Source organism: Ptychodera flava, chromosome 11 (genome assembly GCF_041260155.1).
Source record: "Ptychodera flava strain L36383 chromosome 11, AS_Pfla_20210202, whole genome shotgun sequence".
NCBI classification, from domain to species: domain Eukaryota; kingdom Metazoa; phylum Hemichordata; class Enteropneusta; family Ptychoderidae; genus Ptychodera; species Ptychodera flava.
Genome location: NC_091938.1, coordinates 24,284,510 through 24,356,598, shown reverse-complemented (window position 1 = coordinate 24,356,598; position 72,089 = coordinate 24,284,510). Strand labels below are relative to the sequence as shown.

General features: G+C 37.0%; 4 protein-coding genes across 4 annotated transcripts; 3 read left to right on the top strand and 1 right to left on the bottom strand.

Annotated features, from left to right (window-relative positions):
• Positions 1-12,221: 12,221 nt before the first annotated feature.
• Positions 12,222-19,375, top strand: LOC139143082 (uncharacterized). Its single transcript, XM_070713245.1, has 8 exons — positions 12,222-12,475; positions 12,737-12,925; positions 15,676-15,849; positions 16,137-16,310; positions 16,700-16,888; positions 17,090-17,107; positions 17,696-17,774; positions 18,196-19,375. The coding sequence occupies exons 1-8, from the start codon at positions 12,298-12,300 to the stop codon at positions 18,926-18,928; spliced, it is 1,734 nt and encodes a 577-aa protein (XP_070569346.1). The 5' UTR covers positions 12,222-12,297; the 3' UTR covers positions 18,929-19,375.
• A 6,142-nt stretch (positions 19,376-25,517) lies between these two features.
• LOC139143081 (uncharacterized) lies at positions 25,518-31,157 on the top strand. Its single transcript, XM_070713244.1, has 6 exons — positions 25,518-25,883; positions 26,627-26,815; positions 27,527-27,715; positions 28,095-28,112; positions 28,609-28,687; positions 29,534-31,157. Exons 1-6 carry the CDS (start codon positions 25,631-25,633, stop codon positions 30,066-30,068), a joined length of 1,263 nt encoding a protein of 420 aa, XP_070569345.1. The 5' UTR covers positions 25,518-25,630; the 3' UTR covers positions 30,069-31,157.
• Positions 31,158-32,613: 1,456 nt separating this feature from the next.
• Positions 32,614-49,084, top strand: LOC139143890 (uncharacterized). The gene is made up of 10 exons (XM_070714481.1): positions 32,614-32,706; positions 34,928-35,071; positions 35,425-35,595; positions 35,847-36,143; positions 42,526-42,864; positions 43,763-43,951; positions 45,016-45,198; positions 45,568-45,585; positions 45,794-45,872; positions 46,557-49,084. The coding sequence occupies exons 1-10, from the start codon at positions 32,631-32,633 to the stop codon at positions 48,376-48,378; spliced, it is 3,318 nt and encodes a 1,105-aa protein (XP_070570582.1). The 5' UTR covers positions 32,614-32,630; the 3' UTR covers positions 48,379-49,084.
• A 941-nt stretch (positions 49,085-50,025) lies between these two features.
• LOC139143889 (adhesion G protein-coupled receptor E1-like) lies at positions 50,026-70,036 on the bottom strand. Its single transcript, XM_070714480.1, has 26 exons — positions 69,902-70,036; positions 67,281-67,580; positions 66,580-66,782; positions 65,612-65,834; positions 64,499-64,813; positions 64,018-64,188; positions 63,422-63,526; positions 62,926-63,020; positions 62,237-62,419; positions 61,853-61,921; positions 61,271-61,391; positions 60,246-60,407; positions 59,825-59,900; positions 59,301-59,457; positions 59,050-59,099; positions 58,142-58,268; positions 57,401-57,498; positions 56,921-57,038; positions 56,061-56,185; positions 55,395-55,487; positions 55,138-55,204; positions 54,483-54,568; positions 53,736-53,862; positions 53,289-53,330; positions 51,117-51,329; positions 50,026-50,907 (listed from the first exon to the last, which is right to left on the bottom strand). The coding sequence occupies exons 1-26, from the start codon at positions 69,954-69,956 to the stop codon at positions 50,860-50,862; spliced, it is 3,429 nt and encodes a 1,142-aa protein (XP_070570581.1). The 5' UTR covers positions 69,957-70,036; the 3' UTR covers positions 50,026-50,859.
• Positions 70,037-72,089: the final 2,053 nt, after the last annotated feature.

Sequence of the window (72,089 nt, the reverse complement as noted above, 5' to 3'; positions counted from 1 at the left end):
GCGCTAATTACATATAAAGGGAAGAAAACACATGTGCATAGCGTGGGGTATCTTGAACGTCCTGGCACCAACACAGTGCCAAGAAGTCAACACCTTTGACATAGATGAATAGATAAGTAGATGGATATCAATGAGCGGAACTGGAGATATCTTGGCAACAAAGATATTCAGTCTCTGCTATCAGATGTCTTGTCATGTTTTATTTGTGTCAAACGGTGATGTCATTTATTTGCATGCATGCACCCAGTTACACCTACAAGGAAAAAAAATATATATATAATTATATATATATATATATATATTGTGTGTGTATGTGTGTGTATTATAAAGTAAAGTATGTTTGATAAGATAGATTAGTTTTATTGTCTGATATTTACTTTAGGTGCTTACTTAAATGTATCAACTCTGATTTGAGTCAAACCATTTGTGGTGGTCAGTTGGCTGGAAATTTGTTTTCTTGTCAGCACTTGCAGGCTAATTCAGGTTGGACTTATCTGCATTGATTATTAGTACCTTCTCTGTCAGCAAAGGATTGCCTTTCTTAGACACATTGGAGTCACTGCTTGTTTTTGATTCGATTGACCATGCTATCTTGAATGGTGTGTCCTTAGATTTCAAGTGTCAAACATGCTTCGATAATTCTGTGCTGCTAGCATATGCCTTGATTCGGAAAGATTGGACATTATTTTGCATAGCGTGTTTTAAGTGTGTTGTCAGTTTGTCGATGTCTATATAGATACTTCCTTTTCTAAATCCACTAAAGTCAATTTTCACAATTTTGCAAGCAGCAAAGACCGGCGCATAACAAATGTCGGCAGATACGAGTCAGGTGCCCATAAAGTCATAAGCTCCATTACCGTAAAATTGCTGTCGATGAACATTCCACTGGATAAGTTCGTCACAGGAGCAATTTGGAGTGAATATCTTAAACCTGACGGTTTATTGATAAATATAGGAGTGAGAGAGAGTGTGAATTTATTGTTATACTTCGTCAATAACATGCAATTTCAGAAGATTAACAGTTTCGTACTCTACGATGGTGTAGAGGCTGATCATGTAATCTTCGTGATAACAGTTTATGGCCTGAGTGTAAAAAAATTGGTCGAAAGATTAAAAACAAAAGATAAATACATATATTTGAAGGGAAAATGAATCACTATAACATGAGGCCACACATACAGTGCGTCTCACCAAGGTACCGCAACTCAGCGTATGAGACGCACACATTTCACGTACAAAACACACGATTAGCTTGGGTATCACGACACATTTGAAAGTCACCGACTCATTGATTAATTACAGTAAACCAGCAAGGTAGTCCAGTCAAAATAGGGTTAGACCCACCACAAATTGCAACAGAATTTTTTTCTTCGGAATGCATTTCAGAGAGGTATCCAGAACAACATATTAAAAGTTTACTCGAATCCACCTTGGGGAAATATGTCTAATTTGCATAAATCAAATATGGCGGCCAACCATCCAACAAAATAACATAATTTGCTATATATAACATGTTAAAAAAGCTATTACAGTGATTTCAAAGTCTGAAACTAGTAATTTGGCCAAGGGAATCATTTGGAGGTATAATGTTTCATATGGGTACTTCATTAATTTGCATAATTCCAATATGGCGGCCAACATTCCTCCAAAAGACATTTTCGGTCATATACCACGTATTAAACAAGCTATTACAGTGATTTCAAAGTTAAAAGTATATTTCTTTTGCATGGACAAACGATTTTCTAGATGCTATGATTTGCAAGGTAATTTGTTAATTTGCATAAAACCAATATGGTGGCCAACATTCCTACAAAGGACATTGTCGGTCATATACGACACATTAAACAAGCTATTTCTTTGATTTTAAAGTTTTAATATTTTTCTTGGGTATGAAGAAACATTTTAAGTGGCTCAATGTTTACAAAGGCCCTTTGATAATTTGCATAAATTAAATATGGCTGCCATATTAATGTCCATGGCTTAATAGCTTCTAATATAAATAACGGTTATGCTATAGTTTTTAGCACTAGGAAATTATCAAGAAGAAACTGTGTGACATTTATTTTTAATTTTTTTTTATTTTTCTGTATATGACGACTGTTAGTGAATGTTAGTCTTCTGAATAATATATTCTCTTTCTAAATATAACATTGAATTTATCTGTGTGTGGCATTTTCGTAATTTGTAAGGGTGTTTTAACACCTATATGTCAAAGTGTGTAATCTGTAATTTACTCTAAAGAATGTCAAAGCATGTAATCTGTAATGTTTACTGTTAAAAAAAGGGTGCGTTCAAAATCTTTAGTTTTTAATTTAGACTGAACCCCCTTCTTATGGATGGGTGCATCTTTATAAGATCCCCTAGATAAAAGGCAAGAAGTCATCACACATACCAGCAAAATACAATAAACACATCAAATTTAAAAAAAAAAACATAAAAATGTATGACCGAAATAAAAAATGTCGTAATACACACAAACTTAGCACTATTGCAAACAATGTCAGATTCATAACAACTTTCTGGACACACAAACTCAAAAAATCTGAAAACTGCATGCTTTAGCAAAGACTTACAATTAATCCAAACACAGAATCCAACTATTACACAATACAAAGAAGTACATCTTGAGTCATTTTTCCAAGTGTCATTTTTCCAGATGTACATGTTTGTATCGTGTAACAGTTGGATTCTGTAGGGCTAATGAGTTGTTTGAATTAATTTTAAGTCTTTGATAATCATGCAATTTTCAATTTTTGTGAGTTTGTGTGTTGATCAAGTTTTTAAAAGTCTGACATTGTTTAATTTGTCTGTATTGTGGCATGTGTTATTTTGGTCACATTATTTTATTTTTTGCGTTGTTATTATCTTTGTTGTGTTTATTGTATTTTTGCTGTTATATGTGATGACTTCTTGCCTATCATCTAGGGGGATGTACCAAAGATGCACTCGTCCATAAGGAAGGGGTTCAGTCTAAATTAGAAACTAAATATTTTGTCCACGACTTTTTTAAAACAGTAAACATTAAAGATTACATGTTTTAACACTGTAGAGTATAAAGCACCTATAAAAATCACAAATAATGTCGTACACAGATGAATCCAATGTTATATTCAGAAAGAAATTATTATTAGATGACTAACAATCATAAATGGTTATCATATTTAGAAAAATCACAAATAATTAAAATTGCATGACTTTCTTACAACTCAATAGTAAACGCACATCAACATATACGTATTTTAATCCGTTTGAAAGTCATATGTAAGTCTACCAAGTTTGCTTTAACATTCTTATCAAAAGACAATATATTCATGGGGTATTTTAACGAAATCAGGTATCACAGACACCTATTAAAATAAACTTTTATTCTGAAATGGATCGTTATTGTTAGTAAATTTATTGTACATTTTCTACATTTTTAAAAATAAAGGTTCAAGGACTTAATGTGGAGCTGCACGTTGCCAACACAGTTTTTTCGAAGGAATATTTCTCATCTAAGATGACAAGGAAACCCGTAAAAACTATTTTGTGAAATGTAATATTTCACTTGAAACAAGAGTATATCCTCATTCTAAAATGGCATGGGCTGAACGACTGACTCTCAAAAAAGTGCTTAAAATCATGGTTAGCAAAATAAAAATGCCTCTAATTCAAAATGTAAGAATTTTATTGTAAAACAAAATAGTTGTTTTGATATATTGCATTTAAAAACATAATGTGAATATTTCAGAAAATATGAACCAGCCAGAACAGAGTTATATTCTTTGGAAATCTTGAAATTCAGATAAAAGGGAAGCAGGAATTCGGGTGATTTGCATACATTTGCAAACATTAACCCTTCTATATCATGCAACTTACGACTGCTTGCCAAGCTAAAAGGTGAACCTAACCAATTTCTAATCTTGGGTTAACAAATAAATAAAAATTGGAAGAATATTTGCAAAATACAGTGCGTTGTATTTTTTTCTTGATATTCCTGTTCCTAAAAACTCTACCATAACCTTATTTATATTACAAGCTATTTGGGCATTAATTTAGCAGCCATATTTAATTTCTGAAAATCATCAAAGTGTCTTTTAAAACATTGAACCACAAAAGGTGTTTCTTCATGCTCAAGAAATATAATTAAACTTCAAAATGGCTGAAATAGATTGTTCAATACATTTTATGACAGAAAATTTCTTTTGTGTTCGATTTATGTACATTACGGAGTGCCGAGGCAAATCATTGCACCTCAAAAATAATTTGACAATGCCAAAGAAATATACTTTTAACTTTAAAATCACAGAATTAGCTTGTTTAACCCTTTGACTGCTGTACTTTTTTACACCAAATTTTAATGCAATATTTTACCAATTTCTGTGAACATTTCTGTACGTTTTTTTCATAATTTTGGACCAAATGGATATCATTTTTCAGCAGCTACAGATTTTAATCAAAATTTTGGCAAAAAGCAGAAAAATTAACTGTGGTACATTTTATAAAGTTGACAAAAAATAGACTTTGGCGCCCAAAGGGTTAATACATGGTATATGACAGAAAATGTCTTTTGTAGGTATGTTGGCAACCCTAATGGATTTATGCAAACTAACGAAGTACCTAAGCAAATCATTGCATCTCGACAATTGTTTGTCCATGCCAAAGATATACACTTTTAACTTCGAAATTACAGATATGGCTAGTTTACCCTTTGACTGCTATAATTTTTTACACCAAATTCTAATGCAATATTTTACCAATTTCTGTGAACTTTTCTGTACGGTTTTTTCATAATTTTGGACCAAACGGATATCATTCTTCAGCAGCCAAATATTTTTATCAAAATTTTGGCAAAAAGCAGTAAAATTGACTGTGGTACATTTTATAAACTTGACAAAAATAGACTTTGGCGCCAAAAGGGTTAATACGTGGTATATGACAGAAAATGTCTTTGTAGGTATGTTGGCCACCATATTGGATTATGCAAATTAACGAGGTGCCTATGCAAATCATAGCATCTAGAAAATCGTTTGTCCATGCCAAAGAAATATACTTTTAACTTTGAAATCACTGTAATAGCTTGTTTAATACGTGGTATATGACCAAAATGTATTTTGTAGGAATGTTGGCCGCCATATTGGAATTATGCAAATTAACGAGGTGCCTATATGAAAGATTATACCTCCAAAATGATTCCCTGAGCCAAATAACTAGTGTCAGACTTTGAAATAACTGAAATAGCTTGTTTAATATGTGATATATGGCCAATTATGTTATTTTGTTGGATGGTTGGCCGCCATATTTGATTTATGCAAATTAGACATATTTCCCCAAGGTGGATTCGAGTAAACTTTTAATATGTTGTTCTGGGTACCTCGTTAAAATGCATTCTGAAGAAAAAATTCTGTTGCAATTTGTGGTGGGTTGGGTGCCGAAATCTCGTAGATTGACTGGACTAAGGGGCAGCCGCTCTGTCTAGACAGAGAGATACACTTGATCTACAATGTGTGGCTCTTTAGTTAGTTTTTGTTGAGAATACCTTCACCTCTTGAACTCTTAGCTGAAATTGTAAAAGAAACAGTTTACATTGTAGTTCAAGTCTAGTCAACTGTTTATCACTCAGTCCAGGCAGCGGCTGCCCCATGCGGGTTTTCTGTAATTAATCGACTAGTCGGTGGCTTTGAAATGTGTCCGTGATACCAAAGCTAATCGTGTGTTTTGTACGTGGATTGTGTCCGTCTCATACGCTGAGTTGCGGTACTTAGGTGAAACGCACTGTATGCTTTATTGATGTGCATTACAAGGTCTTCAGGCACCGCCAACGTACGCCACCAGCTTTTCACCTGTCTAGCCTTGCTACCCACACGCCGCCAGTGTGTGATTCATCCGTAGCAAAATCTTGTCATCACCTTTTGACGAGACCTAAAAGTTCATGTATACCATAACTTAAGGTCACTGTCACATTGATCGCCAAAACCTTTTAAGTCAATGCAAGTCATTATCAAAGGTAGCAGAACATATAGGCTTATATTGTCATTATTGTTTTGACAGTGGCTTCTGAAGTAGTGTAGTGTGCCCAGAGACATTGCCTAACTCCAAAACTTGGGCATATGAAAAGAAATGAGCAAATCAGTGAGCTCACTGCAGATGAAAAGGTCTTTTACACTGAATCAATGTGTTAAACACGGGTGCGATGTATTATCAGGTCATGTAGCGGTCCGCTGTCTATTTCTGTAGCGATCATCATCATTTAGGAACATATAAATGGAATAGCAACAGAACCACACGACCTCGGAAGGCGATCTGTGACATACCAAAGGCATGTAGGTATTTAATATCAGGACAACACATTAGTGTCAGTGCGACACCAATTACAAAATCGTTGCATTCTCGCATTGTAATTAATCGACCGTGACTATACGAGGCATCCACTCCGGGTTCAGTGTTTGCCAGTTTATCTGATAAAGTAACTTTATATCAGTGAACATTTCCGTTCTAAATCCCATGGTTGTACGGCTCCGCGAAAAACATTCGTATACGATGACGTCAAACGGAGAAAAATACCATGGGATTATATATTTATCACATGTACAGTCTTCTTAATTTCCTTTTGACGTAGATGGGTCAAAATTATTGTAACAAAATTGCATGAATTTAGTCACGATTTGTGTTTTACTTACGCGGATTACTTTCATTTTATAAGTAAAGCGGTCCGTCACCCAGGAGATACTTTCATTCATAAATCCCATCAAGTTGAAATTTTGATACATCAAATGGTATCTCCACCAACCAGACGTACGGATTTGGTCACGTGAACGTGTCAATCATTGTCTCGCACTGTACCGATGCCAAGGCAAGTCGGCCATCGGCGGACATAGCTTTCACCGCGCTATCCAGTGACGGATCGCCATAGGTTTCAGATTTATTTAGAATATTTACAATAGATATATGAAGTAAGTGCAACGACACGATCGAAACAGTTATTCTCATTCCGTGGCTTTTGAAAATATAACACCTTGGATTCCTTTCGATGACGTACAGTACCACATTTCATGTTTGTGCCCACAACGCTGCCGTCACCGGTCTCTGCCGCTGTCAACTTTCAATCCTGATCTCGTCAATGTTTTCATCTTACGGACTTTGATGTTTGCAGTGACTCATATCTCGCCCGTGGATACATACTAATTTTGTTACTTGACGGCAACTCTGTTGTGAGTGTTGTCTGAGTCAACTTTCGAAGTTCATCGGATTCCACAGCGCTGCACTGCAGAGTTAAGACTTCAGCTCGACAGCTTATGTCGTAGCTACAGCCTTATGCTGCGCTGCCGTTTGATTCCGAGCGAGAATTTAAGGAACTTTTGGAGTGATTAAAGGAATTTATCGTTGTTAGTCAAATGACTTGATGCTTGTGCCTTCTATGTCGCTTTCCTGAACATTTTACGGTACTCATTTATTCAGTTGAACTTACGTTAAGGTGTAGCTTTCGGGTTTATCGCCTACCGGGATCGCCAGGTACGACGTCCACATTGAACCTTACGACTTGACTGGAGCCGCGACGTCACTGAGCCGTTAAAATAAAACGATCGACGGTATCCAAGGGCTCGAAATTAGCGGTAGTCCCGCGTCCACAGACTACCAACTTTTCTCTGGGGCTACCAAAATCCATGAAATGGTAGCCCACACGTACTACCAAAGCCTGAGACCTGAAGTTCAGTCAGTACTTGGCATGTCATGCCCTGTCCGTAACTTTGGAAGGAACAGTTAAATTAAAATGCAGTCAAAACCAGCTGGACACAGGAAGGCCAGACTAAGACTATGACTTTGTTGTGCAAACTACTAAGACGACCGGTCGTGCGGTGGAACTTCGCAACAAAGTTTCAATATCTGAACTGACGTACTTGAATGACAGGCACAGGAAATGATGGCCAATGAAAACGCATTTTCGTTGCATTTTGATCATAATGTATCAATCACAATTACACGGAAATTATGCCTCCTCCCTACAGAAAGCCCATGGTCTATTTTTAGCCCTGCTACAGTATGTCTCAGTGCTGAGAAGGTCGTGTTGTTGTCATGACGACTATCAAAATTTGCATACAACTCTGAGAGTGAAACGGGTTGTCAATAGGTCACCAAACTTTTGAGTATCACTATCGTCCACTATACCCAAAGGGTATCAAAGGAGTGCAATATTCATATCAATTGACTAGAAAGTTCACTTTATGAGCAGAATCTAGAAAAATAGCCTTTTCGTGTCTTTGAAGTAAAATAGACATCCCTGAACTAAAATATTCATGGGCTACCAGCCATTGTCACTGGGCTACCAACTTCAGAAAATGGTAGCCCAAGTGGACTACCAGGGAAAAAAAGTTAATTTCGACCCCTGTATCCCTGTTCAATTCTCGGGGAAAGCTATAATTTTAGCGACTCGAAATTTCGTTGGACAAATATGCCTTGAATGTTTCCATGTCTGGATTTATCGGGTCACCTTTTTGTAAAAATGTCATGAGAGCTAGCACGGCATCGATCAGGACAAACTGGTCTGTGTCGCGGTGTGCATGTATGAACATTACCGTGCAGGAAAAAAGTTCCGGTTGATGACGTAAACAGGGGTAATTCTGATTTCTTATCCGACCTCTTCTACGTCAGGTGGCGACTCGGGTCAGTTCATGTGATAAATATATATATATATATATATATATATATATATATATATATATATATATATAATATATAATATATATATATATATATATATATATATATATACTTATTTAATTGCTAATTAAAATAGATGATGAAATACAAAAATTTAACGACATAAGCCTTTTGACATGTAAAGGATTGAATTAAATTATCGCTGCATAGCAACCATGACCATAGTCAGACTCACTATGTACAAGTGACTATATTTCAGACAATTTGTGAAACTAGATTTTAGTCAATTACCCTCTGATACATAATGACGTGTCAATCAAGACGTACAAAAATACCCTTTCACAAAAAATGGAAATGAGTTCTTTAATTCTCCTGTGTCAATTCGCGCCAACAGAGACTGTACGCTTGGTTCATGGAGTGAGTCCATATGAAGGTGTTGTTGAAGTTAAATATGAAGGTGAATGGGCAAGAATATGCGACTGGAGATCATATTGGAAAATGACAGACGCAGATGTGCTTTGTCGGCAGCTTGGTGAGTCTTGTATGTTGCTACCGTGTTGCACACTTGCGCTTAACTTGTATTTGCTACTGTAACATTGTAATTCTGTACTGCGATCTTATTATGGTTAAAACGTTCGATATTAGAGAGGATATAAACCTAGGAAGAACTGGAAAATAGAGCGTTTTTTACTGTAGGTTTATTATGACAATCAATGTTAAATATTCTGCATATTGCGGAGATAGACAGAAACACAAACCTTACATAAATAACGAAAATACTATAAATGGTTCATCGGATCTTAGCATGACTAGCATGAAATAGTCAAAATGTGAGTTTTCATATCTTTGAAAGTTAAATTTTAAACTATAGGTATTTTCAAAAACATTTATCGACTTTAAAGTCAGAAGTGTGGGGTTCTGAAATAATAGGACATACCTACTCTCCAAAACAGTTACAGTTTGGGACAAAATTGCCTATCATCAAGCTCAGCAATTCTAATAAACACGTAATGAGCCATCAGTGACGGAATGACCCCTCAGCCAAATACGATCACACATTGTCCAAAGCGAAACCGCAAAATATAGCGAGCGAGAATACATGACATATTACTGTAAAATGACTGTTTTCATCAGGACACCCGGGTGCCATGTGGACATCTTCAGTGAACAAAGGTGAAAGGCATAGCGGTACTTGGTTACTAGATATCGAGTGCAATGGGGACGAAGAGAGAATCCAAGATTGCCGGTATAGAGTTGGTAGCGGGTCAAGATTGCTCTGCTCCAATGCGGGAGCAACGTGCAACTGTGAGTTAATCTGTAACTAATGAGAAGATTACACTTTTTGAAAGGAAAACATTAAATATTAAATAACTTTGAATATGCGGATATTGCGATATTCACTTCAGTTGTATTGTATATTTGCTTCAGTGGTCTGTCGATAGTGGAAGGTTTACAATGAATTCATGAAAAATGAAGTGATATGTTGTTTACATTGAAGTATTGTGTAAAATGTTTAAGTTACGTTAAAGTGGCACTTTCACTTGGTAACATTTTTAAAACACAGTTTTGAATGCCAACGGTCGATATTTGACGTGGCGACTGCGAACGGATTGCGAGATATCGATAAAAACATGTCATCTACCGAGCGTATTTTTCACATCCCGAAGTTTTACGATCGTTTCTGATTATTACCCGAAATCCCCCGAAGGTTTATTGTTGTGCTGATTGACGATATTCTAGGGAGTCCATAATAAGTTCGAACGACGCAATTAATTTACCTCCCACTGCGAAGACTTTATATACAGCATTATGCCTTTACCTCAGGTAAGTTTTTTTAAAAACTTCTCCTTAGTTTTTGTCGTTTACATTATTCTCAATCAGTTGTATTATATTTTTAACCAATACCACATAGATATCAGTTTTTTACGTGTAAAATATTAGCCGCCTCTGATGACTACATTTTGTCGTCTGCCAGTGATGAGACAGCCTGTCGGCCGAAACTAAGTTCCGTTTCGTAAAAATGTTTCCAATTTGAATATGCAAGAAAATGTACAGTTCAGATTTATATCACTGATATCATCTCCTACCGCGTCAAGGTAGTTTTTGCCATATTCAGTTTCAAAATGTTGAAATCCTGTCAATGTCTATTGCCACAGTATATTATCGCATTGTCGACTCGAGTCGGCTATCTGTGCAGTGCGCTCTTAGCAAGGCAAAGATGTGTTATACTTAGGTGTGCCGACCGCGATTATGCAGGATGTTTCCATGATGAAATGTTGACTTTTTTCAAGTCAAATGTACTCTAAATATTTAGACAGTTTTCCTGTAGAAAGGTTTAATCTGTGTGCGACCAGAATTGAGTCACAGACCATCGATGCATCGATTATCAACGGGTAAGAATGCCGAGGCACTCTTGATAGTTTTCCTAGCGGCTATAATAGGCACCTACGCGAATTCTGGTGGAATCAGCAACTTGCTTTTTCGTTTTTTTGCCGAGTCAGTAAGACTCGGCTTTCTCCGCTTTCACGGGGCATGACCGATCACCGACGCGAGTGGTACTATGGCGTACAGCAGCGTCAGCGTAGACTCGTACTCCCTAGCTTAGTTGACAATGGCCCCAGTGCCGAACGTTCGATGTTCGGAAGCTGAATTTAGGTGGGCCACGGGAATTCAAACTTTTACTTTTTTGAGGACATGATTTTATCGATATCTCGCGATCCGCACGCAGTCGCAACGTGAAATATCGATCTTTGGCATTAAAAAATGTATTTTAAAATGTTGCCAAGTTGGAGTGCCACTTAAGTTTAACAAATGCCTTGAAATTTCCTCTCTATAAATTTGCTTCAAGCGCAGATGCTGCGTATTTAGGCTGTTTCGACAGCGATCGTGATAATCCAACTTTAAATGACAAGTCAACAGAAGATAAAAAATCTATGACTATAGAAGCATGCCTAGAGTTCTGTCGTGCCGGAGTACCTACATCTTATGCTGGTGTGCAAGATGAAGGTTGGTGTTATTGTGGAGATGAGTTTGATCTATCTTTAGTCACCGCGAATGAGAAATGTGACAGCAAATGCTCAGGGAACGACACTCAGGCATGTGGTGGCTCTGGCTCGTTTTCCGGAAGATACATAGGCATATATGATGGTAAGGGGAAGCCCCTATAAAGTGATTATGAAACACCTCTACCCCATGTGTAAATAGTATTATACAGTATATGATTTACAGTAAACAAATATTCAATTTTATTTTAGCAAAATATTGTCCCAGTCCCATAATCAGGACGCCAAGATACTGTTTATTTGTAGTCTAGTTATGAAATATTTCGAGAAAAATATATATGTTGAATGACAGTTGTTACAGAAATATCTCGTTCCAGTTAAAAAGTAACACTTCGCAAGAATTGAAAACACACCAACTTATGTATTTAGAAGGCAATTTAAGTGCATGTTTGGTCAACAATATAAGAACACTCCATTTTCGGTGTTTTTGGACATTTGTGCAGCCTCTATGGGTGATTGCGGTGGCAGCGTCCTTGGCAGTCTACTAGGAACCGTGTATTCACCAGGGTTTCCAGGGCGGTATGATAAGTCAACTTTACACAACTGCACCTGGCACATCACGGCACCCAACAACACTGTAATAACCAGTGACTTTATAATGTTTGACATCAATGAGCGATACTTTGTGGAAATAATTGACCCTGAAAGTGGCGAGAAGCAGAAGTTTACAAGAAATGATTACTTGCTTGTAAATGAGACATCGTCAAATCGTATGGATGTGAAATTTTACAATGACGGTCCACCGGGCGATGGTATATTCGCCCTGGAATGGGAAGGTAAGTATTTATCTATAAGTAGAGTCATCACAATGTTGTCAAACATGAGCTCATATTGGACCTTAAACCGTAAATGTTTGTGTCATTCACACATGTATTTCCTTTCCAGATTAAAAATAAATGCACATAAGATTAATTGGTTTAGCTCAATATTACAACACAAGTGGAGACAATATGTTTTGGGTTTTGAGGGAGAGATACAGTAAGTGAACCAATTCCTACCTGTTTCTCAGTCCATTCCCTGCCTCTTGTATTATGCAGCGATGTACAAATGTTACCATAGTGGAAGAGTAGAACATGGTGCAGTATACCCTGGTGATAAGAATCGATACGAGCCCGGTCACACGCTGATTTTAAAGTGCGACACAGGCTACTACCCGTCAACAAACACAACAAATATAACGTGCCTAGATGATGGTACATGGGACGATGAGCTATCCGAGTGCATCGGTAAGTGTTCATGCCATATTACTGTTATCTTGAAGAATTCCAAAGCTCTAAAACTATCAATGTCATTCGGAGAAATTTTGAAAAGTTAGATTCTTACATCGCTTAATGTGTACACATTACAATAGTTTGAGCCCAGAGGAAACTGGAGGAAAAATCTTTGCATAAACATAAGGGTTCTTTACATGTCCGTCCCCTGGGGTGGGGATGGGGTTGTCTTGGTCTCGGCACAGATTTCTTCTTGGTATTGTTTATTTTAATTTTGACTATTATACGTATTGCTAATAAAGATTTATACCGAAAACCTTTGGTATTTTGATCTTCTGTCGGCACTGTTAATTTTGCTAATATTTTTTCTCCTCTACTGTTTAATGCATGTCCTTTGACAATCTTACGCGAAGTTTTGTCTCTGTGTTGAGTCTATTATCTGATGCGTTAAATTTCGTAATGCGCAAAAGCAAGCAAGGTTAAGTTACTGATCTGTGGACGCTGTCACCAGATTATCACAGGATTAACTTTGTCAAAGTAAAAAACAAACGCACCAGCAAGGGTATACCTTTTGGTATACTATAGCGTAGATATGCAAATTGTTTTGTTTTGTGATACAATCCAATATGGCCACCAGGTGGACATTTATATCCTTTTTATGTCTACAGCCATTATGCAGGCGTACCTCGACTTATGTCATTCAAGCGCGACACATGAACTTCAAATAATTTTGCGATTCGATCAAATATGGCCGCCATATAGCCGTTTTGTTGATTTCATTTTTTCATGAGCAGTTACCTAAACATCCCTTGACCGATTTCTTTTAAAGTTTGAATAAACATAACGCACAATGACTTACATGTCCTTGTGAAATTAACTTATGATAGGTCAATAGGTCAATTATGAAGGAGAATTTCTCTGAATCAAGTGATGAATCTTCCTGAATCGGTACACGAATCAAAATCCAATCACAATAAAAAAGGATTCACAACGCAATTTACATGTCTACCCGTAGTTTGTCAGTCCCCTTTGACGAAGTCCGGGAGTACTAAATCGCGCACTGTCCGTCTTTCCATGCATCCATTTGTTTGTGTGCCTAGGCATGTATCTCAGATATGCCCCGGTCAATTTCTTTCAAACCTGGCACAAGGATAATAAACTCTGGCATACATGTGCAGGTTATTTTCGATATAATCAAATATGGCTGCCAGACAACCATTTTATTTCCATACTTTCATGTCGAAAGCCATTACTCGTCCATGCCTTGACTAGTTTCTTTCAAACCCGATACAGTGACAAAGATGTACTCTGTGAAAATATGAAGATGGAATTATTTCATAGTACAATCCGATTGAACTGCCAGCCAGCATGTCTCAAACATCACACAGACATGTAATAACAGTTTTCTGTAAACTTTGCCAAAGGGATAACATACCATGACATACATATGCACGTCTTATAATGTCAGTAATACGATTCAGTATGGTCTCAATGCAACCATTGTATTCTGATTTATCATGCCGTAAGCCATTACTCACACGTACACATGCCTGGACCAATAAAATTCGAACTTGGTACAAGGACAGTACATTATGACTTTACATGTGCATGTCAAATTTCTTCGCCATATAATCTAGTATGGCTGTCAATCGGCATTTATCTGACTTTTTCGTACCTGCTACTACGGAAATTTAGCTAAACTATACCATTTGTACTTGATAGTCCAAACAGTGAAAATGTATATCATACAAGGTCAACACTTTCTCTGTTATATTCTGGATATGCTTTGACCAATTTCACTTCAAGATTTCTGTCAGTGGGTCCAAATTTAGTTACCAAAGAGGAACTTTGTCATTCACGATGACATGTTTGTTTCTGTTAATAGTTGTGTCATGTGGTGACCCGGGTCAACCTGAAAACGCTTATACTGAGGGCGATGACTTCACCTACGGCAGCAATGTAACTTACATGTGCCACAAAGGACATGTACTGAACGGAACAGAGACGATCATATGTCAGTCTGATGGATCATGGGATGCAGAAGTTCCAGAATGTAATTGTAAGTCACTTAAATTTTCGACAATATTCACATCGTGTCACAATAAACGGCATCACTATAAACCTCTTGGCTTAAGAAATCTTTCCATTGCTTTAGTTTTTCGAAATTCGAAAAATTTATTTTTGCTCCATAGAGTTAACACATGGATGGCGGCCATTTTGAATTTTAGATATCCTAAAATATCCTTAATTGATTCCGTACTTAATTGATTCTCTAATACCAAAATTTGCACGGTGACCCCCGATTTTTATTCTTGATTGAGAAAGAGAATGGTTGAAAGTTATATTGAGGAACGTTTGAGCAAAAGTTTAGGTCTTTCACTTTTGAGGCGCATACAACCTTACGATACAGAATTAGACCTAGGTTTTGTGCATATAGCATAATGTATCTGTGTCAAATCCAGAGTGTAAATTTGTATCTTACAATATATCTGAACGAAAACATTATCCTCACCCGACAGGTCATAATATTATGAATAATATATAATGTGGAGTAACAAGTACCAAAGACCAAACACGGTCAGATATGCCACGCCTTGCTTTGTCCAATGAGCAAGTGTTGTGATCTGGATGTCGTAGATAATGGTGACGAGCACGGTAACACATTTTTGTAATCGGAGCAATCTGTTCGCAAAAAAGGGAACTAACAATACACTGACCAAAATTAATATTTTTTGTGCTTTGTAATCGCTTGTTTCTGTTATTAGTCGTATCATGTGGTGACCCCGGTCAGCCGGAAAACGCGCAAGCTGAGGGCGATGACTTCGCATACGGTGACAATGTAACTTTCGTGTGCCACGAAGGCTATGTACTGAACGGAACCGAGACGATCACGTGTCAGTCTGATGGATCATGGGACTCGGAAGTTCCAGTGTGCAATGGTATGACATTTAAATTTGCCGTAATTGCATCATATAACCGCACCCATAATTCTTAATAGAGGAACAATCGGCAGTAAAATATCGCTACGTATTGCAATTCTACTGTAAACATCGAGATGTGCAGTTTAAATGTACAGGTTTTGGAATTGCGATTTAAACAAAATAGCAGCCACTTTGCCTACGCTGTAGCCATCAACTACATTTGAAGGGTATTGACGAACGCAAACAAAATACATTCTATTGGTCAGTGGTTAATGTGATTTGCACTCGTATGCTTATGTTATCAGTCGTGTCGTGTGAAGATCCGGGTCAACCAGAAAACGGGGACGCTGAGGGCGATGACTTCACATATGGTAGCAATGTAACTTACCTCTGTCATGAAGGCTATGTACTAAACGGAACAAACGTTCTAAAATGTCAATCTGATGGGTCATGGGATGCAGAAGTTCCAGTATGTAGTGGTAAGTCGCCCGAATCAACGGTAATGTTCTTATTTCTAAGAGCTATCCACAAAGATTCCCGTGAGTGGCATTTAGTGTTGCTGCTAAATCTTTGTTTTCATCTAACCAGACAGCGCAGTATTGCATTGCCATTTCTCAGGAAGAGACGTCCATTTTTTCGAATGAGCCGAAATGGCTGTAACAATTCGACATGGAAATTGACAACCAAAGCAACTAATGTACAAAATTTTCCGTGGACAGACAATAAAACTTTGTGAATTCGAGCTCAGCATAATTTCTTCCCTCAGAAAGACAGAAGGTTATGCTTTTTCTGTTGGTCAGGAAGTGTTTATCTCTAAACCTGGATGTGAAATTTGTAATCTATATTATATTGTAAATTCATTCACCAGTTATCAACTGTGGTGAACCAGATGACATAGACAATGCAGACAAGTATGGTGATGAATTCACATACAACAGTACAGTGTCCTACAAGTGCCATGAAGGGTATGCTTTTGAAGGTGGAAGTGACAGCATTATATGTGGAGTGGACGGTGAATGGAGCCATACACCTACGTGTTTTCCAACTGAGCAAGCGAGTAAGTGCAATGTTTTTTAATAGTTTTGCTTAACAAAATATGAAACTAAGAGAAATAAGTTATATTATATGTACATTAGATATCTTTACTTTCTTTTAAAATGTTTATTATCATCAGAGTGCACGTCTGTTAATTTAGGATTAGTCAAATATGAAGATTAATTGATCATCTAATATGAATGTGTTTTTTTCTTTTTTACAGATGATTCAAATTTATTGAGTGAGTAGATTATTATTATAATGTTAGTTTAACACTGAGGAGTGCTAGCATTCTTAATATTTGTGATTGTGATGGTATTTGTTTTATATGGTCAATTGAGATCATATCGAGGCTATTAAAGAAACAATTGTCGCCCAGTTCGCACGGCTTGTTTAGCTCTGCCTTGTACTTTCTAACTGCCAGGACCAAGCCATATACGTGATCACGAAAGCTCTACAGTCCCGCCATCAGTGCAGCAATTTGCAAATCGTCCCAAATCTTGCAGATAAATTAGGATGTAACCAAAAAACGTATCGCTGCCGTTTAAAAATCGAGTTTACGATCTTGTTTTCATTGTCAATCAATTTTGTAAAGGCAAAAATGCCAGCTCGAAGTTGTTGTAAACCAAGGATCGCAAGCATCATCGAAGTCACAACTATCGTAACAATGAGCATTAGGATTGCGTGGATTGCATGGTTGGCTACTGTTAAACACAGAATTTATGTTTCGTTCCAGAAAGTTTACTTTGTAAGAGCGTCCCTGTCAGAATCACTATCCTCGAAGATGGGAGAACGCATCACATAAATAATGAATTTATTTCTATTTCAGGTATTGCAGCTGTCGGCAGTGTGTTAGCTATTTTGGTCTTGGTTGGTATTATTGTGTCAACAATACTGTTATTTCGAAGGTAATAAGTTTATGCCAGTGTCTTTTAGTCATTACATTTTTGAGTGTTGGCTTGGTATTTGACCTATACCTGTTCATGAAATAAAAGGTCTTTTGGTCTTGCACGTTTTGGCGTGTTAATTCGGCGTCTAGTTACATTCTGCTTGCTTCCCGGTTATCTCTTTCTCTATCCATCTAAGTGCCTGTCTGTCTGTTTCTCTGTTTGTTTGTTTGTTTGTTTGTTTGTTTGTTTGTTTGTTTGTTTGTCTGTCTGTCAGCCTAAGTTGTTTGTTTGTTTCAGTAACTAGTCATTGTTCTTTTAACGATTTGTTTTGTCAATTTGATATGTGTCGCTGTGATCTGATTTTTGCATTTTGAATGTATAATTTGCCTTAATTCAGATCACCCATTGACCTTATTCCAACCAATTTTCTTTTTCGTAGGTCAAAATGTAAGAAGTCGAAAACAAATCAACAATCAGATCATCACTTTCCTTCCGGATTTACGAATAATGGTCATCCTTTGCACGACTACGATACCGTTTCAAACTCTCAGACATTGAATAATACAAAAAACACCAGGGCGTTAGAACGATCTGTTGTGAACACAAACCCTGTCTTCGAATTAACAGACTCCGGACCGGACAATGGCTTACACCATCGGGCGAATGATAAAGATGCCGGTCATCTTTACAATTACATTGATTACAGCAAGATGGATTCCAAGAGTGGCTTTGTCATGAATGATCTGTATCGATCCTGTAGTTTTAGCACTGTGTCGGCAGATATGACGACATCGAATGAAAAGATGGACGCCAGAGAACCGATAAATGCCTCTTGCTTCGACGGCTCGAAGGAAGTCGTCTGTGAAAACAGCACTGGGTTCAAAGACAACGATATCTACGAAAGCGGAGACACAGATGGAGATGCCATACACCAGAATGAATATGCCGACGTCGAAAACGACACTGTAGGCTTTGTTGACAACGATCTGTACGAGCATGGCGATGAAGCGCCACCAGAGTCGGAAGTGAAATTTACGGATAACATGTTGTATGAAGTTTCCGGCGGTGACAAGGAGGAGAACAATGATGACGACGTCTATTACTCGACAATAGAAAACGGTGGCAATGATGGTGAATTGAAGGATAACATTGCATACGAATCTAGAGCGTGATTCAAACAATAAACTGTAAACAAGTTCAACTTGGCTTATACATGTAAAACAGCGTTTGTATCGTTATCTCTATTTTCATTTTCAGAAAAAAGTACTTCTTCGTATCTAAAAACCTTCCTCTATTGGTTAACATACGACTTTCATTTACCAAGACTGAATTTGGATGAAGTGGATAAGAATTCATTTTTTGGGCCAGACATATTTTAAAGCAATTTTTTTGTTTTATTGTTTTTGTACATGCAGATATTTACATACATCGGTGAAACACCAAGTCCAGAACGAGAATTATAGATGTTGTAGTATGTTACATATGACCATAAAATCAATCACACTCGAATAACGGCGAATTCCTTCGTTGCGCCAGTACTATACAGAAATTCGTAATATAACCTAAAACTTTAATGATTCAATATAGAAAGCTTTCTTATACAGAAGTGCATATCATTTTTTCACTTTGCCTACAACACGATTGGAACTAATTTGGGAAAATTGGATGAGAGTAAATATTAGGAAAATGTAACGAAATCGAAATTTTTACAGCTGAAATTTTACAAAATGATAGAATAGTGTAAAAATTGAAATATTGTTCTCATCGGACAAAACAACGAAAACACAACGATTATTGCATACCTCTTTCATCGGATTCATTTTTATGAAAATAAGTTCATTTTTGTGTAAATGTACTGAAGAAACGAGACAAAATGCTTAACATTTCTCTAATTGACGAATTTTGAGTCAGGGCACTTTTGAAATGCCCCTGACTTTTTCATGAATTTAAGGCTTCATAAACATTAAATTGAGTCAGGCACATTTTAAAAGACCCTGACTGACTTAACTGTAAATCAGTCGAAAAGCTTAATTTTGGTCGAGGAAAAATGACAAACTGAGATTATTACTAGTGTTTCAGTAATGAAGAAACTACAGACAAACTCTAATATTTTCATTCAAATGTGAATATTGTTCATATGTTTTGAACAATATTGCATTAGATACTATCATGCACTGATTCTTACTCAGAAGATTTCAACAGCATCGTAAATTTTGTATAAAATTTTAAAGATGGTAAGCAAATATGGTGTAAAATTAGAGAAATTTCTAAAATTCTTGAGAAATTCTGCCAATCCAATTATCCCAATTTAGTTCCAATCGTGTTTATCCATACATTTGTGTTGAGACCGGTACATATATGCAATTTATGATGGAATGAAAGACAATAAAACAACTAGACAGGCAAGAACTATGACACAAAAAGCTTTGATTTACACGTTCTTTATCAAAATGTATTGCCTCCATCCATATATTGGACTGTGTGAAGATAACACATATTAAAATAAACAGAGTTTGCTCGGTCATCGTCAATGCAATGTAATTAGGCCACCGTTATTGTGCAGCTATATTCCATAACGTATATAGCAATATTCCATAGCGACCCTGATTGTCGAGGGATACGAGTGATACCAAAGTTCCGCAATTTCACACATTTCCGCTTGTAAGGTGTTATAATTTCAATTATTGCCAGAACACAATAAAATCAGAAGCGTGTTGTCGTGCAAGTCGCCGATATTTATGGCTTAGAAAATTCAATGGCGAAGTGATTCTATTGAAACCAGTATGCTGACGAAAATGCCAGATGGTCCCATTTATTTTAACAGAATGCCCCCTACTGGCAGATATTAATTTTTTACTTGTCTACAACTTTTTTAGACTCATTTTCGAATCGGTTGAGAAGGGTTCTTTTTGATTGGCTTCAAGTTGCTTGAGAAAAGAGAATTTTTTCATAAAACAAGTAACAAGTATTATAGTTGGCAAATTTGAATTCCAGTTATGGGAAAATTTGCAAAATTTGATTCTCCTATCCAAATTCATGATATAAAATATGAAAATAATTTTCAACCTAAGATTGTGGAAATTTATATTATATTAAAAGAAAAATAATTATATTGTTTTATTAACGTGATTAAGCATAGTTCTATAAGCGATATCTCTCTTACGAATAGCGAAACACCGGTCTGAAAGTATAAAAATCCCTAATATTGATCCCGATGAAGTAGCCGAGGCTTCGGATACATTTAAATGCATTTATCAATTTGAATTAATTTGAATTTACTTGAAATGTTTAGTTGTAATTACATTATTTACTTTTGGTATATTGTAAAGGATTTAGACATAGACAATTCTGTGCAAAACTCTATCCTGAAGATTTCAAGTAGGGGATGCACAATTTGGAAATTGGATATGGTTAACCGATAGTGGGTTTATGTTTAAAATGTTACCATTTAAAATAAATGTCATTCGACCACAAGCAGAAGTACAATCAAAGTAAATATCATTGATTCACAACAACGCCAAGTTTCCAGATATTTATCTGACAAGATACACCTTGTTATTTCCATATTATTGAAAATAACTCACCAGACTTCTCGTATTTCTCCGCTATGACGTCCGCTGTTGAACTTTATGACTCATCCACAGGGATATATTTAGGGACAAGAAATTCTAATATGACAAAAACTAAATAAGTTTCCTTGTCTACAAGTTTTTTTCTGTTTGCCTTTCTCTTACCTGTACGCTCTGCTCGTTTTCGTAGACGTGACGGACTGCGCACTGTGTGTGTATATATGCGTAGTAAAATGCGCCCTCTTTCGGTCAACTCTTGCTTCCGCGAGTGACCCGAATATTTTGCAGATTATCGAGTCTGCAGGATTATCAAATCTGATTCGTGAATCAGACTTGATAATCCAACAACGGATGCAGGTCAGTCGGATTAAATGGTGTGTAGTTCTGATGACAACAATGACATTCTTTGGTTTGTCCATTCTATTACACGTCAGCGAAATATTTTGTGCTGAGGGTGAGTAATACTTCTTTGAGAACATTTTTTATATGTCGTGTATTCTTAAGTGACGAGTCCATCGTTTACTTATCCGCCGAATCTACACGATTGACACTGTGTTCTACAGCCGATCAACTTCCTCGCTAGCAAGATACATTACTACAAGTACAGCGGGCAGGTATCTAACCCATAGGCTGACATTTCACTAGAAGACCCAAGTATCGTCTCGTGTCTTTTTATTTGGAAATTCTGTTTACGCTATCAAGTTTAGGGAATTCTTCTCGTCTGGCAAGGATGTTTCGGCACAGCATACTTATTCAATCGAATGTCATTTAGAAGAGTATTGCTCTTTTTATAGGTTTATAATTATATAACATGCAGGCAATGATCAGCGTCTATTCACATGTACATAATGAAAAACGTTCACATCGTTATTTGAATGTGTCCATACTCAACAGTTGTGTATCATTGTTTACTTCCAATTTGCCATGAGTTACCTGTTAATCATTTAAATGCCGATAACTATCATAAAACGGAACTGGAGATATCTTGGTTTCAAGTCTATTTATTAGTTATCAGATGACCAGGTCATGTTTTACTTCTCCCACATGGTGACGCCATTCACATGAGGCTACCAACGATTCTTATCACTGAACCGAAGCAAATTTCAACCGACTGTACACAGAACAGCTCGGTCCATATTTCAAAATTCTGACACATAGTTTTGATAATCATAATTTTCTGATTTCTCACCGTGAATAATCAGAAGGTCAACCCCTTTTCCGCGGAGATGATAGCAATTTTGTAAGTTTGTCGACATAGATTTTTGACAGTCATACACAACTTAGAATATTTGTACGGAAACTAAGGTAATAAGTTGCATTTGTGTTGGCAAAAGAAAGGATATTGATTTTGTTAATGTTCATGACAAAGGAAATTTGCATGTCTGACAGGTGGTATGATGAGACCATCTTAGTTGCTGATAACTTTCCTTGACAAGTGTAAAATTTAGCACATCCAAACATCGAATTCTTATTCAATTAACTCGTGAATTTTAAACATAATCAATAATTTGGAACATAGTTTTAACAAATAATCCTGAAATTAAAGTCTAAGTTAAAAATTGTTCAGAAACTGTGATAAAATTGAAAAAGCCTTTAGCAAAGAATGTCGCTGTGAACAAATCAAGGGGAATCGTGACTATCCTCTTTTACTGTGCCGTTTGTTTGCATGGGTCTGTTATCAAACGGCCTTACCTCGAACCAAAATTAACGTAGTAATATATACACCTATGCACCAGCATGTGATTTATGAACAAACTATAGGCCTTGTTCGTAGCTAAATGGCGGTTTTAATTGAATTCTACATAGTATACCAAAGTGATAGTCCATAAACAGTGAAGAACGCCATCTTCAATGCGTCCGAAATCATTACGTCTGATTCAAAAATACCCGCTTTAACGCATTGGTCTTTTCTTTAGAGATAGAAAAAGAAAACATCTAAGAACCATACTGAAAGAATGAAAATTACAGACCGAGTATTTTTCATAACATTTTGCCTGTACTACCCTCTAATGACCATGGATAATTTGTTATCTTTAAATTTAAATGTGATGACCATCCTATATGAGAATGTCCTGCAGTTTGGATATGGGTACATTTATTTGCGAAGAGAAGTAAATGTACCTATACTGTAATACCACGATGACTCGGCCTCATTCATATACATAGGGACCCATAATACAACTTTTGGGAACCTATTTGAAATTGTGTTTGATATAATAATGCCGAAATGCAACATTTAATATATAAATATCTGATGAAGAAAATAAAAACGAATGGGAAAAGAAAGTGCACACTCCGACAGTTTTGCAAATATCAATTATCGTACTCCTTTTGTAGTGAACGCCCCATATAGTACCGTTCTGTCCGGTTTTCATCTGTGACAGATCTCTCGACTGATAAAAAGCTTTCTGTAATAATACATCAAAGGATACATCACCAAATGCCAATTTGTCTATTATAACACAAACTGTTCCTGCACAGAATCAAAACATTTAATTTCAGAGATGACATTGTGTTCTTTATCGATTCAACTTTCAATGTATTTGAACTTACATGGTCTATGACTATGAGAAATCGATTTTAATGGGGCGATAACTGTTACTTTTGACGATATAAGCATAATTTTGTTTTTCAAAACTTTTTGCATTTTCTTTACCTTTCCCCTAAGATTTTTTCAGATCCTAAGTATACGCCTCGCAAACGTTTTACATTTTACAGTGCTTTATGTTATTGTTCACATATAAATCTTAGTCCGAACTAAAATTCAGCATTAAAGAATATCTTTTGATTGTAGAAATATAATAAGCTCTGTTGGCCAGTTGATTTCGAGGCAATTCATCCTTTTTGGAGTACAGAAAAGTACTTTGCCATTTCACCCGTAGTTACGTCTATTGTAGGTTGAAGCTATGATGATGCTGGGGTTACTTTGTAGTCATCATTTACTACACTACACTACACAATTTCGTATAGACAGTTCCAAGTGACTGACCATTTCAGTAATAGTATAATTGATTTGTTAAGTTAAAGGTTTTAATGTGCGTAAGAAATATTGGACTTTCGTGATATTTTATTAGCTGCACACACTACGATTGCCTCAAGTCTACATCATGAAACTTAAATGTGATGCGGGTGGTCATTTTGAGATATCGCGAGATTTAAATGTTCACTTGCACGTCCACCAATTGCAAGCTACGCGAAAGAAGACAGTTTTAAGTTAACGGAGCATCAGAGTAAACTTAAAATTGGTTTTAAGTTTGAATGAGCCGTTTTGCTTTTATGTCACAAAACAATGCTCCTACAAGTAACATGATCGAGCAAGATCTACTAAAGGTCTACGACATGCAACAATGGAAGTGGTGCAGAATCTCTTTTACAGAATAAAATCATAACTTGTATGAAATCATAACTATCATACTATCATTTCCCACAATGTAAGAGTTGAAGGTGACCACTTTTAAATATTTATCGACTGATTAATGCGTCTGATGAACGCATTTATATATTGCGCGGATTTTTGAGAAAAATGGGATTTTCGCTCTCTTTATGAATTTTGTATCACCAAAACGTTTGCTTCTAGCATCAATGGGCGACTGCGGTGGCATTGTTAAGCAGAACCGAGGTACAATATACTCACCAGGATTTCCTAGTGAACACGTTGGGATGAAGGAACAGTTCCACCAATACTGTACCTGGAAAATATATGGACCCAGTGGCACTGTACTTGAGAGCGAATTCATCATGTTTGATCTTGACAAACAGTACACCATAAAAATAACCGATACAGCGAGTAACGGTGAGCAGATTTTCAAGAAACACACTGATCTGTCTGTAGACACCACAACGTCGAATGAAATGAAGGTGAACTTTCTCTATGAAGCCGTTTCCAATCATTTAGAGTTGTCTGCAAAATTTGCATTGAAATGGAAAGGTAAGACAAACTTGCTATTCTCGCACGTCAGAGTAGTTCAGAACAGGTAGATTTTGTTTCACGATTTCATAATTTTCTCCAGCCCCGTTCAAGTTGTCTCATGTGACGTCATCTTCAATCACGTTTTTGACAATAATCGGGAGTATATCAACAGACACGGTTCACTACATTCTCCTACGCAAACTTTAAGGAGAGGAATGACTGAATAACGTGAGATATTGTTGAGAGCAGCGATTAACATTATTCATTTCTTAAAATGCCTTTACACATTATGATTATTCTCCTTTTCAGCAAAAATCGCCAAATATGACTCCACGTTATGCAGTGACAATGGTACCTTCCTTTCCCCGTTTTATCCCTATGATTACCCTGAGGACATGTTTTACACATGGTACATACATACCAGCAGCAGTTCACTGGTCAAAATTGAATTTGTGGAATTTCTTCTGCGCGATGGAGACTTTGTTGAGGTCGGTGATTCCGACCAGGACAGGTCTTCCCTTGGAAGATACAACAGTAGTTACAGACTGCCTGAAGTGCCATATTCAAGGTCGAACCACTCAGTAGTAGGACTATCGGCTGAGTCTGTCACAAATCCAACAGACGGCAAATTTCGGGCAATCTTCTATGGTAATAACCTTGTTTTCAAATGTCATACAATCATGACCTATTTGGTCGTAGGAGATAAAGTGGTAGTACAGAGAATTCAACGTAGAGGAAAAATCAAAGCTTCTTGTTAATGATTTGCTGATGAAGTTGTCTGCAAAACTTATTCCGATAAATTATCTTATTTATCAAAACCCACCATCTTTGTGTGCAAAACCATAACTAGTTTAAGGAACAAGGTTGCTACTTTCAGTGTTCTCTGCGTCATGAAATCATAGCAATAAACCATTAATTCATTTGTATTGATCGTACACAGTCGAAATTGTTCTAACTTTACCTTACGCTTTTGTTTGTGAGACCTGCTGCTATCTCGCTTCTGCATCATAATATTGCACATGCATGTAAGGGTACAGAGAGAGTATATAGGCGACTTCCCCTCTACTGATATCGATGCTCACGAGAAATTCTGTCACATGTTACTTTTCTTTATCAGGTCTGTCAGTAAATGTTTCAGAAGAAGTTATTTTTCAGTCCTTTTTTATCATTTGTTTTATGTTGAGAAAATGAATCTTACTTCTGAAACGATATTTAGTTGACGTAATCACTACCGAGCGACACCACCGTTCTTCCTCTATAGTAACGGTTGATCTATGCTCTGCAAACGTTCATATGCCTAGAGATCCCGGTAATATTCTGTGAATATTTCTCTGGATGTGAAATGACGCAATCATTATACTTCAGCTTTTAATGCTTTCTTTAATTGTCAGCTGTATGGAAATGTCATAATAACCAAACAGTTGAGAACGGCTATATTTATCCGATGGGAGAATACATGTACACGCCTGGAGAAACACTGGCGTTAGAATGTGATCAAGGGTATTATCCATCAACAAACTTTACCATTGTGACGTGTCTTGAGGATGGTACATGGGACGGTTCCTTGTCGGATTGCATCAGTGAGTACTCAAAACATGCTATTTAATATTAATGCGAATGTAAAGGACTCAATTCTATTAGGCGTGACTTACGGCAATATGATGGATTATTACACCTTACCTATAGTACTGATCTCGTAATTGGATAAAAGTCCCCCACGTGACATTCCAAAAAAGTGATATAACATTACTCGATTTGCTATTGCTATTTGATGCATTGTGATTACACGTGATTATGGCGAGAATTTTAATTTTGATAACTCGATCATGCCAGTTGTATCGTGCGGTGACCCGGGTGATCCTGACCAAGGGGTTAAGTTCGGAGATAACTTTACGTACGACTCCCAGATTCATTTCAGCTGTAACGAAGGATACGAGTTGAATGGTACAGACACAATAGTGTGCCAAGCAAATGGAACATGGAGCGATGATCCATTTACTTGTATAAGTAAGACAGTTGTCTGTGAAATAAATGTTGTTGATGAAAAGGCCAATCTTGAGAGCTTGTTAAAAACTAATTACAATGCAAGGGCAATGATATATATATATATAATATATATATATATATATATATATATATATATATATATATATATATATATATATATATATATATATATATATATATATATATATATATATATACTGGCTTGATGACGACGACGACAACGACGACGACGACGACGACGACGATGATGATGATGATGATGATGATGTAAATGTATTCCTCAGTTATCAACTGTGGTGAACCAGAAGACATAGACAATGCAGACAAAGACGGTGATACGTTCACATATAACAATACGGTGTCCTACACGTGCCATGACAAGTACGTACTGGAAGATGGAAACGGCACCGTCGTTTGCGGAGAGGACGGCGAATGGAGTGATGCACCTACTTGTGTTCCTTCTGAGAAAACAGGTAGGTAACATAATCAATGGCATTCTATAACTATATGCAAAATATTCACAAAAATTCCTAAGGTTGTTGAATATGCAGATCATCGGCCACTTTTTATGAAACGTTGTGACAAAATTTAAGACGATACATTGTGAAAGTCGGTCAGAAGAGATTACCGAACATTGTGTCACGTGTCTGAAGGCTTCACCAACATTGTTTTTCTCAGCTCGTCATGGGATGCAATCCAACAAGAAACAATCAGGATAAAAGCAGTGCCATACGTATGCTGCGATCAGTAGTCATACGACATTAATTTTGAATGTATGCAAAATAAACTGCGTCTTTGTCAACCATAGGCCACACTTCATCCTTATATTAACATATTTTTTTGTTTTTTCAGAAGATTCAGATTCACTCTGTAAGTAATCTACAATATCAAAATCCATACTATTTTTTTGTTTTAAATTATTCAATGTTACTGTGGTTAGGTATCCTTAAACTTGATGTTTTCGAAAAGATGTATTGTTTAAAGTTTGCCAACATTTTTCACTTTTTCATAGAAACAAAAAAACACCTAAAGAATTTCTCATTCTTCACTCTTACATAGTATGTAAAATTCAAATCATATCTGTGTGTGCTATAAATCTATTGCTGGACAGGCCATAAATTCAATGGTCAGCAACGAAAACATATATTGTTTATTTGCAGAAAGTAGTGGTACAGACAATTCTAAATTACTAGTGTACTGTGAGAGCAATAATCCGTGCTTTAAAGGCAACCTTAAGATACAAGTAAAACGTCAAAATATACAGATTTATTTATGCTTCTTTCAGTCAAATAGAAGTTTAGAAAAAATATGTTTACTAACACCATCATTGACTAACAGGTCAAACTACACTTTTATCTGTACTAAGATATCGCAGCTGTGGGCGGTGTGCTAGGTGTCCTTGTCTTGATTGGTTTTATAGTTGCCATGGTACTGCTGTTTCGAAGGTAAAGAGGTCACCTAAATACATGTAGTTAGTGCAAAATGTGTTATTATACCAATCAGAGTTAACATCATATGCGACTTGCAGGTTTTTGCGGAGGTAGATATTATTCAGTATATATATATATATATATATATATATATATTATATATATATATATATATATATATATATATATATATATATATATATATATATATATATATATATATATATATATATATATGTGGTGAAGGTAATACGTTGAAAGTGAATGATACGCTACTCCTGTCAGCGAAGTTACCTTCTGTAAGGCTCGGCCTATTACATGTATGCTTGATTGTCTGTCTGTCTGTCTGTCTGAGAATCTCTCTCTCTCTCTCTCTCTCTCTCTCTCTCTCTCTCTCTCTCTCTCTCTCTCTCTCTCTCTCTCTCCTTACCTACCTCTACCAACTTATACCTGTTGTAAGGCACGGTCTTGTATGGTTTGTTTTCTGTCTGAGCATTCTCTCTCTCTCTCTCTCTCTCTCTCTCTCTCTCTCTCTCTCTCTCTCTCTCTCTCTCTCTCTCTCTCCTCCTTACTACCTCTACCAACCTTATACCTGTCCCGTAAGGCCCGGCCCTTTTATGCTTGTTTTCTGTCTGAGCATTCTCTCTCTCTCTCTCTCTCTCTTCTCTCTCTCTCTCTCTCTCTCTCTCTCTCTCTCTCTCTCTCTCTCTCTCTCTCTCTCTCATATGTGCCATTTCTTGTGTTTATTGTATTTTCTCATAGAGTTGCCGTGCCTCTGTGGTCCACCTTTCAATTTAATTGATATTGCTTTGATTGGGATCCACCGTCGGTAAAATTGTTTTAACTTCTTGTTTTCTGAAGGTCAAAATACCATCAGTCTAAAACAAACGAACCGCCTGCAGACAATTTTCCTTCCGGATCAACAAATGACAGTCAGCCTATGCATGACAGCGAAGCTCTTCAAAATTCTCAACAGATGAATAACACAAAGAATGACAGGCCAACAACCAACCACACTCAACTGAACACAAACCCAGCCTTCGATGGCGAAATACCACATCCCATTTTCTCTAAAGACATCGTCGATGATAGCGTACATCATCAAACTGGAGATAACGTTACCGGTCATGTTTACAATGACATTGACAGCAAAACGGACTCTCAGAGTGGCTTTGTGGAGAATGACCTGTATAGACCGTGTAGTTTCGGCCCTGATTCAACAGGAGCGCGACCTGAATTTCAAGTGAAACTTACTGACAACATTTTGTACGAATCTTCAGACCATGACATGGTGGATAGCAAGGGTGACGGGGTGTATTACTCGGCAATAGGAAATGGTGAAACTGTTGAAATGAAGGATAACATTGCATACGAATCCGCGTCACTCCGACAATAAACTGACTGACAAGTTGGGTTATACTTTGCAACGGCAAAATTGTGATAATTTCTTTTCAATTTCTTTTCAATTTCTTTCGAAAGGTACTCTTTCATATCCAGAAATCTTGCTTTATTTGCTACCAAACGACTTTATTTGACAAGTTGAGGTTAGATGACATTGTGATAAGAGTTCTTAGTGAGGGCAAGAAGTTAGATAGTTTCTTAAAGTAGTCTAAGTTTTCTTTTCACTTGTTTCTTAGACACGGACAGTTATTAGACAGACAGAATTATCTCAAAATTTGTGTGTACATTTTTCCTGAATATATCTACACGCGGAACAGTATATTTGATAAATTGTAAGACGACAAGTAAAGAAACAATAACTTTATATATCTCCATGCGTATTTCGGACTCCGAGAGGTGACATGATTTCGAAAATTTATTTATTATATTTTCTTGGTCAGCGTCCGCGCAATGAAATAAGTCCACCACAGTGATGTTGCAGCTCAAACATTGTTTGATACTTCTCTAGCTGATCACAAGGTGATATCGCGATATCAATGGGCCATCATTTCACATATTTCCGCGAGCAAGGTAAAATTCAAATTATTACGATATGAACGCATGACAATCAGAGATGAGTTGCAGTGTTGCCAAGTGACAGATATATGTGGCTTTGGGTGGAAAAGTGTGCCACTGTGAGTGCGAAGATAACCAATCAATGGACACATTTATTACGAACTTTCTCTGCTCACAATATGATGCACTGTACACGGAGAATATGAGAAACGTTTGCATACTGTATGCTTCGATCTACTGGCCGCAATCAATTAACTCTAGGCTTGTGATAAGCGAATGCGAGAAATTATGTTTCACGCAAGCCTGATACTAAAGATGTTATTATTAGAAATGTTTCGGTAACTATATTAGTATTAAAATCATTACAAATAGATAGATAGTTTTAAGATATCTCTGGGAAATATGATGCATTTCTAACATTAGATTGATAAAGTTCGTGTTACGGAGACAGGCAAATAAATTATTCAAGTACATATATGTGTGGTGTATATATAAATATATATATGTAGTTATTGATGTTTTCATAAAACATAAGATATTTAATCGATGTCTGTAAGAATATTTTCATTTCAAAATAGACCCAATCATAAAGCATATAAAAGTTGAATTAGAGCATAACAAATACAATTCTCAATTAGTCTACTTAATAAGAATCTCCTTGCTTTTTGTACCATGTGGACTGCCTGTTCCCAACAGGGCGCTATCATCCACCATGCCAGTACCCAAGTTTGTACACTTTCCAGTGCAGTGCAGTGGAACATGATCACCCTTGTTACAAATATTCATCAGTTGAAAGCCAAAGAATGACAAACCATGGTAATATATTACAAATATAACTCGAAAGATTATGGGAAAATATATACGTGAAGGCAAAGTGAAAAATTACAATCCCTTAAGGTAGAATGCAGCTAAGGGACAGATATCCGGACTTTCTAATTTGGAAAAAATGCTTTTCTGATCTACTACTTGTGGTGAGATGGGTCATTTAAAAGCTCTTTGAGTGAAAAAAATCAACTTCTCACTTCTCCGAAGTTTAATTTTTCTCCATAGTGTTAACACAGGGATGGCGGCCATTTTGAATTTAAATATCGGTGAACTTAGGTCATTGAAGTTGTTTCTCCAGTACCAAACTTTGCACGGTGACTCCTGATTTTCATTTTCGGGTGGGTGAGAAAATATTTGAAAGTTTCTTTGAGCAAAGTTTGAGCAAAATTTAAGTATTTCGAGGCACGTAACACCTTAAGCTCATAAGACCATTCCCTTACTTCATCGACATGCATTTGCTTGGTCTACAGGCAAAAACCCAAACCAAACCAAAGCAAACAAAAAAACTAGCGTACTGACATGTCTGTTGCATATACTCTAACCACATGTACTTCTGAGCGCCACCAGTATGCGGTTAATCACCCGCAACCTTGGATACCAAGGCCCTTGACCTACATTCGTGAAGGGACCTGAACTGATGAGTCCGTGTGGACTGTAACCATGGATCCTGCAGCGAGACTATGGTCTTTCGTGTAAGCAAGGTCATCGTCACTTGTTGAAATCCTGCAGATATCAACGCAATTCATTATCCTAGAAAGAATCACATATTGCAGGTCTTAAAATAGTGTGATAATCGCTGATGGTCTGTATCGGACAATTGCGTGAGTTGCAGATGACATCGCTGTATCATTTTCCGCACAATTATGCAAGACTAGATAATATTTTAAAACAAGATGTGTAGCCTTTTATCACGTGAATTGATCCCTAAATAATATAATGGCAAGATTGCCGTCTTTGCATTGCATAAAGTAGCTGTTCATCTATACTAGATTTGGAATCCCATACCACTCATTTGAGTAACGATAGTGAATATTTTAGGCACGTAAGGCGCTTTCATGGTGTCAAAGTATGCAGCCATCATTAGCATTAGGGTATTACAAAGTGCAATCCTCCAACCCAATTTTATCTGCACGACCTTTGAACTCGGCCCGAGTATTTTGAAGTATGTACATCACGAATGGAGATGGTTAGGATCAAGTGTGCCCTGCTGGCGACCTTGCATGCCGTTTGTATCGGGATTGTTGCCTCTAAAGGTAGTCATTTATTTTATTTACTTCTCTTTTCACCTGTTGGAACGAATTCAACAGACAGTGGAGATATTTAAAAAGGGGAACCGTTGGGAATATTTGATACAACGGCCTCTACTTGAGCTGTTAACTAGAGATGTACATTTAACTATTTATTCAGCCGTGATTGTTATCCTACGCTAAAGGTGTGGCCATGAGTGTCCATTATTGACATTTTTTCGCTGTGCCTTATCTGCAGAATGTACATGATGCGTTGTCTCGGTCAATCTGTCGTCGTGTTCTGTTCTAATATACTAAAATTCGACATACATGTACATGTACATTAATTCATTTCGTCTGATCTAAAGCCACTGAACGCTAAAACATCTCGTATACGTAAATTAACCCGAGTAAACTTAAATTTGTGCGTTATGAATCACCTCTCTAACAATACACCGCCTCTCGGCCTACAATGAAATAATAATGGTCCATCGCCGAAATGACATCTTAATTAACTTTTCCGAATATATCCTGATCGTAAACCTACAAGCCCTATCGTCCCGAATTACTGTTGAGGGAAAAAATTGACAAAAAATCATGACAGCTACAGGTACTGAAGCTGGGCCGATCACATCCGGTGTGTCGGTCGGTGTAACATGACATTGGTACATGTAAATGCCAGTTCAATTAAAATCATAAAATTCATCGACATTCCCTTAATACTAGTTCTTGATCAGTGATGTCGACATACAGACATAAGTAAATTCAGTAGAAAAATAAAATAAAGAATATTAAGAAATTGTGTACGGCATGAATACGATTATTTAGACCTGTGGTACCACAGCATTTTTCGAGATTTATCGGTATGTTGACAGCACGATCTGTATTACAGTACCATCATGTATCACTCGTCATCGGTGGTGAACTTTGAACCATGATCGTTTTATCACTAATTTGTTTAACGTTTGAGGCACTTATATCCAGACGAATAGTATCAAGCTGCTCTGAGTCATATGTGATCTCTATTGTAACGTTTACCTACACATCACGGTCGCACCTTACAAACAATCAATACGGCAACACGAGGGACACAAATACCGTTGCAAATTTAAGTTACTTGAGCATTAACGTTTTGCCGTTTTTAGCAAGACTATCTATCACCTTTAGGGTGTACCTACTGTGTGAACGTTTCTAAGTTCATCAATTTACAGAAATTGTGTGTGGCAAGTGACATTTCAATTAAAAACATTCTATTAAGAATTAAGTTGATGAACTGTAGGATGCATAAGTTAATAAATACCATGGCATGTTTAGTGATCCTGATAATTATCACTGGATTGCTGTATGTTCACAATAAGATAAGGTTGCCAGTGGGCGTTAATGATTTCTCATCCCACATACATACTATTGCGGTTCTAAGCACTATAAATAGGCTTGCTGACTATTTACCTTTGACAGAAACCACCAATCCTACATTCTCTACTGCGTTATATCACACTGCATGAAACCCGATAATACTTACTGTATTAGCATGGATTATTGCCTGTATTTTAGCTGAAGAGTGCATATACAGATGAATACAGTCAAGAATCCATTACTTGTATTCAGCAAGACTGTATTCATGTGGATTCATGTGAATTCACGTGTATTATTCTATAATACAGGCAATTCATTAGTGTGAACTTATCTGTATTATTGCGTTTTGATGCAGTGTCATTGTAATGGCGCGTAATTTAGGTTCAAATTCAGACTTGCATATGAAAACACAAAACCGTTTCATAGTTGCTTCCCAGCTGTATTTGACAACTCGTCGATACAGATTTGACAATGTAAGACCGTTGTCAAATGTAAGTCTGAATTTTGACCTAAAGTACACACCATAAATGTTGATAGAGTTTGTGATTTTTTGTGTTTGCGCATAAAGATGTAATCCTTAAACAGTGTCAGCCAATTTTAGAACGATCCCTGGTAGCCCTGTCGGTAAAATGTAATGCCTTGTCAGTTGGTGAAAGAGAGGGGTCTTTTATATAAAGAGAAATCAGATACCTTGAATAATTTGAATAATGTCTTTTCATTTCTTCAGTTCAGTTTATTTCAGAACAATAATTTTGTACACGATGGTACAGTCGAAATCCCTCCTTAATATACTGACATGTCGATGAAGTTTTGGCAAAAAATATTGTCAAAATGTTTCACTTAAATTCTTCTGTCATTCCATGATCGTTTTCTGGCGTCTATTGGCCTACAGACACATTGAGTTTGGTGAATGGAGTGAGTCCGTATGAAGGTATTGTTGAAGTTTACATTGAAGATGAGTGGGCAAGAATATGTGACACCAATTTTCTCTCGCCATGGCAAATGAAGGAAGCAGACGTAGTTTGTCGGCAGCTTGGTGAGTTGTGCTCTGTGTGCAAATGTACATACAAAACAGTTCTGCTGCGTCCTACCACATCAGTTTTAGTGGCTGAACACTCAGTAATTTAAGCATGGCACCAATTTGAAGCGTCCGTGGTGATTTTGAACCAGAAAGTAATCTGAGAAAGACAAAACTGTGTTTGATAGGCTGGTGAACTTGAATCATCTTGGACCCGAAAAGAAAATATCGTAAAAAACCATTAATGATAAGAAGAACACGTGATGGACCATTATATATGTATCTCAAACAGCCTTGGTACGAAATGGGACAGATTCCTCATGAAAGTATTTTAAAAAATCCTATATATTGACTAATTTTCATATTAACAGGGCATCCAGGTGCAATGTGGGCATCGTCGGTAAGCGAAGGTGACGAGCATGACGGCATGTGGCTTCTGGATATCGACTGTAACGGTGACGAGGAAAGTATTCAAGAATGCAGTTATGACGTATCTTCAGAACCACAATCGTCATGTAACAGCGCCGGAGTAACATGCAACTGTGAGTAAGGGTAAACAATCAGAGCCATGGATATCTTAACTTGTTTTGTAACGTTTTGAAAGCTATTGTTGCAGTCATACTTGACTGTGAGTCAAACATGTACACAAGTAAAGTCTGCATCGGACTACCCTGTAGAAATAATAACAGAGGTTGAATTCTCCTACCGAGGCAAAACTATGCATTTATTATGAACTTAAGATTGAAGATTTGGAGCTATATATTTTTCCTATTTTAATATTTTCCTAATGCAGATGCTCACTACATAGGCTGTTTCGACAGCAGCGTAAATAATCCAACATTAAGTGAAAGGTCAAAGGAGGACGATCAGAGCATGACAATAGAAGCATGCCTGGAGTTCTGTCGTAGCGAGGTACCTACAGCGCATGCTGGTGTGCAAGCTGGGAGTTGGTGTTACTGTGGAGATGAGTTTGAACTATCTTTAGCCACCGAGAATGAGAATTGTGATAGCAGCTGTACCGGAAATGACACCCAGGCCTGTGGTGGCACTGTCTTCTTGGTGCCTTCTAGGTACATGGGAATATATGATGGTAAGCGATATCCTGTATTAAGTATAAGAACCGAAGATATACCTATCTTGTCTGTAGACGGAATGAAGGTTCTCAAAAGATCACAATAATGTTCGCCCTTAAAAGGTAGTATGCGCCTCGAAAGTCAAAGCCTTAAAATTTTGTTAAAACTTTTCAAGGAATCTTTCAACCACACTCTTTCAAAATCAAGAATAAAAATCTGGGGTCACCGTGCAAATTTGGCACCAGAGAAACAAATTACCCAAGATTTACTGTTATTGAAAATTCAAAATGGCCGCCATCCATGTGTTAACTCTGTAGGCAAAATAAAATTTTCGATTTTAGAAAAAGTAAGACGGTGATTTTTTTCTTTCGCCAATAATTTAAAAATAAACCCCACAAGTGATAGATCAGAAAAGAAATCGTAAAATTTTAAGACTCCGAATAGCTGTCCTCGGAGACGCATTCTACTTTAAACAAAAAGCCTTTTTGTGGTTGATTTGTAATTTTTTGAAATTTTATTACTTTAAGTCAATGCATCAATAAATGGATTTTCATGCATTGAATACATTACATGGAAATATACAGGATAAAAATAAATAAATAAATAACTCAATATTTTTCGGACGAAAACGAGGCTGCACCAAGGAGCAAGTCTGGTCGTTTCGTTCTGCGATTTATTGGTCTTTCAAGCCGTGTACTACTCTTTATATCGACAAAGACTTTGTCTAAGAACACATCAATACACCGACGATCCGGTGAGTAGGGATTTCTGTAAGAAATCATTGTTCGTGACGAAAATTTTCGTGGTTATCTTTCGGGCAAGTCTGTCAAGTTCAGGAAGACTCGATATTGACAGAGACAATAATGGCCTCCAGCCAGAGTTATGCAAGCGCGGTACATGCAAATGTACCCAACAATAGAAGTAGTGACAGAAACAGCGATGTGAAACCAGTGTTTTTGAAACACTACGAAGCCATCTCAAGTGACAGTAATGGCCCAATTCTTTCCGGTTCGGAGCTGTATAAAGCGATGGCTGATACGATCGATCAATCCGGTATTACGGGTATCCAAAGAATTAGGGGTCTGTGGCGGTTGTACGTGAAAGACAACGCCGATAGAATTATTCTCCTTACAGGCGGAATTACTGTGCGGGGAAAACGAGCGAACTTGTACGATGAAAACCCCTTTATTTCAGCCAGAAGAGAGGCTTCCGATCGAGTGATAGTTAGAAATCTGCCGTTATCAGTGGACGACTCTGTCATACATGAGAAATTTACAGAACTCGGACTAAAAGTGAAGACAATAACAAAAGCGAAATGGAGAATAGATGGGAAATTAACAAATGTTGACAATGGTGATCGGTATGTGTTCGTTGAAAAACTAAAACAACCGATACCATCAGACTGGCAGATCAAGATGGGAGGATTTATTGTCAACGTTCTCTATCGAGATAGATCTAGCTACCAGAACACTGGGAGTTCAAGCAGCACACCTTTCTGCTTCAAATGCCTACAGTCAGGACATGTGAAAACTGAGTGTCGAAATGAAGTAGTGTGTAAGCGCTGCAAACAAAGTGGCCACATTCAAACAAGGTGTCCGATGTACAGCGCAGAAATTCCACAGCAGGTGATACGTGGAATGGAAAGTGTCGACGAGAATGTTGGTGCTGTTTCCGCTGGTATGGATGTCACGGGCAGTGACGATTCCGTCGTGGGGCATGACAACAGTGCAGGAGATCTACAGCTGGCAAAAGACGATCACGCCGTGCCAATGAAGCAACCAAAAATCACTGACTTTGTTCCCAACAAACCGAGGGCTGAACAGAAGGTAACAACAGCAGTCGCTTCGAACGATGCAAAGAGAAAACATGTCAGCACTTCAACAGAACTATCAACTTCAACTCAGTTATCTGACATTGAACAATCAGACTCTGACGCCGAAGATTCAGCGTCCTCGAGAAAATCAAAGAACATTCAAAGCAGAGAAAACAAGGCTAGAGGAAGGAGATAAAGGTGGAATGTTTCATTTTTGTAAAGTTGATTTTTCCACATGTCTCTGAATAATTTGCATTTTTTATCTCTCAACTGTAGAGGTCTAAGAGAAGTGGGTAAAAGAAAACAAATATTCAGATGGATGAGAGAGCAAAAGGCAAATGTAATTTTTCTTCAGGAAACATACTGGGATGAGTCTATTACGGCACAAATCCAAAGAGAGTGGAAAGGCCTTTGTATAATTCTTTTGGCTCCCATCACAGCAAAGGTGTTGCAATAATTATATTGATGAAAGGATCGATTGTGAAATATTGAAAATAAAGTGTGGCGATGATGGAAGGAAAATCCTCATTTCTTTGAAAATTGATGACGAAATTTTGACATTAGTAAATGTGTATGCTCCAAACCAATACAAAGATAGAGAATCTTTTTTCACTTCGTTGAAAAGTTGGATTCACAAATATTGGAACACCGATGGTTATATTTTTGTCGGAGGGGATTTCAACACTGTGTTTGACCCCAAGTTAGATAAACATGGTACAAAGTCTCATTCATGTATTTCAAAGAAATTATTGAGTATTGTTAAATATTTCAAGTTATGTGACATTTGGAGAGAGCTGAATCCAAGCAAGTTACAGTACACGTGGAGACAAATCTCACTTGGTCTTGCAAATAGGCTTGATTTCTGGTTAGTGTCAAAACATTAAGTACTTGCATGTGTAGACTCTGCTGATATTCGACCAGCTGTAAGAGCAGACCACAATGCAATATCCCTAAAAATGTGTCTGTCTCATTTTCCTAGAGGACCTGGCTACTGGAAGTTCAACACAAATTTGCTGAAAGATGAAAACTATAAGATTTTAATTAAGGGGTGTTATAAATGATACCATTAATGTCTATAGTAAACAATGTGATAAAAGAAATCTACTCGACATGATTAGGATAAAAATTAAAGAAGCTAGTATGAAGTTTTCAAAAAGGAAAGTAAGAACAATGAAAAACAGACAGAATGTCCTACAAAGTGAAATAGCTAACTTGGAGGATACAATAGTTAATCAGGATAATAAGGATTTAATCAAATCATATGAAGAAAAAAAGAAAGAATTAGCGGAAATTTACGTTAGGCAGTTAAGGGGTATCCATATCAGATCCAGAGTGAAATGGTACGAAGAACGGGAAAGAAATAGTCGTTATTTTCTAGGGTTGGAAAAGAAGAGATATAGGGCAAAACAAATAACAAAATTAGAGGTGAATGGAAAGATAGTTACAAAATTAGATAAAATTCTAGATGCAGAACGAGAATTCTATCAAGACTTATACAAATCGCAGGGAACAGACGAGAACGAACTTTTTCAATATTTCAATGATATCAATATAAAATCTGGCCTCAAGAAGAGTGATGCTAGATCATGTGAAGGAATCATTACAGAAGAAGAGTGTACAAGAGCAGTATGGCAAATGAAAAACAACAAAACTCCAGGTCTCGATGGAATTCCAATCGAATTCTACAGGTGTTTTTGGGATACTTTGAAAACAATTGTTGTCGATGCTTGTAATGAGGGGTTTGATGTGGGAAAGTTGCCAGCCTCACAATGTACTGGCATAATTACTTTCAATTGATACATAAAAAAGATTCAAGACTTGCATTAAAAAATTGGAGGCCAATATCATTGCTTAACCACGACTATAAAATACTGTCGTGTGTGTTAGCAAACAGACTGAAAAGGGTTCTTCCAGCATTCATTTGTTCTGACCAAGTTGGGTACATTAAAGGAAGATTTGGTGGGCAAAATGTTCGAGTGATTGAAGACCTCATTGATTTCTTTGAAAAGGAAAAGAGGGGGGGGAGCGATTTTATTTCTTGATTTCTGTAAAGCTTTCGATACAGTTGATCACAAGTTCATGTTTCATGCATTAGAAAAATTTGGTTTTGAAAGTTCGTTCATTAGATGGATCAAGACAATTTACACCGACTGTAATAGTGCTATTGTAAACAATGGTTGGATCACACCAATTTTTAAGGTTGAAAGAGGCATTCGACAAGGATGTCCGCTATCGGCTCTATTGTTTTTAATAGTTGCTGAAGTCTTAGCACAAATAATAAGAAACGATAATAGCATAGGAATTAAGGTGAAAAACAAAACAATTAAAATAACCCAGCTGGCTGACGATACACAAGTCTATATTAGCAAAGAAAAGTCGTTAGCAAGGGTGCTCAATCTAATTGACCAGTATGGAAAGTATTCTGGTCTCAAATTAAATAGAGACAAGTCAGAGGGACTAAAATTGGGGACATTGAAAAATTTAGATAGTCTTGGTTTTATTCCTTGGCCGAAAAAACCTATTAAGGCCCTCGGGGTTTATTTTGGTCATGATGAAAGTGAAGTGTTAAAACTTAATTGGGACAATAAAATTGAAAGAATAGAAAGTATGTTGAATAGCTGGAGGAAACGATATCTTACCGTATTTGGTAAAATAACGATTCTAAAAAGTCTTGCAATGTCAAAAATTACTTATCTAGCCTCGATGATAGAAACACCAAAATATGTGGTCACACGTTTGAACAATTTATTTTACGATTTTCTGTGGGATGGAAAAAAAGGAAAAATTAAAAGAAGTATAGTTATTAACAAATTAGAAAATGGTGGGCTTCACATGATTGACGTCGAGTCACTAATAAAGGCACTGAATTGCAGATGGGTCAAAAGACTGATTAATGGTGGTGATGACACTTGGAAAGCAGTTGTAAATCTTAACTTAGAAAGGTTTGGAGGTGTTAAGCACATTTTTACGCTCAACCTGGACAAACGAGCGCTCAAGTTCATTACAAAACAGCTGCCAAATTTTTACAAAGAAGTGTTACATAGTTGGTAAGAAATAACAATGAACGACAAAGATATACAGGTGAAACCAAACATAGTTGGAGAACAAAAAATTGGGGGAAATCGTTTTGTAACAAGTGATAAACAGGTGTTATTTTTCAGAGAGTGGATTGAAGGTGGTTTTATTTACGTTGCAGACCTTTTTATAGATGGTAATTTTATTCATCAGGACCATGTATAGAAAAAATTTCAGACAAGAAAAACTGGATTGTACAATACCTTACAATTAAGAAAGCTATTCCACATCAATGGAAACGATGTATGAATTTGTTAAATAATAATTTACTTGTCAATAGACAAAGACGACCAATAATGATAAAGAATTCCAAGGGAAAATATTCCGACATATATGATTTTTCAAGTAAATATTTCTATTTGGTGTACATAACAAAAATTACTGACGACTCATATGCAAAGGTAATTTGGGAAAATCAGTTGGGAACAGGCTGTGATTGGAGTACGATTTGGAATTTAAAGGTGAAAACTATGACAGTTAGAAAATATGCACAATTTAACATTTTTCTCTTGTATAATAAAATACCACACAGGCACAATCTATGGAAATGGAAGAAAGTTTACTCACCTATGTGTGAATACTGTAAGCACATTGAGAATTGTCAGCATTTTCTTTTTGAATGTATCTTTGTGAAAGACTTTTGGAAATATGTTGTACAGACAATCAATAGAATTTATAGAATAAGTTTGAAGTTATTGTGGAAACACATAATTTATGGATATTTCCTGAAACAAAAGAATCTAGAAGATTTGAATTTTATAATAATTGTTGCAACTTTTTCAGTATATAAAGCGAGAGTGATCAACGAAAATAATATTCAGAGATTATTAATTGAAGAATTGATTTGTAATAATTATTCAAAGAAGAGTAAGGTCATTTCAAAGTTTCTTAATGACTGGAAATGATATTGTTATACCCCTTTTTGTTATGAAATAAAAAGTATATTTTTTGAAAAAATAAATAAATAAATAACTCAATAAGAGAGCATTAGTTAAAAAGTTATAAAACTACACATCTAAAAATAAGCATAAAAAGTTGGTGAGCACCGTATAATCAATTAAAACAAGCAGGAAGTTGACATGCAGATCGGTCAAGAAATGGCTTAGAAAAGAATAAACAGGCACAGTAAAGAACTTTAAATTATAGTATTGGCAATGGTGGATGAACGATATTTGAATGAGCGACTGTGGGCTTTGGAAACATGATATATATACTTCTGGTGTTATACTGGTGAATTGTTGAATTTTTTGTGAGAAGGTCAGACAAGTAGATAGAAACTTTGAGGACGAATATAGCAAGCCAGTATTTTTTATTAAATGTAGTCACAGCATTCAAAATCTAAGATTTGTGTATTTCCATTAGTGAGCGTTGACAGTGGTAATGTAATAAACCTAACCATCACAAAATTATGACTTTTTAGATATCTAAAGTTCAATTACCGTTTAAAGTAAGCGCGTTGCAGTTTTTTTGCACGTGTATTTCAACATTGATTTGTTTCGAATTTTCTACAGTCTCCATGGGTGATTGTGGTGGCAGCTCCCTCGGCAGCCGAGGAACCGTGTATTCACCTGGGTTTCCGGGGCGATTTGACCAATCAACGTTGTACGACTGCGCCTGGCACGTAACGGCACCCAACAACACTGTGATCACTAGTGACTTCATAATGTTTGACATCAAGGAAGGATACTTCGTCGAAATAGTCGACGTTGGAAGCGGTGAGAAGCAGACATTCACAGAAAACGATGACTTGTATGTAGGCGACACATCATTTAATCGTATGGATGTGAAATTTTACAATGAGGGGCAACCAGTTGCTGGAAGCGATGGTATATTCGCACTGGAGTGGGAAGGTAATCGTGTACTTATGCACAGATGATATTTCATTGAAGATGTAAGACAACGAAAGGGGAAGTATATGGCCGTACATAGCGATTTATAGAATCGCACACCCCAATGGGCGGAGATAATATGTCTCACACGTCGGGGAATTTTTGTCTCACACGAACGGAAATACTCCAACGAGTATGAGACATTCCGTCTTAGCCCATTAAAGTGCGGATTATTTTTCTCACGTCCCTCAATACTTAAAAACTACAGGTATCGTATTTTATTGCAGAAAACACCAATGCCATGATGAATTTCTTTGATTTATATTATCCCAAACCGAAAAATATAGCGCACATTTACGCATATCAAAGAGTGTACTAAGCAATGTCATTTTGTTACTTGTGACAGATTTCTTCTCGCTGCTGTAACATCATTTGGTAATAATAATTTGACGATGAATTAGTCAAACTAAAACATGACTTCGTGCTTTGGTATATCTTCATATACTTGTCACCGTGTACAAACCTGTTCACTTTGAAGTATGTTGTTTGTCCGCGCTATAGTCCCGGATTTACGGTACGCGACCAATTGGTCACATACTAGGCGCGTAGCGTGGAGGCAGCAAATAAGATTCGCCAAACTAAAATATGTTTCGCTCGCTATAGACTGTGAGAACAAATCGATCCCACACTGTTCCCGCACTTCAAGGGTATACCAAGGACATATAATACCTGCATGTAATCCATTTCGTCTTGTTAAATTACGAAGTTACTCTAATTGGTCAATTATTATTACAAATGGCAAAAACACGCACATTGATTATAACCAATACACTTTTCGATGACCGATGTGGTAAAGTTAAATAATGTATACATATTTCTATCTCTCTGTCCATGGCTCTCTTTCTTTGTCATTGTTTAGCTATCTACAGATGTTACCACGATGGAACTGTTGAGCATGGTACAGTATACCCTGACGATCAGAATCGATATGATCCCGGTGAAACGCTACTTTTAACGTGCGACATAGGACACTACCCGTTAACAAACGTAACAAATGTAACGTGTCTCGATGATGGTACATGGAACGATGAGTTATCCGACTGCATCGGTAAGAACTGATATGAATGCTTGAATGATAGTTTTCTGTACACTATATTTCATCAAGAAATTATTGCCAACAGTTTACTGATAGTGTGGACACGGGGAATACGACCTGTCTGGTAATAAAAGCCCGGAAACGTGTGCTACGTACGTACGTTGAACCGCGCTTTAATAATAATAATAATTGGTTATTTACCCGATTTGAAAAAGTCAATTACATGACACATGAACTCGAGAGGAGAAAATAACAATGTAGAGGGTAAATGGGGAGTCGGGAAATAGCTTACAGCTAGTCTAGCCCGAACCCCGTCATGGTAGCTTGTCTGAAAAAACAGTTAGCAAAGGGGGCTCATGATAACAATAACAAATAGTTCTTTAAGTAAATAAAAGAAAAGTGCTGAAATAATTACAATATCGTAGAAGATCACTAAATTACTACATGGCAAAAGTGAAATCTGTTACTGATTGATCAAATATTGTCTAAAAGTGTGTTTGAAGTTATGTAGAGAGTTTGTGGACTTTATATGAAAAGGTATGTCATTCCAAACTCTTGCTCCAGAAAAAGAAACAGCAAACTGGCCTGAATTTGTCATTGCATGATATGGACGTAGGTTTTGAAGTTGACAATTTCTAGTATTATAGTCATGGCAACTGACACTGAAGTAATCTGATAATATATGTGGTGAATGCTTGTGAATCAAGCTGTAAACGAAGGTACCTAGAAGGAATTTATGGAGTTTAAAAACATCGAGAATATTAAGTTGAGTGAAACAAGGAGCTGAGTGGTCTGTGGTTGATTTGAACATCATCGTGCGAACAATCATTTTCTGGGCTGCTAAGATACAGTTTAAGCGTGTAGAGTACGTACTTCCCCAGACTTCTAGGCCGTAGCTGATGTGGGGAAGTATAAATGCATTGTACAAAAGTAACAAAATGTGTAAAGGTATAATGGATCTGAGTCTGTACAAAATTCCACATTTCTTCCGAATAATCTTATTTATCTTATCAATATGTGTGCATAAATTGTAAATCAAGACTAGATATTAATGAAATATTTTACTTGGCCATCAGCCATCGACTGTGGTGAACCAGACGACATAGACAATGCAGAAAAGTATGGAGACGTATTTACATACAACAGTACGGTGTCCTACAAGTGCCATGATGGATATACAATAGAGTACGGAGATGGCGACATAACATGCCAGGCTGACGGTCAGTGGAGCGAACAGCCAATGTGTATCGAGTCCCCAGGTACACGTTCTGATTCCGCTATTGAAACACAAAACTTTAATATTGAATGCTTATAAACCTCATCTGAGGTTACCAATTTGTTAAGAGAAATATACATCAGAAGTAGATATCGATAAAAAATCAAGCAAACATATATAGCACCGTGAGCAACATATTTGTAGCACAGCGTTATAGGGATATTGATTGGGATCTATTAAAACCACACCTTCACATATCGAGACAAAAAGCTAGCGTAATTTGGGAAAGTAGCTTCGGTTTTACACTATCTTGTCATTTTTATCCTTTTTGTGAATATACATTTCCTTTCGATATCCTACACTATCATATGTATCACTGTTTTCATTTATTACAATATTTTGTTTCTTTCAGGAGATCCCACCGCTAGATGTAAGTTGAAGCATTTCTTGAGTCCAGTTTATGATTGTGTACGATATAATACGTATGGTTATGGTTATGCATCAACACTGTAATATGGGATATTTCAGGATGAAATTATAGATATATAGCATCATGTTCATATTAAAGTTTTGTTTTCCTTATTAACACGCTCAGACCCTTGTCATTTTTAATTGTGCCTTACATGTTCTGTCACCAGATGTCGGGGCGTTCTTTGGTATTATTGCCATTTTGGCTATAGTTGGAATCATCATCGCATTGGCCGTATTGTGTTATAGGTAAGAAAGATTTCAATTTCGTCCTCTTTCGTCAGTCATGACGTATATGACGTCATGTGCCTATGTTTTCGTCGCGCATCACAGTCTGAAGACCTTTGTTTTAACACTGGAAAAGTTGGCATTAGACTTTATTCCACTGCTGTCACTGCAAACGTTGCTCTCGACATTTTGAAAGATGATATCGCCTGGGCTAGTAATCAGACAAGCTAAACAATATTTTCCCCTTCACAAATGCACAATTTGCGGTGAATTGATAAACAAAACTGTTCTGCCTTGAGAAGAAAAATGGCATTTATAGACGTTTTACAATTGCAGCTACAGTATTATAAGTCTGCCATTGACTGTGACAATCATCTATGATTTGAGTCAGCAGGGTCAGTGAACTTTCTATGCAATAGTACTCGTGTAAAGAAATGACAAGCCTCCTGTCCTGTGAAGGGACCATAGCCGTAGTAACCTAGGATATATTTTCACTTTGTATATAACATACATGCAGTGTTTTTGTTGGCAAATGAAATTTTTTGGTCTCAGCAATAAATTGGACTTTGCACACATACATCTGTCTTGACATTTTGAATTGATTTTGGGAGTAAAACGACAAACTGTGCTTAACAGATAAAAGAGATACTGGAAAATGCATAAGAACGTTACAGCTAAAAAGGAAGCCATTAAAATTTATTCCAGGTCGCATAAGGCTAAGAACAATCAACACCCCGATGACAATTACATGGCAACGTTGGAGGACGCCGAGCCTTCGCATCACTACGACGTTCCAAAACGATCCTACTTCGGCGGTACTGATGGGACGTTCACGGTTAAAGCCGCTGATGCCCCAACGCATGACTATGAGAACACCGTGAACCCAACTTTCACCGGATACGAAGCCATGACTGCCATGGCCGACGAAATGACGAATCCGAAGAGATCGAATGGTGACGTCGCTGACAACGTTTACAATTATCCAGATGGCAACGCGAGAGACTCGGTGTATGTCTTTAGCGACTGCCATGAATCTGAGAGCGAAAACATTGGTTCACAGAAAATGGACTACTCCATCGGCCAGAGTCGAGGACAGGGGATAGGCAACCCTAATGACGTCATCAAAACTAGCGTGGAGCAAAGTACAAAGGCCCATGCAGTAAGAGACAATAAAACAGGGTTAGACGGAAACAAAGGCTTTTCTGTGGACACTTGTACCTCACCAATATACGCCGACATTGACGAAAACACGTTTGGATTTGTTGACAATGATCTCTATGAGCCGAGTGATGGCGCCGTCCGCTCACAGCCTCGTTCTTCTGAGTACACAAAATCTTCGCAGGACATAGATGATGCATCAGAATTAAAAACTTCAACCAACACAAATGATAATATACATTTGAGTGATCATCCAGCAACAAACGCGAATGGGAATAACACAAGCCAAGTCCCGGCTAGATATGAACCTTTAACAGTCTTTCCCGCCGATAAGAGTTACACGAGTCTGCAGTCAGCAAAAAGAGATGCAGTTGACAGGGCTCGTAGCTATACCAACAATAAAGATGAAGACTCTGCCCAAGTCATGGACGAACAAAGCAAGCCTGAAACTGAAGACAGTGTGTCAGACAACGAGACACCACCCAGTACGCTAGCCATGACGAGACAGACAAGCGATATCGATGGCGTCACTGCCTTGCCTTCCGACCGGCAAAATACATTTGGCAAAAGCAATGGATTCGCAAACGATAACAACATGTTGATCGGAAATGAAGACAATGCGGACAAGTGCACATCACCAGTGTATGCCGACATTGATGATGTCTGGTTCGGGTTTGTTGACAATGTACTCTATGAGCATGGTGATGACGCAATACCGCAGCCACAGTCTTTGGACGATGACAAATCGTCACGGGGTGGCGCTATTGCTCCAAAACCACATGCATTCGACATCTTGGACGAGAAAACGCCTTCGGAGGGTATTTCAAAATTACACACTTATGGGAACATTGAAAATCCACAATTTGCTGGTTACGAGTCGATGTCCGTTGTTCCAGAAATTGAAAATATGCAGCAACAGGTCCAAAAGGGTTACATCAATGCCGGTATGGAGGATGACTCTGCTTATGTCCTCGGCGATTCCACTGAGCTCGGCGGAAACGGAAGTGGGTCACATACGGTGGCGCCATCACATTTACTACCTGCCGGGACGAGTGGGACAAATGGTAACAATGACGTCATTTCCTCGACTAGCCCTGAGCAAACGGCACTTGACGAAAGTGCGAGATTCAACAAAAATAATAGAAGTGTCTACGAGAATGAGGATTCTATTGGAAACAAGTGCACTTCACCAGTGTATGCCGACATTGACGATGACACTTTCGGATTTGCTGACAATGTCTCCTATGAGAAGGATGGTGACGCCATCTCGCGTCCTCGGGAAATAACATTTAACGACAACGATCGAAAAGATTCCGAAAACGACCATTCAAACAAGGGCAGTGAAGAAGCCTATTATTCTACAATCTGAAATGACGCAGCTGATGAATTTATTAAGAAATATAATGGATTAAAAGATAAAATGCCTCTGTTAATTACAGCGCTCATCTCCCCATATAAACGTACAACGTTATGATTTACTCTCAGCTTATATCAATTACCAATGCGACGTTAAAGTCGAAACTTTCTCTTTTAAGGTATAACATGAACAGACTCTCACTTATGTCAGTGACAAAAATTAAACATAAAATGGAATTTTCTCCAATTCGAATTTTGAGATGGCGATATTACCTGTTCGAAAGACCATGTATTTAGTGCATATCACAATAAACATGTAGAACTTTGGATATTCACGGCAGTAAGATTTACGTGTATGGACGCTAGCTAAAAATGTTGCATTTGACGATTATATAGATCCCTAGAAGATTCATCTAAATGAAACGTGACATGGTTACAAGCACACAACATGTGATCATTCGAGAGCTCTAGAAATTTCGGATATAACTCAGAATGTAACAGGGAAAGAGAACCAAGGCTTAATCGGCATATTGATGTTCAGACTATCTTTGTGTCGACAATTGCCGAAGTGAATCTTTAGAACTTACAAAGATTTCTTACCACTAATCTGTCTATATACAAAGTGGTGTACTGTATTCATATTACATGTAAAACTGTGTTCAATATGTAGATAATTGCCTTTGTTTGTGCAATAAAAAGTTTTTTTCTTGAATTGAAAACACTTTGGAGGAAGGCATTTCATTGAACCGATTTCTTTTACCGTATTATAAAAGCGATTTAAAAATAACTTGCCAGTATTATTTTTCGGGAAAGGGAGTGCAGGTCCAATGTCATTTTTTGCAGTTTCAAAGCCACCTATCTTTTATAGGTGTACTTTTTAGAAGTTAAGCCCTATTAAGATTTACAATAATTTCCACGAAAAAGCTACTTAGTGCTCAGGCAGTTTTGCCTTATATTTTATGTTTACTTGTTGTGCAATATACCCCGGCCTGAAAACCAATGTTATGAATGCAACAAACCTAAGTTTCCTTTCGCTGATAGTGTTTAAGACCGTTTGCTTTCGTGTGTGTACTGATGATATTTGAAAAGAGATTGTACGGTCTTAGTGATATGTAACAATATACATATAAATTGGTATAAAGATAATGGGATCGAAATTCAAAATTTCGTTGAACGTGCGAAAATTTAGTTTTCGGAGCTTACTTCGACATAAATCCTAATAAACTTCTACCCTTTGTCTTTTAATTTGTTGTGACGTTAGGCTTGAGGTACAGGTCATCATAAATAATTGACCGCCATCGGTAACACGATGTATTCATTTTTTACATATTATGGCAATTTTTTATAGTTTGCTTAAGAAGGCCTGATAAAATGAAATGATGATTACATGATAATTATATCTCAAACCCATCACTTACGCTTTTTGCAGAATTGATTATTTCTCATAGGAAAATGTCATAATGATATTGAAAAAAATATTTTTAATCAGTAAGTTTTTATACCATTCATCATACAATTAGCCGAAGAGATCTTTTAGACTGTCTTGTACAATGGCCAGTGATAAAGGCCAAGAACAGCAATCTTTCAAAGAAAAAAGTCGTTAGAATAATCAATGGCTGGCTTGCACCCCAAAGTTGAAAAACAGTTCGCTGACCTTTTTGAGAAGAACATTCACTGAATTTATTCAATAGTTAAAAATGGATAATTACTCACTTGGGTGGCAGTGTTTTAATTCATACTAATTAAAGGCACACTATAACATGTACTAGACGTCTTGGAAATCTCTATCAGTGGAATTAATGATTACAGCTAATATATTCCATTTGAAATTGAACGCATGTATACATGTACTTACCGGGAAGATAAAGCTTACGGATTACCATAAGTACCTGTATAACATTCACACTAACAAAGATCAAAAATCTTACTAGGAAAGATAATTTTGATTAAGTTACTCACATTTCTAACTGGTCATGGCCATACAAAAAATTATGTGCGTTTCGCAGAAACAAATTTTTTTCATGGCATTGTATTTTACCCGCTGTCAAAATTTTGTCTTTTGCTTTTTCGACCTTAATGCCGAAAGTTGTTAAATTACCAATTTTGCCTTTAAGTTTCCGATAAACATGTCAAAAATGACTTTCTCTCATGATATCTTTTTTATTTCGGTGTATATCATAACTATTCCACCTTAAACATATTAAGTTGTTTAAAGAATTAGCATAACTCGTGCATTTTAAGTATTCCGAGGTTCCGAAGTCCTCGTCGTAGAATTAGCCTCTCGATGAATTGTTACTTACAAGAGATGAACAAGTAGGGCAAATCACTGACGTAACGTCAAATTAGTGGGGCATTGGTATTGTGCCTAATTAAATATCATCACCTCAAAGTGCTTGGCGCTCAGGGTATCAAACGTGTAGTCCTTCTGATTTAATATGGATTTCTTGCTGTAAAACCCAATCTTCTGTCACAGCAACCAATATCGTCCGAGGTTTTAAATTTCCGATTCCGTCATCGGGCAAACTCGATTTCCAGTTCGACTCTGAAAGAAACAGCAACAAATGTGCAGATTGACAAGTGTTCATTTGCATATCATTAGGAGACAGAAAGGATGTAGTCAAGCATGACGGATCGCTTGGAATTGCATTTTCAAGGTTGCATTACGAAATTAAAAAAAACTACTAGTAATTTCTGCCTTTAAGTAAAGTCAATTACAAAATGTCTTTCGTATATTATTGCTGTTTTACTCACGATTTCAAACAGCCTAATTATGGCCTTCGACCGGTTCCTCTTCATCATTATTTCATGGTGAAGATCCTGCTTTCTCCTCTTTGCGATATCATTGGCACGAATTAAGGCTTGGCGTTGGGCAGTCAATCTGACATTTTCCGTTTCCTGGTATTCGTTGAGGGCGTCCTTGTAATCGGCATCACCAAACAGTCGGATCTGTATGGCCGTAAGAACCTGTGGTACATAGGAATACGTGTACTGCTTATTACAATTTATTGGGCAATATTGGATATTATTTGACAATGACATCACTTAACATTAATCACCAGTAACTTCAGGAGTCTTAGTGTCCTGATTTGAGAAAGGGTAAATTGCTAAGGACCCCAAGAGAACCTCCTTAGTTTGTATCCAGTGATTTGTGCCCACTTTTATGGTTCACTCTTCTCGTTGATTGTTACTGAATTTAAAGCACAGATTACAATTGATTGTTTATTAATTCTGACAAGCGAGAACTAAATGAAAGAAGCACGACAATACATATTTATCTCATGTAATGCTGACTTTAGCCTGACAACTTGTGAGAAACTAAGTTTCCGATTAAGGCTCAGACAAACATCCTTGTCCTTGGATTTTTTGCCACTGCAATGATTTAAGCGGTAAATTTATTTTACAAATGACGTAATATATATCAAAGACAGGAAAAAAAACTAAAAATAAGTTTCCTCGAATTGATTCACTTTGTAAAGAAAGAGGAACATTGTTACTGATGGGATATGGTATTCAAAGGGATAAGTGCTACTTGTTTTGGATATGCTGCGACTTTATATTGCAACCACCAAAGACATTGGCCTGAATTCTCAAATGGAAATAGCATGCTTCCAATGAGAGTTAAACTTTATTACATTCTCTGCATTAAGGTTGTCTCCATCTGGATAATGCAAGTCACAGGTTATCATACAACATACCCCTATCGAATGTTTGGATGCTTGAAAAGTGGCTGCAAACAAAGATGGTTGTTATCCTCCTGAATAACACTGCTATTTACAATTGAAAAAAATCCAACATTTGGATGATCATAGGAATAGCAACAAATACACATTTCAAGTTGCACAGATAAAACAATTGTAAAAATTAAATTTGTCCCTGTGATAAAACATTTCCTTGTTTTTGTACGTTTTTCTTAAAGGTCTATAGATTTTCAACTGTAGTCGCGTACTAGACCCGAGACCTGTGTTTACGCTTGATGTGTGCGGCACACAATTGCGCCATGAGCGGCGACGCCGCGACCTGCGACGCACCAGTAACCTATGATGCAGCTTTGTCGCCAATGGCGCACTTCGTGCACAGAGCACAGGCGCACTTTGGCAAGCCTGGCAAGCGAGACTTTTTAAGTGGAACACCTTTTATGTTATCATTTTTTGCTGGTGCATGGAATCACATATTTGTCTTTGTAACACGAACTACGTCAGAAATCAGTCTAAATTTGCACGAATTATACTGCAGAAGGTTTCAGGTTTATTTGTCAACTGTTGAAGCAAATGTTGTAATCATCATAGCTTAATTCATTTTCCATAAAGATTGCGAACGAGCTTTTCGCGAGACGCAACTGTGAAGAGTGTATATTTCATCACAATACATTATGCGGCTACTCTCTGAAATTGACACGTAATAATAACATCCAAATTGGTCACGCAAAAGTAGCAATTCAAATTATGAGAAATTATTTTTTGTGTAGCTAAATAGTTAAAAGCAAATTGACCTAATAATCAACCAACCATAAAGCCAATTAGCATGACAAACACCGAGCTCGCTAGCTAGTTGTCTCTCTAGTTGACCGACTTGGTGACTGCTTGACTCAATGACTAACAAGTTGAGTAAAATATAAATAGCATACAGATTGATTGAAATGACAACAAACTAGTCACTAATAGATCAATTATCTGACGTACTAAATAATTAACTAAGCAGTCAACTTGCTGGATAATTGTATTTTTAGCTGACCGACATACTAATCATCTAGCGTAGCGAACAAATGACTAACACAATGTTGTTTTGGAAACAAACATTCGAAGTGTGCAGGTCTATACTGAAAACTTCGTCTTGAACGTCGGCCCGATCAAAGTATAAGGTAAAATAAACTTGTAAACAGATGGGGTTCAGTGGTATGTGGAAAGACGAAAATTTGCTACCCACCTCAATATTTATTGCAAAACAGCGCATAAATACCGTTGATCCCTGTTGGTGTTAAGCATACAGATCAAAAAGTTGAGATACACGACTCCTCTTCATGTGCGTAACTACACATCCCCACACACGCACACATACATACATACATACATACATACATACATACATACATACATACATACACACATACACACATACATACATACATACATACATACATACATACATACATACATACATACATACATACATACATACATACATACATACATACATACATACATACATACATACATACATACAGGAAAAGATAATTGAAAGAAGTGAAAAGTAGAACAACAAAATATTACTGTAATTTGTCGTTTCTCATATAGTTATTTGTACGTACTTCCAGAGTTATGACACAGAATAATGTGCCACTATGGGGTATAACAGTTTCAACATTATACCAACCTCGAAGAATATGAGGAATGCAAACAGATATCCAAGCAGCAAGTTGTCAGTTCTCGCTGCACAGTAACCAACTAGACGAGTGACAACAAACACGCTGAGCAATAGCCTCGTCGACACAATATTTTCCCTACAATTTAAGTTGAGAAAATACAGCTGCATTTAATATCTCTACACTTTCACTTTACTTTATTTAATTTGATTTCATTAATAATGACTTCCACAGCCGTTGCAATGTATGGAAGACTAACAGTGTTAGAAAGAAATGTGGCCAAGGTAAAAAACAGAAATAAAACACTGAGACGAAGTTTAACAATTACTCGGAATAATTAGAGTCTTAAAATATTTTAAAAACCACTTACAGGCAAACCGACTCAACGTTACTGTTGTCATTCCTAAGTTAATTAAAATTAATATTCTTCTCGAAAGGCCGCCAAAACATAATCGATTCTACTAAACGGAATATGAAAATAGCTCTTGAAGGAAATAAATATACGCTTGAAGAAAATTAATTTGTGAAGTCATTGTATGTCCATTGTATATTTAGTTGATGTATAGGTATAGGCTTTTAATTCGCAGCTAATAGGAAAAAGACAATGTATTTCATTTCATGCAACAATGCGTTAGAACTGAATCTCGAGGAATGAAAAAGTACACTCTCAATGAACCATATGAAAGGATATAATATGATTCTTTCAGAACTAAGACATTATTCTGACGACGCAATGTAGTTTAGTTATTTTAACTCACCAAAGTCTCCTCCCCTCTTCCATTTCGCATTTGTTCAAATACGTACTGATAATTTGCCTCGCATAACACATAATTACGGCGCTTCCCTGTTGTTATAATTAACAGCAAATCGTAAAAGGCATCAACGTTCACGGAGACAACACCAGTTAAAATGATTTTGTTGTACATTGAAATTCTGTTGAGTTAGTCAAACTGTTTAATGAAACCAAATCACCTCAAAAGTAAATGTCGACAGGTATATACAATTAAGTTCACTGCAGACCCGTCAGTGCAACAGTATTTGTCATAATTTAAAGAAATGTTGAAAAGCAGGGTGTGTTGAGTTAGTAAGTCACACAGAAGTCGTACAAAAGTCTTACAAACAAGTTGTTTAAATTATAATACGCAAAACGCCGACTTGAAGGACGTTAAGTATGCTAACGTTGAGGTCTAGCAAGTGCATAAATTGAATATACTAGATAAGATAAAAACCTTGCTGATATGATCTAATGTGAATCGTCTAAAAACCGACGATCTAGACGATCCAATATATCTTACTCATAGCAGCTGTTGAAAACTAGAAAATTCCTGTCAAAAATATTTGTGGTAAAACGCACTCTCAACCCTGCTTTGTGAGAATGACTAATGTGAGAAGCGGTGATAGGCGAGCATTTACCGTGATTACAAGTACCGTTGCGTAAGCCGGAATTGCTGATGTTTTGGTCGATGTAATTAACCGGCAACTGGACAGAAAAGGTAAGAAAGGTCACATATCAGCAAACATAGATTTAACAGAGACGTATTCAAAGAACCTAATAAATTTTATGAAGTATTTTGTATGCATTTGAATAACTTTGTAGGAGGTAATTTGACTAAAAAGTTAGTTCGGCCAGAAAAACTCACGATTACTGTTTTGCAGCCACCCTAACTTACCTTGCCATATCTTCCTTGCTAGGGAGCCCATCCAAATAACTGAAAGCTACGACGACGGCCGGCAGTAACCACCCCACCACAAAGTAAACAGTCCTACAAAACGATATTAATTGTTAGTAAAAAAAGTTAGAATACGGACCATGTAGCGAACAGATCCTTGTAAGTATATTTCTATTTGTTTTCATAGAAATACCGTGTAGATGCGTGTCGCCGAATCCATTGCAGCACTCTCCACAAAGGTACTTCGTTTACGTTGACAGAAAATTCACCCTAAGCATGAGTATATGTTATCAATCTTAAAAAAATATCGAAGTTAGGAAATAACGCAGTGATATGTAGCCGTAAAAAGAAGAAGAGATGTAAGGACTTTCGAAGAGAATGAACACAATCTTGCGAAGATATTTTATCCTGGTACGTTATCCTGTTGATCATAGTTGGCAGCAGCATAATAAAATCATGAAAAATGGATGGAAAGCAAAGCCTTTGTTGATATTTATTCTGATGCCATGTCTGTCGATAAACTGTACGATGCACGTTCTAATATATAAAATTGGAGCATAATAATAATTAGCAAAGAGTAATAATTTTACTATTTATTGTTTATATATTCTGTGAAGTACATAAATGCTGTTACGTTTAGGGCAATGTTTGTTGGCTACCACTTGCCTTGCGACCATTCGTCTGTCGACGTACATCAACCGCAGTACCTGTTGAATACACATATTCAACATCCAGACAGAGTTGCATAGAAGCAAATAATCCATGAAGATAGCAACATTCCAGCACTTTTCCTGTTGATGGAAAAAACGGAGATAAGATGCATGCTCCATAATTTTAACGGCTGTTATTATACCCTGAATTATTCATCATGATCTCTAAAATCATCATTGATATCTCGGGTTATCATATCATTCATATGGAAAGGGAAATGTCAAACACTGTGAAATATCTCCTTTTCTCCCGCAACCCTAATTCCATTTTAGTGAATCTTCTTTGCTATAATAAAGCTTGAGTGCGACGTATGATAACTACGTTCTCCTTTTATTCCTATATCCATTTTTTAAATTTTAAACATTTTATTCCTTCGCTGTACATATTTCAAACGATAATTTGCATTCTTCAGCATGCTGAAGCACAAAGTTAGGTATCTTTTTCGTCTCTTATATATCATATGTACAGGACGTCTGCTCTTGGCTTTGGCGTACTTGTTCCAGTTCGTATGTTTGTATAAGCAATTCAATGCATTTTGCATCATCGTGCATATTTGATGAAGTTTTTCAAATTCACAATATATACTGTAGATTCTTGATTGCATTCTAACTCTCAACATACAGTACCAGGTCACCTGGCGAAGACACCACAGTCAAAATCGCTCGGCTACAAAGAATGGTTCAATAACAGAGCAAACTGTTAAGTTATTACATACAATTTTTCTGACTTCGACCCATCCCCGCTCTGTGGAATTCATGAAAGTTCAGTTGCAGACACATCAGAAAAATATTTACTTCGTAAATTAACAAATTTACCTTTTCGGATGTCTGACCATCATCCTTGTCGAAGTAAGTAGATATGCAGGTGCATGTTGAAAACATAGCAAGGGAGAGTATCGATTGGCTTAAAACTACATACCGATCAGATGTCATTCTGGAACGAAAGACTGTGTATGTCACTTGTATTGCAAATATGACACAAACATAAAATGTATGGCGAAGGTACAATTTTTTAAAATGCACGAAAATGCATACATAGTACATACGTACTTATACATACATACATACATACATACATACATACATACATACATACATACATACATACATACATACATACATACATACATACATACATACATACATACATACATACATACATACATACATACATACATACGTACGTACGTACGTGCTAGCATGCGTGCGTACGTGCGTGCCTACGTATGTACGTACGTAAGTACGTATATACACACTTGCTTGACATTTGCGAATTAGTAGAAAAATTGTACAAACCTCGCAATACACAGCATAATGAAGGAGTAACCAATTAGAATTGCCGATAGTCCACTGGTAATTCCCAACAAAATTTTGCGAGCAGAGTGTAGGAAGGGCTGTATTTATATGAAAAACGAAACATGCCGTTTGTTTACAAGTTTAAGGCGCAGACTGAAACCCAATAATTACATCACATTTTGCCTTTTTGGTTAAACATGTTAAACAATGCCATCGATTGTTCTTTAAGATTCAATGTATTTCTCGAAGTTACGACTATTTAGGTTGATTGTTTTCCTAACCTTGCAAAATATACGTTGTATTAAAGACAAAAGTAAAAGGGTCAAAGGGTATCAAGATATGTAGTTTTATCAATTCAAAGTTATAGCCATTTAAAGGGAGGCGGCCATCGGAACTGCGCGTGTGCGACTTGCTTGTTTACTGACAATGTATTTCATGCATGATATTTAGATGCATCACTTCAACATAGCTGCAACATTTAAATTTTACGATATTCATTGATAACAAGCATGTTTCAACTTTCGTCAGTACCTAGATACAGTATTTACATCGGTCGTAGCGGTCCCTGACGACCTTTGAGCAGAGTTCCGACGACCGCCTCCCTTTAAAGAATACATGAACCGGATGATGAATGTCTTAATAATTCAAATTTAAGCCCTGGAAATATCTATATCCTCTGAAAACCAGCGAGCATGACGAATTTCTTGTTGCATGTGATATCGGTGTATTAAGTATGCCTACGACTGGTTCTTCGCCCATGGTCATAATCACACCCACTGGTCCGAGACGGTCGCATCCACATTCTACATATCTACCGCTGTCGTCAACACTACGCAGAAGGAATCTACATTCAGATGCATCCCAAATCCTGCAATCAACGCAGACTATCTATGAGCGTATGTCTGCTCACATCGACAGTATGTATGTGCATGCATGCATGAATGCAGCACTGTATGTATGTATGTATCTATGTATGTATGTATCTATGTATGTATGTATGTATGTATGTATGTAGGTAGGTAGGTAGGTAGGTAGGTAGGTAGGTAGGTATTTATCACATTAAAGTGTTCAGATGTCGGTTAATTTGTTCTTATATTGATATCGCCATGAATAATTCTGAAAAAAAAATAGATTTAAATTCAGCTCCGTTTTGTTTTGATACTATTTACATAAGAAAGATTGTACTTGGCGATTATGAGAGACAAAAGGAGGCACCGTGGACCAGTGGTTAGGGCGACGAACTCACTATCAGAGGATGGTGGGTTCGAGACCCGGTTCAAGACCCAGTCGGTCCAGAGTAATGGACTCACTGTCGGAGGACGGTGAGTTCACAACTCTAGCACGGTGTTGTGCCCTTGAGCGAGGCACTTTACTCCTCAGTGCTCCATTGGGGGGATTTGGGTTATGCGTACCTCATCCTGTAATTGGGCTAACGCCCGTGGGATGATGGACTGATAATAAAAAAAAAATCACGGTGACTTTTTAAAATTAGAAGTCATAGAATACGTTTATTTTATTGTGAATTATGTTCAATTGTAGTACTCGAGGCTTTTGCATAACGAAATTACCATCACCGGGAAAACAGGTGCCTCTAGATGAGCCTGAAAATGTTGTATTTGGAATTGTAATTAAAGGCCTGGTGCTCTTACCCATTTTTGGCAGAACTGTCAAGAAGTGAACACTGCGGCGAATGACCTTCCTGTGAACAAAACAACACAATTTTACTAGGGCAAGTATTAGGCTTAAATATGCCACAGATTTATACCTGTTAACTTTGTGAGCATCTCTGATTGAAAACGCTGTAACTTATTTTCAGTAGATTTACTGGTATTGCATCGGAGTCATTTGGATTTGGAAAAGAACAACAAATATTGAGCACATTTTTTAAGCTGGAACTTGCCTTCTTCTCATACAATCGTACAATTACAGGCTCCTCGAAGATATGGGATGTATAATTGTCTCTCTGCGAATGAAGTGTCGCCGAAAACAAGACCGTATTAAGGCTGTATACTTTTTTGATTGCAGTGGTACTGTCGACCCAAGTTCGCTTTGTTGACCTAGCAAAACATAAAAAAGTTACATAACGGGAACTGACTTTACATTCCTTGAAATGTCTTAAAAACGGTCATATTTTGGAGACTCTTGACATACATGTAACTTTTTTATAGAACAACGCCGATGTGATCAATATCTGTAGTCATTTTAACTGCAGCATGGTGACCAACGATAACGTGAGATTGACAGGCTTTTATTGTGGTGTCGCCAGCAGATTTTCTAATTTTGCTCAAAATTGGGCTTAGTCGACAAGATTGCCGTGCAAACTGATAAATTCAAGCAACGCTTTAACATAAAGAGTCAGCCTTACCGCTGGATGAGAAAAGTTACAAGACATCGCAAATTATGATAAATTGTTGTTAATCTTACGTTTTCTGCTTGAAATGTGGTGGTAAAACATCCTCAAGCTCCCTTATAATAAAAATGACGACTGCTAGAGAGTTTTCTGAAAGGCGAAGATAATGAACCGTGTAATAAAGATTAAAGAAGGTTAAATAGGTGTTGCACAGTACCACGGCATGTCAGAGAAATCTAAAAGAACTAAAGAAACCTCCATTCCTTTGTCTTTGGACAACCAGCTTCCTTTTATTTTGACATTAAGCTATAAAGAGACAGTTCTCAAATGTTTTTCCACAAAATGTTTTTCTGAAAACATTTTTCCAAAATGTTTTCAGAGCAAGTATAATCGTACGTCTCTATCAAATATTTGAACCAATTCAATATCATGCTTTTTTTTCTTAATGTCGTAGAAAACAGATATGTAAAATGATAAATTGTAAAATGTTATAACCTGGAGCTGTCGAGTTCACCGACTGTAAGAATGACTCAGGAAGCGTCAAATAATCAGCTGTAATGTCTATGTTATTGCCCTGTAGAATCTCTACAGATCTTGGTTTTCTATTGTTCTTACGTTGAGCATCTGCGTGGTCGTCAATAAAATAGCCTTGAACATCTAGGGAAGACACAAACAGAAATAGAAACAAATGATGTGAGAATTTTAAAAAATCTCCCTGAGATCTTACTCTCGTGACAACATACTAGTAAATACTCGTCGAACCACATTCAAGTTTAATTCAATCATTCATAATAATCCATGCAAAATATGTACTCAACGAACGTGTACGTTTGTTACTAGTGGAACTAAGTGAAACTTCACACTCTTGCTACAAAGAACTTTCACCTTCGAACGGATTTGCCCACTCCTTCTGGGGCTTGGTGGTGTTACCTATAAGTAACTTAACCTACAACTTCAGTAAATCGATTCTATCGTCTTGATGTTTTGCATATATTTGGTAAGCATCTGTAAATAAACAAGACTAAAATGGAAGTTTTGAAAATTATTCGTAGTTGTTGTTGTTTTAATGTAGAGGTATTTTTTGTTCGAAGTTCAACGAACATACGAGGTAAACTTTCGCTAGATCAATACGGAATTTTTAAAACGACTATAATCCTGATCCATGCCCGAGGACACATAAAGGCATACTATGTCCAGATACTCTAAATTTAATCTCTGGCGATATTTGTAATACCAGGAACACTTTTTTAACAATCTGCCTAACTCATTAAAATGTCCAGCGCACCCGGTCAGCAAAGATGTACACGTACATACCGATAACTAACTGAAATTTGAAAGTCAGAGGTCAGACGTTGGGTATTTTTTCAGGGCAAACTTATTTAAACCCCGAACTTCAGTTGATGTAGATGAGGAAATGTTGTCACCCAAAATTGAATAAAATCTTCAACAATGTAGAACACAGCTACTGCTGCATGCTGAACTGGTGAATGAAACGTTAGTCGACATCCCAGATAACTCACCTATTTTATTACTTTTAAGATAAACGTTTCTCTCAGTCCTTATCATGTATTGGTAGAGTGTTTCACTGAACGATTCGATGGGTTTGATCACTGTTGCTGCGCTTTTTCCGGGTCCGTAAGTCTATACATATTGCAATTGGAAGGACAACAATATATTGAACACTATAGCTGAACAATTTGTTGTTATGATCATCAGACGCTCAAGAAAGATATTGAGGTCAGCATTCAAACTCATTAAAAAATTTAATAAGTTAATAGCTTGTCAGAAATTTAAATGACACGCCACTCTATGCTATATTTGGTCTCTCCATGCAGAACACTGCGACCATTTAAATGAACAGTTTCATTGACTTTCGCTTGTTACTAACGAGATACTACATGTGTTAAAGTAACTGATTATCGTCTAACCAACAATTTCTTGCGCTGGGATTCGAATAGAATACTTATAAAAGTCAAAAAAGTATCCAATTCCAAGTGTATATGCAATTTATGACCGTTTTAGTCAAGTATAAGCGATTTGCCAACGAGCACATTTATCCAAGTAGTCCTGCCTTATGTTGGCACCTCTGAATAGTTACTTACTTTGTAGAGTGCTCGCCATTGCTTCTCAAATTTGTTACTCAAGAGCATACCACTTACTTCCAAGAAAGGCTGGATATAAATCAATTGAAAGAGGTGTTTGCTGTTATTCATCAAAATGAGTGTACCCCAAACTGCACCGAGAACCTGAACGATATCAAGACTTTATGCCAATGTCTCGCGGTTACTAAAGTAAATCTTAAATAATGACAGAAATATCATATATTTTATCAACAATGTTCATAATTCGTGTTCATGATTATAAATTCATTTATCACATGAATGATATTTACGTATTTTTTATAAGTAATGACGCCTTCTGGCCCTGTGAAATCAGAGACACGTAATGGTATACACGACTCAGGACACAGAAAGATTATGACTCACCTTGATAATCGCTAAAACTTCATCTTCGTTCGTACTATTTGATATTTCTGTAGTGGCCAAGGTTGAAAGTACACCCCGTGTTACAAGCATATCACCTCCAAGCAGCTTATCACCGCCAGCCATTTTATGTTTCAGTAACTGTAAAAGCATTGCTCCGTCGGTAATGTTATTGACAGTGGTCGCCTGAAGTCAAAAAGATTGGGAGGGAAATCCATTCAAAAACATGCAACATGTTAATGTCTCTTACAAGACAAAAAGATCATATATTTCAATATGACAACATTGCATAAATTATCAGAAAAAATCAACCAGACCTGATTTCTATTTTACACTCCACAAATAATCGAGAAACACATGAAACTGTATATACGTTTAGGGCATGATTACCGACAAAAGAGAAAAATAATTAATAATCAAAGATGAATGCCAAATTTCATTTGAGTTCGCGCAAAAGATATCATGGTCATGTTTTTGACCCGGAAACGGCTATCGCCAAGTGCAAGTATCATGCTGTGATAACTACTATAAATTTGCAATGCATGATTATAATTTTGTCTGTGCTTTCTTAAAAATGTAATAGTATTTGTTCACTGATCGATGACTGTTTCATTTATTAATTGATTGATTGATTTATTCTGATATATTAACAGACTAAAGCAAGCTAAAAAGAGTAACAGTCATGATCTTACGGCTTTTGATATATTAGCCAGATGGGTGCTCTTGCAATCTGCTGTATCAGGAATGTCCCATTTGCCAAACTTGTCACAAAATCTAACCATCAAGCCTAAAATACATATAAAATCATAGTTAGAATTTTTTGTCAGTTTTGCTGAAGCTCGTGAGACGTTTAAATAATGAATTAATGAATAAATGAATGAATGAATGAATGAATGAATGAATGAATGAACATCATACTATGATTCTTCTCTCTCTCCCCCTCTCTCTCTCTCTCTCTCTCTCTCTCTCTCTCTCTCTCTCTCTCTCTCTCTCTCTCTCTCTCTCTCTCTCTCTCTCATATTGCAACAGAGATATGAAGAAAGGTGTCAGACTCTCTCCTCTCTCTCTTTTTCTCTCTCATTGTAAAAGAGATACAAAGAAAGCTGTCATAATTAAGGACTGTCTACTTTGTGGCATCGGCAGCTCAATAACATCATATCATGTTTGTTGTTTTACACTAGCAATTACCTTCAAATTTAGAGGGACACGGCATCCATTTTGTAAAACCATTCGACATGGTTTCCGGCCATAGAACATTGAAGGTAGTATCGAATTGTTCATCACATACGACATCTGCAAGAATGATCGTTTACAGCTGGCTGAAAGCAATATTTCCGCATAATGCCATCTTCACTGGCATAAAATATATTTTTACATCATTTTCATGTGTTCTCCATCCGTTTGTTAAATATTTGTGTGTTACTTAGAAATATCATGGTTAAATGTCTGTCACATATCTATTCATCAAAGGGTATACACGTGAAGGCCTGTATGTTGTCGACAGGTGACTTGAAGTCTGGGTTGGGGCTCATTTGTCAAATGTAAGAACATCATTGACACTATACAATGCTTTTTTTATATGCTTTTTTTTTTATACATGTATACCATTATAAATACTTTAGGGTAAGAAGAGGAACATTAAATTGCATCATGGAACACGAATAATGAAAATACAATTTAAAGCTGTTCTCCTCAAATGAAGAAAGGTCTATTGTTCTCAGCTTTGAAGTTGACTGACCCACAGAATATGAATTCAATTCCTAATATGAAGATTGTGGGCATACCTGGTGAGCTTTGCCCATCGATGATTTGTTGTCCAGCCATTTGCAAGGGAATGCAGATTCCTTGATCAGAAGAATAACCTTCTTGGCATACACACTGATAGCTCCCCACTGTATTGATGCATGTCTGAAGGCGTCCACACTGTTCTGTACCATCGTCGCACTCGTCTATATCTTCAAAGACATTATGAGAATATCTCTCGAATAACATGGGAACTTAAGATTAGCGGCATGCTAAAATACTAGCTTGCATATTACACACGGTAGTCAGTGTTATCGATCGAGGTTCAAGTACGGTCACGTTGAAAATGTAAAGCATAACATGCCCTATTTAACATTATTTATTGAACAGATCCTAAAAACAGGCCCCGAAACATACATATTAAACGTGCTTTCCACTGACTCGTCTCTCTAGGACATGTAAAGAATGTAATTTTACGGACTTGAAAAGACAGTTTGTGTCGGCGATTTCTGGTGCTATTACCTAAGCAAGTCGGCAACGGAGGAAACCAACGTCCGCCCAGGCACCTTGAGTACTCATTGGTGAGTGAAGTAAATCCAGTGTGACAATCGACGGCAACTTCTCCGCCGTCGAAAATTTCAATAACTATTGGCGCCCTTTGATGTTTCACGTTACGGAGAGCACTATAACTATGGGCACCGTACAGAACACACTTGGTGCCCCCTGTTTGAGCGGGAAAAGCCATATCGGTTGACTTGTTGGTTGTTGCTAAGGTGTTGTATAATCCGACCGAAGTCACTGGTGGTGACATCGCTGTTGATGTGGTTAGTTCCCCCTCTGGAAGATTATAGAGTGAAGAACTGACGCAACGAAAAATCATACAAATATGATTGATTGAATTGGAGTGTGAGAAAGTCATAACAATAATATAAGCAATGTTCTTTTGAGAAAGACAAGTTATATATCGACTGATTTATGATATCTACTGGACAAAGATTACTACATACTAGAGTATTTAATCGTATTCAAAAACAAATTTATGTGCACATGAACGGTTTAGTACATAATTCCATGTAGACATGTCTCTATAATGGCTCAAGATATTAATGAGAATTATCACGATTAAAACTGATTAGTAATCTTAGTAAACTTCACTGTATATGAGAGACGCATTGTGTTTTCAATTTTATCGTATTAGTATATTAATGTCGCAAATACAGCGATCTTATTGGTCGAGACGTGAAAATGACTGTGGTACATTCGCGATATAGAACGGCGCTGACACACGCGGCAACAACAAAAATCCTTTGTTTTTTCCATGCCATAATTTCAACATGCTGTTGTGATATAATAGAAATAAACCACACCGTGCGACGGTATACCACTCGTTTTTGACTAATTCACTTCATAGAACTGGTCAAAAAGTTCGTGCTATACCATCCCTGGGTGTGGTTCATTGGTTAACTAAACTCCGAATGTACTTACTGGAACGCGTGACCGACAGCCAATGGGCAGAACCCTATTCATTTGCCTCCGGGGCTCGTTTCGAAGGGACTATACTGGGATGACGTCACGATAGATAATTTACGAACTGGACGATATACTTACTTTCGTTATATGTAAAAATGTAATTACCGATTTCCTTCTCGCAAACAGAAGATAACGGAGCGCCACAAGAAATGTCGTGCCACCGAAACGACCATCTTGATATTGCAACGCATTCTTCTTCGATTGGAGTATGTTCATTATTAGGCTGATTAAAATCCCAGTTAAAAAACTCTGGGTTTTCAGATGACGGGGTAGACTCCAGTGGACCATTTGAACCTCCATTTTCTAGCCATTTCCAACCATCGGGCTCCTATTTATAAAGTAGAATTTGACTTCAGTGAGATACGTTGTCACTGTGTAAAAGGAAAAGATCACATGGTTGACGTGAAGAGTAAAATGAAGTATCATGTTTGTTTGTGCAGTGGAGCTTTCTGGAAAATGCGATCATGTATGACCAGTACGCGACTTAGGTAAGCAAATGCGCAAACCAGGTAGGCAAGATCCATAAATGGCAATGTTTTGTACCATTGTTGTACATTTTTTCTCTAAAATAGGAAATACTGAGAGACTTTTGTTAGGAATCAACATTTTCAACAAAGACTATGGCCTCGCCTTGTCACGCAGCTTTAAGCTTTAAAGACACGGTCCAACGTCACATCTTGAATCTGCTTAAAAACTGTGCACACAATTGAGGAGGGATACAGCAGTCTGTGGAACGGCTATAATGCACGGTGAAAAACGATTGCTTGCAATGATTGCTTGAAATGTATGTATGTATGTATGTATGTATGTATGTATGTATGTATGTATGTATGTATGTATGTATGTATGTATGTATGTATGTATGTATGTATGTGTATGTATGTATGTTTATGTGTGTGAATACATAATTTTGTGCATAATTCCTTTTCATTGGTCAATTATGGCTCTCAGGTAGTTTGGGCTGACATACTTTTGCAAACAGCAACATCACTCTCTGGGTAGGTTGCATCCTTGTATCATACCATAGAAAGTAGAGGGGGAAGACCCCCTGTTCTGTCTATGATAATACGTACGTTTCGAACCAAGCCAATATACCAAAACCAATGCACAGCTAACATGGAGTTAATGACAGCTTGTTTCTCTTCGTTTCTTATTATTACCAAATGGGCATCATTTTCTTTACAGTACTCTTGAGCATCGCTCCATACGAGTAGCTCCAAGTTGAAGAGATAGCAAGTCCGTGTGCCAGGTAGGATTACCCAACCCGGGAGACAATCTGCAATCACAATACAAGTAATATATGTACAAAAGATCGATATGTCAGCAAATTTCCCAGTTGTTGTATTTATTGCATATAATTACCATAATAAACATTCTTCGGAAAAATGTCCTAATAGTCGAACCTTTACGGTGTAATGCCTTGGAAACATTTCAGAACGTGTCTCAAGAAATGCTAATTGATAACTTTGCTATTTCAAGAAAAATTACAATGTAGAAATATATTCTGCAATACCTCATCGTGTAGTCCACAGCATTATAGCGATTCAGTTGGCAACGGTAAAGTGAAATGTCTTGCTGAATATTAAATGACTGATTTGTAGTTCAATTATCACGCTTCAACGATATCAGAAAATTAATTCAATTTTATTGTACTCCTTACCTAGATCTTTGTCCGTCTGAAAGCACTGTATTGCTTAAGAAGTACAAAAAATAGCGGTACTACTAGGGCAATACTCATGGTGAGGTGAGAATCGATAATTGTTAGGAAAATCACCTGTCATTATAGTGTAAACTTCACTGGCTCCAGGTCCACCCCGACCATTAGGATCACAGTTGGTCGAGGCACCATACTTATCGTATGTTCCCAAGGCCGTGGCACTTGAAGTACAGAAGCCGCCCGCTTGAATGGCAAAGATTGTAAAACCAAACGAGCGAGCAGCGTCTTTACATTTCTTGATGGGGTGTTGGCGGTGTGAATAGTCACCCGCCAGGATGTTACTCCTTCCTTCAAGACTTTCAATCGCCGGCTCAGTTATCGAGTCTGACCAACACCCGAGACTCTCGACCCTCGGACCTGAATAAAAATTACATTGTACAAAGGGCATTATATTTCTCTGCTTACCTATTATAAACGTATGCAATCTTTTACATCATATGCTCTTAAATCTCCAACAAATTAAATCTGAATTTGAAATTTCCTTGTTTGCTAAGAATGAATTCGAAATAACTATGAACAAAATTTAATAGAGACACATTGTTTTAAATTGATACAATACTACCAACAATTACTATTATTTTGAAGTGTACTTTTGCACATTGTTGACGAGCTAAACATTTAGTAATAACTGACAATGAAACTCTTAATCACAAGAAAATGCAAAAATGTAAAACAATGCACTCTGGTACTGTGGCAACGCTACTTTGGAGAAGAGCAAGCCAAATGCATTGATACAAAAGTCCTAAAAGCAACGTTCTGAATGTTGACATCACTATTGGATTTATCTCCATGTATTTAATCATGCGTCTCGTTTTGACGCTGATTTTACTTGCTATGTTTTTGAACGTTCTTTGTCTATAAGCTTCTATGCTAGTTGAGGGACCTGTGTTTTAGCACTTGTAGAAGTCACCAACTCTCGTCCATTCAAGCGGACGATTTGGCGTGACGGATACGCTGATATATGATTACACAATAAACCACACCCAGCGAGGATGAACCATGAAATTTTGACAAGTTCACCACATATATGCACGACAGTTAGCGAAAGCAAATGTCAAATGAATTGATCAAAACCGATTTGTATACCGTCGCTGGGTGTGGTTTATTACTATTATATCATAACAGTATATTGAAATAATGGCATGGAACGTATGTAACAGTTGCCGAGAACTTGCACATGTGCCAAGTGTGGTATATCGCGAATATACCTCGGTCATTTTCTTGTCTCGACCAATCAGATATCTGTATTTGCGCCATCAATATACTGGTATGATATCATAAGTGTTTGAGACTGTATATAGCTGTTGTACATGGTTCCTTTGCATTCATTAAACATAATGTATCAACTCCATTAAAAGCAAGGAGGACGAAAAATTTTAACATCTAGCATAAAAACCAACTCGGTATTGTACACGTTAGATGAAACCACCCCTTTTCACACAATTTTGTACAGCTGATCACATCATTCGTCTCAGGGGACGAAACCTTTCAACGGAAAAGTGAAAGGAAGAAACGAGCCAATGTTTCTATTAAAAATTCATCGCAGACAAAATGTTGATATAGAAACGTTGAATCAATGGCAATATATTCTGCAATATACTGCTTCATTAATCATGTAATTTTATAGAAAAGACGTCAAGCGTTAGTTTTCATTTTCTAATTTTCATGGGCAAAGAACAACACCATCCTTAATTATGTACAGTTGCCCTAGCAACATAGTTCCGTATGACAATAATACGATAATAACATTTTTCCGAAATGTAAATGGTTAAGATCACCTAAAGATAAAATATTCTCTAATATTCTAAATTCTAAATTGTATACGTCTGTCTTCTTTTAGCTACAACGCTGTTTCCGGGTTGCTGGAAGATATTAAGGGAACTCACAGCGTTACATAAGAGTTAGCCTGGTTAAATGAGGTAGACCTGGAATGTTTTAGGCAGGTACAGTTTAGGTTGCTGTCGACACAAATTACCAAAGCGACCCACACGACCCCATCTCATAACAGCTTAAGGGCAATGTTGAACCCCAAGTGATGTCGATAAGTGTCAACAATGTAATTGCGCGATGCGTTCCCAATTTAAGTTAAGTCGTGCAAAATGAGACGCTACGCCTCAAGAGTCTCGCTGTTAGGCATGGAAAGTGTCGAATGGACGATCGACAGTCAACGATGTTAAATGAAGGTGCCTCGGCAAATTACAAGGAATAAGCATCATATTGAAACCTTTTTGGAGGTAAGACGCTCATTTTCAACTTTCAAATCCCATCTTCGAAGAAAGTTTACGATAAATCCTCGATTGGAATAAATGACTGACTAAAACGCGCGGAAACAGGCGAGAATTTTGTGAATTTGTGATTAATCATTCCATATGTATAAGGTGTCCATCTTCCCAATTGTAACATAAAAATACGAAATTTTATGAAAGTCAGGTATCCTTTTATGTTAACCAAGAAGTAACATTTAACTGTAATGTACTGGATACCTGTAAAAATTAGTTTCCAATATTTGCATGCCAGTGTTTTGGGCCCGCCTCTGATGACGCAATGTCAATTCAATAGTTTGGACAGTGAATTTAAGCATCTTGTTAAGAGTTTGAAATATTGGATAACAGTCATTGACTTCTCTTCGCACAAGAATGTGACATTCGTTTACATACGATACGTTGTTATTACTTTACCTGTTGCAGCACAACTATGGAGTACCACGCAGAGACACAGGACAAACAAAACCATCTTTCACCGACGTACCTAACCGCACCGTTTATCCATTTCGATATTTTGCAACAGCACACAGTAGAACTAATTAGTATTTGGCCTCGGTGATTAATGACTTGAGCAAATTAAAATATAAAATGATGCTTTGTACTGATTGGTGAAAAGCATTTCTCGTGCTCATCGGGACTTCATGAGATCCTGTGCGGGTTTATATCTAGCCGTATCACCTATCGTATTGATGCACAAATAACAGCCATGTTTTTTTTCTTTTGACCGACGCTGTATGCAGAGAAAGAGGGGTGGATTTTAAATCAATGTGTGTACGTTAACAAAATTAATTAATAAAATGTACGATTACAGTATACACCTGGTATTCAAAAGTATACGTTACATACAGTCTCGTTTTGCATAGATATACGTTACTTATATCAACATATTGATGTGTTCCATATACAAAGATATACATTACGTGTATCACTAATGTTGCGTTCCATATGCATCCATAAACGGGAACACACTGAAAGTATATCAAACGTTTCGCCTAGTGTGAGGTGAACTGAAAGTTCTGTCAACACAATTCTGCGATTATCATTCACCGGTTCTCGCATTAATGGTTGTTACATTAACTATTTATTTGATTTTAGTCTTTTGATCTTCATTTAAATATGTGCCTAGGCAATCCATTTCTCCAAATTCGTTAGGAACAAAGCTGATAAAGAACCTGCCCTTTATCTTGTTTCTCAAAAAAATATGCAACCAAAAGTTCCATGACAGCACTAGATGCTATCAAAATAGCCAACGGAACAATGCTTTAGCAACTAATTGTTAACACTGATGAAAAGACTATTAAATGATTATTTTTTTTACTAGTTCACAAACCAGAAAGTCATTTTTGCTTACTTACGAGATTATACGTCATTGACAATTGGTTCTGTCTGTGGCGTCTTCGCTCGGTGACTGTGTGACTTCCGTTGTGAGTTAGAACCCGATTGAAAATGTATTGCATTTAATTAAGATTAGAATTCACTTGTCGTTTACCAAATGTACAGAATGAGTTTTGTTGCAATAGGTTATGTTCTGTACACGTATATTAGGGCGACGAGAAGAAATGGAAAAAAGAAAGAAAGAATATCTTTTCTTCGGGAGCTATATTGTCAAACAAAAATATGAAAGGTTAAAATAATTCACGAAGAATTAGTTATTTTACAAGCCTTTAAGCCGTCTTCAAATTTGTAAACAGATTGCAATGTCTGTATGTATGCATTTCCATTATAATCATTCCAAACCCTCGTCCTATTGACTGTTTTGAATGTGTCTGTCCGTTGCCAATGATTTGGGTCAATCATGAGCCCTGCTGCCCCTAGAGAATAGAGACACCCATACGTCACATCACTTTGAACTCTGAACATATACATCCCTTAGGAGTACGCCAAAAAATATTCAGTATCTCATTATCACAGTATAAAAGTTGATATTTTGCATAAGAAGGCTCTAACATACGCATTTACTTATTCCCATGTTAATAAAATTAATTAACTTGTAAATTTTATGCGCACAATTTTTATTCGCTTTTGTTGATTTAGTTTGTAAAGCAAAATTAACACCTGGGATGATTTAACCATAACCAGAACGATTGTCATCGTATAATAAATAAAATGTTAAATAAATAAAAAATACTAAACAAATACACGAAGAAGCAATGAAAGAGATATCTCTGAGTAATTTCCCCTACGACTTTCTTCGGCAACGAACGACCGCATGACGAAACAGCATTATTCTCCATCTCCATCCTGGCATTTACAATGTACATTTCCTCAGTCTAGCTTTCTAACAGCGTTGTGTCGAAGACTAGGGTAAGGTTCTAACTAGCATTACCATTGTAATTGTCCAGTTGTACATTTTCTATGAACGTAGGTCGTTGTGTGCGTAACCAGCCATGAATGCTAAAAATATAGTTATCCTTAATTCGCACGTTTCTCACTGAGTTCAGTTTTCTGGAATTTTTTCCAATACTTTAGGGTAATGTAGTTGGCGTTGATGTAATTACCTCAATCACACCGTCAATGTATCTCCTTATTGCAAATGATCCCCCAAATCGCGGCCATCTTTGCATCACCAGACTGTGGCTCTTTTATTCAAACAGTGTCACGT

Coding starts and splice junctions, on each gene's coding strand:
- LOC139143082 (XM_070713245.1), top strand. CDS start 12,298: ATGTTTGACATCAATGAGCGATACTTTGTGGAAATAATTGACCCTGAA. Junction 15,850..16,136: donor GGAAGTTCCAGTGTGCAATG/GTATGACATTTA, acceptor TTATGTTATCAG/TCGTGTCGTGTGAAGATCCG. Junction 17,775..18,195: donor ACAATACTGTTATTTCGAAG/GTAATAAGTTTA, acceptor TCTTTTTCGTAG/GTCAAAATGTAAGAAGTCGA.
- LOC139143081 (XM_070713244.1), top strand. CDS start 25,631: ATGTTTTACACATGGTACATACATACCAGCAGCAGTTCACTGGTCAAA. Junction 26,816..27,526: donor TTCCTTGTCGGATTGCATCA/GTGAGTACTCAA, acceptor TGTATTCCTCAG/TTATCAACTGTGGTGAACCA. Junction 28,688..29,533: donor ATGGTACTGCTGTTTCGAAG/GTAAAGAGGTCA, acceptor TGTTTTCTGAAG/GTCAAAATACCATCAGTCTA.
- LOC139143890 (XM_070714481.1), top strand. CDS start 32,631: ATGGAGATGGTTAGGATCAAGTGTGCCCTGCTGGCGACCTTGCATGCC. Junction 43,952..45,015: donor TGAGTTATCCGACTGCATCG/GTAAGAACTGAT, acceptor CTTGGCCATCAG/CCATCGACTGTGGTGAACCA. Junction 45,873..46,556: donor TTGGCCGTATTGTGTTATAG/GTAAGAAAGATT, acceptor AATTTATTCCAG/GTCGCATAAGGCTAAGAACA.
- LOC139143889 (XM_070714480.1), bottom strand. CDS start 69,956: ATGGTTTTGTTTGTCCTGTGTCTCTGCGTGGTACTCCATAGTTGTGCT. Junction 62,420..62,925: donor TGGCTAATATATCAAAAGCC/GTAAGATCATGA, acceptor TTTTGACTTCAG/GCGACCACTGTCAATAACAT. Junction 55,488..56,060: donor GACAGACGAATGGTCGCAAG/GCAAGTGGTAGC, acceptor ATCGTTTTGTAG/GACTGTTTACTTTGTGGTGG.